General features: G+C 40.7%; 7 protein-coding genes across 18 annotated transcripts; 2 read left to right on the forward strand and 5 right to left on the reverse strand.

Moving 5' to 3' along the window:
• The first annotated feature begins 2,198 nt into the window (after nt 1–2,198).
• On the forward strand, nt 2,199–6,438 carry LOC115752179 (protein disulfide isomerase-like 1-4). The gene is made up of 12 exons (XM_030690232.2): nt 2,199–2,827; nt 2,955–3,084; nt 3,513–3,678; nt 3,771–3,889; nt 3,969–4,049; nt 4,519–4,605; nt 4,698–4,772; nt 4,856–4,924; nt 5,009–5,089; nt 5,172–5,306; nt 5,603–5,659; nt 6,020–6,438. Exons 1-12 carry the CDS (start codon nt 2,262–2,264, stop codon nt 6,185–6,187), a joined length of 1,734 nt encoding a protein of 577 aa, XP_030546092.1. The 5' UTR covers nt 2,199–2,261; the 3' UTR covers nt 6,188–6,438.
• A 4,671-nt stretch (nt 6,439–11,109) lies between these two features.
• On the reverse strand, nt 11,110–17,535 carry LOC115752177 (4-hydroxy-3-methylbut-2-en-1-yl diphosphate synthase (ferredoxin), chloroplastic). Of its 3 annotated transcripts, none has more exons than XM_030690230.2 (20): nt 17,367–17,535; nt 16,723–16,949; nt 16,150–16,307; nt 15,636–15,742; nt 15,459–15,559; nt 15,311–15,387; nt 14,726–14,845; nt 14,384–14,614; nt 14,012–14,128; nt 13,844–13,918; nt 13,681–13,758; nt 13,462–13,521; nt 13,289–13,351; nt 12,992–13,136; nt 12,742–12,880; nt 12,317–12,394; nt 12,076–12,235; nt 11,882–11,980; nt 11,685–11,789; nt 11,110–11,438 (listed from the first exon to the last, which is right to left on the reverse strand). In XM_030690230.2, the coding sequence occupies exons 2-20, from the start codon at nt 16,925–16,927 to the stop codon at nt 11,337–11,339; spliced, it is 2,220 nt and encodes a 739-aa protein (XP_030546090.1). In that variant the 5' UTR covers nt 16,928–16,949; nt 17,367–17,535; the 3' UTR covers nt 11,110–11,336. The 3 variants fall into 3 exon arrangements, with proteins under 3 accessions (XP_030546090.1, XP_030546091.1, XP_030546089.1); XM_030690231.2 differs by having other exon boundaries at nt 17,350–17,535; XM_030690229.2 differs by having other exon boundaries at nt 17,197–17,535.
• Nucleotides 17,536–19,931: 2,396 nt separating this feature from the next.
• On the reverse strand, nt 19,932–22,301 carry LOC115752176 (yrdC domain-containing protein, mitochondrial). The gene is made up of 5 exons (XM_030690228.2): nt 22,185–22,301; nt 21,835–22,045; nt 21,289–21,464; nt 20,758–21,049; nt 19,932–20,287 (listed from the first exon to the last, which is right to left on the reverse strand). The coding sequence occupies exons 1-5, from the start codon at nt 22,252–22,254 to the stop codon at nt 20,227–20,229; spliced, it is 810 nt and encodes a 269-aa protein (XP_030546088.1). The 5' UTR covers nt 22,255–22,301; the 3' UTR covers nt 19,932–20,226.
• Nucleotides 22,302–22,699: 398 nt separating this feature from the next.
• LOC115752173 lies at nt 22,700–27,316 on the reverse strand. 3 transcript variants are annotated; one of them, XM_048281234.1, is made up of 8 exons: nt 26,023–26,369; nt 25,344–25,844; nt 24,964–25,126; nt 24,275–24,569; nt 23,958–24,030; nt 23,768–23,858; nt 23,546–23,625; nt 22,700–23,436 (listed from the first exon to the last, which is right to left on the reverse strand). In XM_048281234.1, exons 1-8 carry the CDS (start codon nt 26,053–26,055, stop codon nt 23,179–23,181), a joined length of 1,494 nt encoding a protein of 497 aa, XP_048137191.1. In that variant the 5' UTR covers nt 26,056–26,369; the 3' UTR covers nt 22,700–23,178. The 3 variants fall into 3 exon arrangements, with proteins under 3 accessions (XP_048137191.1, XP_048137190.1, XP_030546081.1); XM_048281233.1 differs by lacking the exon at nt 26,023–26,369 and adding an exon at nt 26,515–27,316 and having other exon boundaries at nt 22,701–23,436; nt 24,275–24,557; nt 24,967–25,126; XM_030690221.2 differs by lacking the exon at nt 26,023–26,369 and adding an exon at nt 26,515–27,316 and having other exon boundaries at nt 22,701–23,436.
• A 3,672-nt stretch (nt 27,317–30,988) lies between these two features.
• LOC115752175 (F-box/kelch-repeat protein At5g60570) lies at nt 30,989–33,208 on the reverse strand. The gene is made up of 2 exons (XM_030690227.2): nt 33,052–33,208; nt 30,989–32,824 (listed from the first exon to the last, which is right to left on the reverse strand). Exon 2 carries the CDS (start codon nt 32,447–32,449, stop codon nt 31,310–31,312), a length of 1,140 nt encoding a protein of 379 aa, XP_030546087.1. The 5' UTR covers nt 32,450–32,824; nt 33,052–33,208; the 3' UTR covers nt 30,989–31,309.
• A 2,642-nt stretch (nt 33,209–35,850) lies between these two features.
• LOC115752174 (serine/threonine-protein kinase GRIK1) lies at nt 35,851–40,783 on the reverse strand. Of its 4 annotated transcripts, XM_030690225.2 has the most exons (14): nt 40,504–40,652; nt 40,231–40,406; nt 40,091–40,154; nt 39,545–39,933; nt 39,007–39,081; nt 38,887–38,931; nt 38,334–38,408; nt 37,908–37,995; nt 37,658–37,782; nt 37,432–37,527; nt 36,913–36,979; nt 36,697–36,812; nt 36,523–36,601; nt 35,851–36,395 (listed from the first exon to the last, which is right to left on the reverse strand). In XM_030690225.2, exons 4-14 carry the CDS (start codon nt 39,863–39,865, stop codon nt 36,232–36,234), a joined length of 1,251 nt encoding a protein of 416 aa, XP_030546085.1. In that variant the 5' UTR covers nt 39,866–39,933; nt 40,091–40,154; nt 40,231–40,406; nt 40,504–40,652; the 3' UTR covers nt 35,851–36,231. The 4 variants fall into 4 exon arrangements, with proteins under 4 accessions (XP_030546085.1, XP_030546084.1, XP_048135943.1 ...); XM_030690224.2 differs by lacking the exon at nt 40,091–40,154; XM_048279986.1 differs by lacking the exons at nt 40,091–40,154; nt 40,231–40,406; nt 40,504–40,652 and adding an exon at nt 40,673–40,783.
• A 6,623-nt stretch (nt 40,784–47,406) lies between these two features.
• LOC115752213 lies at nt 47,407–52,731 on the forward strand. Of its 5 annotated transcripts, none has more exons than XM_030690308.2 (4): nt 47,407–47,536; nt 48,297–48,827; nt 50,236–51,477; nt 52,192–52,731. In XM_030690308.2, the coding sequence occupies exons 1-4, from the start codon at nt 47,438–47,440 to the stop codon at nt 52,219–52,221; spliced, it is 1,902 nt and encodes a 633-aa protein (XP_030546168.1). In that variant the 5' UTR covers nt 47,407–47,437; the 3' UTR covers nt 52,222–52,731. The 5 variants fall into 5 exon arrangements, with proteins under 5 accessions (XP_030546168.1, XP_030546171.1, XP_048135941.1 ...); XM_030690311.2 differs by having other exon boundaries at nt 50,236–50,677; XM_048279984.1 differs by lacking the exon at nt 52,192–52,731 and having other exon boundaries at nt 48,297–48,402; nt 48,701–48,827; nt 50,236–51,535.
• The last annotated feature ends 4,366 nt before the right edge of the window (nt 52,732–57,097 follow it).

Genomic DNA, 57,097 nt, shown 5'->3' on the forward strand with positions numbered 1-57,097 from the left:
ATTATGGGAAAAATTTTGTAAACAACATGGGAGAAGGACAAAAATGTTTCCAAAAGATATTTCGATTTGTTGGAATTCTACCTACGAGTTGTTTCATCAAACTTTTGATTACAAAGATTTATTATGTATGTTTATTTCGCAAATCATTCCCGAAATTACTTTACTTTCGCAACATTGGGACGTTTGCAAAAAATTTTAGATTTTTTAAAAAATTTTAATGATGATACTAATACTTTATCTGATATTTATTATCCTACTACGCATTTATTTTTAATAGAGTGTGTTAATATTGGTAGTGTTTTTAGTGAACATGAAAAAGATACTGAATTAGATTGGACTATTTTAGTAATGCAAGAAAAATGATTGCATTATTATTTCCAAATTCCTCTTGTCTATTTAGTTGGTATTGTTTTTTATCCACGTATTAAATTAGACGGTTTACTAGATTATTTGAATGTGTATTATCATGATTGTTTACATTTGAAAGATTCAATAGATATTTCAAATATACAACGAGATGTTAAAGAATCTATAGTAGTATTATATGGAGAATTTTGTACTAGATATAGCTTAAGTGATTTTGGATCTTTACAATCTATTGCCTCACGTAACGAAGGCGATAGTTCACTTAGTAGAGGGTATAATATGCTCAAGAGTAGGCAAAAAAATAAAATAAAATAAAAAGGGGCAACAAGTAATATTTTTGAATCAGAAAAATATTTAACCACTCAATTTGAGTTTCGTGATGCAGAACATAGTACAGATTTTCAAATCCTAAAGTGGTGGAAGAGTCATTCAATCGATTACCCAGTTATCGCCCTCATCGCTCGTTAGATATTAGCAACTCATTCTTCAACGATTGCGATTGAACAAATATTTAGCGTTGGAGGATTAGTTTTGGACTCTCGCCGTTCAAGATTAAGCCCGGAGTCCGTGGAAGCTCAAGCTTGTGTCGATGATTGGATGAAGGCCAAATTTCGACACCAAGAGCTGGATTGAGAACACGAATTTTTTGGTGAGGATTGTGGATATAACACCGCCACGGGTATCACAACGGGTAGTGACGATTGACGATGAAGTAAGTTGGGGTTATCAAAGGTAAAAGAATTACATGAGTTTTGATTTTTATATCCCAAAGAAGATATGTAGGCGCTTAATGATAATTCATTAAGTTCAAACCCATTCCTCCTATTCCCTTTTTTTCCATACATTTTATTACAATGTACAATTTGATTGTAATTTATAATTTATTATGTTTATTTTATTATTTATCATTTTAAAAATTAAATTTTAAAAACATAACCAGAATCGGCCCGGGAACCGGAACCGGCTCATTCAAGGGCGGGTTTTGGTTCCACCTTTTCATGTAACCGTAACCGCCGGTTCTTGAACCGGAATCAGCGGTTCCAAAGAACCAGCCATGTCTAGCGACTCCAATTAAAAAATCTTTATATATTAAGTTGCGATTTGGTATGAACTTAGGAAAGTTCGAGTTAGGCTAGTTAATTCATTTAATTAATTAACTTAATAATCTATTAGCCCGAAATTTCGAAATTTGAGGTCGCGACAGAAATGAGAGTGGGAGTCGAATCCCATACCTATGATACTAACGTCGTCACAACCCAATTCCATTACCAGCATAACCACGACCTATTGTCGTTTTACAAAGTTTATAGAATTATTAGAGGTTGATTGGAAAACAAACCACAATCTTCAATTTTACCTTTTTTTTTAATTAACAAACTCCAATCTTCGATTTTACTTTTTTTTTTTTTAATTTCCTTCAAAGCACGAAATTATTTTCAGACAGTCAACTGTTCACTCCTTTAACGTGACGGACGTTAGCAAAAAAAAATTCGCCTTCCTTCATCACCACGATTTGCCTCATTAACGTGATGGAGCGGATCCAAGTTTTGCGGGACCCGTCACCGGAAAAAAAAGCACGCCTTTCTTCGATTTAATTCATCATTAATAAGTATCGGAGCAAATCCACAAAAAAACGGAAATAAAATAAAATGTTAATAGCGTTTGCCTAAACAAGCTCAAACGCTCAGATCTATGTCACGTCATCAATTTATTGCCAGTCAGTCCACTACGACGTCGCATTATTCTCAGTCAACTGTACTCGCTGACGTCGTTTTTCCGCCTCTCCTCCCTCTTCGTCATCGTCGCACCATAAAGACGCGCACACAGTGGCAGTGCACAGCCAGATCTCACTACCCCCCTCGCCCTTCTCTCTCTCTCTCTCTCTTCCGATCACAATGTCTACTCGCGTTTTCCTCCTCCTCTCCCTCACGGCGCTCTTGCTCTTCGCCTCGTTCCCTCGCTCTCTCTCCAAGGACGTCGCCGGCGACGACGACGACGAAGATCTCAGCTTCCTCGAGGAGCCCGACGAGGCCCACGACGCCTCCGCTGCCGCCGCGGCGCCTCACTCGGAATTCCCCGACTCCGACCACTTTGACGACGACGAGGACTTCGAGAATTACTCCGATTTCGACGAGTCGGAGGCCGATGCGGACGCGTACAAGGAGCCCGAGGTGGACGAAAAGGACGTCGTCGTTCTGAAGGAGGGGAATTTCACCGATTTCGTCGAGAAGAACAGGTTCGTGATGGTAGAGTTCTACGCTCCGTGGTGCGGGCACTGCCAGGCCCTGGCGCCGGAGTACGCCGCCGCCGCGACGGAGCTGAAAGGAGAGGGGGTGGTTCTGGCGAAGGTGGACGCGACGGAGGAGGAGGAGTTGGCTCAGAAGTATGAGGTGCAAGGGTTCCCTACTGTTTATTTCTTCGTCGATAGCGTTCACAAGCCTTATCCCGGCCAAAGGACCAAGTAACGTTCTGATTGTTTTTCCTCTCTGTTCGTCTATTCCCAAGATCCGTTTTGGTTTTTCTGAAAACGAATGTCAATGCTATGTGCATGTGATTTGGGCTAAGGGGTATTTTTTATTTCACTCCAGGGATGCTATTGTGACTTGGATCAAGAAGAAAACGGGGCCTGGCGTGGATAACTTAACCACATTGGACGATGCCGAACGGGTGTTGACTTCCGAAGACAAAGTTGTCTTGGGCTATCTTAACCATTTGAAGGTACATGGTAGTGCAGAATTAACATTCGTATGAAATTTTAGGGCATTTTTTTCCGGTATCTAATTGTAGTGGGATGAAGCGGCTACTTTTGGAGCAAAATGCATTCAAAATTGATGGGCTTCTGCCAATAACTGTAGAACTTAGAATTACATGCGTTGTTTCATAACGCATGCCACTTATGCGGTGCTTGAGTCCAGGATACTTGTTCTCTGTAGGGTTGATGAGAATTGCTTTGACTCGGTCTCCTTTTGAGTGTTGAGTGATTATTCTCTGTTCTTATTCCACCAGTATAAAGAAAGTGAAATTTGAAAATGCTCGTTTCCTAGCCATCCACCTAGTTTGGGCACGCTTTCCAAAACCAAAAATAAATGGAGAAGGACGAAAGATGTCCCGGGCAACTAAATTTTGCCCTTTGTAATTGATGGTAGGGCCCTGAAAGTGAGGAGCTTGCTGCTGCTTCAAGAATCGAAGATGATGTCAACTTCTACCAAACTGTTAATCCTGATGTTGCAAAACTTTTCCACATGGACCCTGAAGTCAAGCGTCCTGCTTTGGTCATCCTTAAGAAGGAGGCAGAAAAATTAAGCCTTTATGGTAAGTTTAATTTAATCTCTCTGGTGAAGGGAAACCAAAGCTGCATATATGCCAAGGCATCCATGTCTCGTAATGTCTTCCTTTTTATGCAGATGGTAAATTTGAGAAGTCTGCAATAGCTGAATTTGTTTTCGCGAACAAGCTTCCTCTGGTTACCACTTTTACCAGGGAAAGTGCACCATTAATTTTTGAAAGCCCAATTAAGAAGCAGGTAAGTGTGATTCCTTGGTACATGAACAAGTGTCAGAATCCCTTGTTGATGTTGATTAAGTTTTGCAAATTCTTTTCAGATGTTGCTGTTTGCCACATCAAAAGATTCAGAAAAATTTGTCCCAGTATTTGAGGAGGCTGCAAAGCTTTTTAAAGGAAAAGTAAGTTGAGACCATAACTACGAAAGCTCTGAATTGGTGCTACATCTTTCTAAATAGTGGTTTTTCTATTGAGGAACTTCCTCAGTAGTCTTAGTCAGTATTTCATGAATTACCGGCTAGATGAAACTTGATGAGCAACAGAGGACGCTGCTGCTTACAGAGCCAGGAATAATTTGTGTATGAACTAGTCCGAGGTGTATTGGCGGAGTTCATTTCAATGACTTAATAACTTTAATAGTATGTCGTCCTTAGGTGACAGATTGTTACCTCCTTCTACGCATGCAAGGGTTGGGTTTGTCTTCCCCAAATGATAAGTTCTGCTGGCCAGCGGCTGCTGGTGATATCTTATGGTCTATTTTGCTTGAAACTAAACTTAGTTGTTGTAGCATTCATATGCATTTTTATCACAAAAGTAATAGGATGGCTGATGCACTTACGAATTTTTTTATTTTTTATTTTTAAACTCCAGCTGATCTTCGTGTATGTGCAAATGGATAATGAAGATGTCGGAAAGCCCGTGTCTGATTATTTTGGTGTCGCCGGGAGTGGTCCCAAGGTAATTTTTGTTTATCATTCTTTATAAGAACGAATGTGGAATGATTGGTTTTCATTTCTCTTGAATAACTTCTGGGTACTTGTCTTCAACAGGTACTTGGATACACCGGAAATGATGACAGTAGGAAGTTTTTCCTTGAAGGAGAAGTGACTTTGGACAATATTAAGGTCATAGAGCATTGTGTGAAGTTAGAACACTTTGTACTGCATTTAGTTAGCTGGAAATAACATTTTGCATTCATAATCCACAGGTTTTCGCTGAGGACTTCTTGGAGGAGAAGCTGAAACCTTTCTATAAATCAGACCCAATTCCCGAAACTGTGAGTGATTGGTTTCAATTCTGTGGAACTTTGGTTTGTCATTTGGTCATGCTTTTGATAATTTGGTATCTGCGACTGTTGTAGAATGACGGCGATGTGAAAGTTGTTGTCGGAAACAACTTTGATGAAATTGTGTTGGATGAGTCAAAGGACATCCTGCTTGAGGTACCATTTCTTTGTAGAGAAGAGTACGATTCATCTCTTTTAAGTCTGTACAGGACAAATCTAATGCAAGGTCTGTCACCAGATATATGCGCCTTGGTGTGGGCATTGTCAATCATTGGAGCCTACATACAACAAACTTGCCAAACATTTGCGTGGCATTGACACACTTATTATTGCCAAGATGGATGGAACGACCAATGAACATCCCAGGGCAAAGGTAAGTTGGTTTGTGATACACCAATAAAAGAGAAAAGAGAAAGTTGGCTTATGTAAGAGCGGTTGTTGTCACTTCAGCTTAGTTCTTCAAAAACATTTTTTTTCTTGTTTTGTGTCATCAGTTGCTACCTTAGGGATCTTTTCTTCATTAACTTGTCCACATTTTGTTTTATTTTGTCAACAACCTCAGGGATTCACCTTTTCTGATCTATTTGTGTATGAGAGGTTTTGCTATGAAATGTCTGCAATGGAATTTTAATTGGAATGGTGTGGCTAATATTTATCTACTTCATGCAGGCTGATGGATTTCCCACACTTCTATTCTTCCCTGCTGGAAACAAGAGCTTTGATCCAGTAAGTATTTGAAGTTTATTATCGTTGTGGTTGTATGCTCTTATACTTCTGCTTTTGCCCGTTTTAGTCTTGTATGAGATCGTACTAGGTATGCGTGGCCTTCGTGAATTTTTGAAAGCCTCAAATAAGTTTACTATCCTCAGGGCTTTAGTGATTTCCAATTTCGGTATAACCGTTAACAGAATGTTGCTTAGAAGTGAAAGAGCATTGATTCATTTATGTGTCGATTAATTCCCTTCTCTGGTATTATTCAATGTAAGGCTCAAACTTTCTGGGACATATTTTTTGCCGGGATAGAATTCTCTCCTCTCTCTTTCTCTAGTCAACAAGTGCCTAATGAAATCATCTTACTCTGGACAGATCACTGTAGACTCTGACCGGACTGTGGTGGCTCTGTATAAGTTCCTGAAGAAGCACGCATCAATCCCTTTCAAGCTTCAAAAACCAGCATCCACTCCTAAATCTGCTACTACCGACACCAAAGAGAGCGAAGAAACCATCACTACCGATCTGAAGGATGAATTATGAGGATGTTTAGGGAAACAGGTGTCTCTCTCTTTCACTGGGCAATAGGAAGAAAGAGAAGAAAGAACAGCAATTAGACGAGTGTAGAGTGATCAGAGAGAAGGAAAACATCCAGAGTAATTTAAAGCTGTTTTTTTTTAACCTGGGCGAGGGCGGCGGGGCTTGTTTCTCCTGAAAGTTGTATTGGCCTTCTTCTAGTTTGTTTTTTTTTTTGACTCTGTATCTCATCAGTAATAAATAATTTTCCCTTTAAAGATAGGGTTAATATCGTGAAAAATCTTAAACTAATATACCTATGACAAATTTATCCCAAATTATTTTTTTGATCACGAAAAATTTTAAACTGGTACACGTGTGATAAATTTATCTTAAAGTATTTTTTTTACTACCAAAAATCTTAAATTGGTATAGGGAAAATGCCAAAAAAGGGCCCCAAATGTACTTGTTTTCTCAATTAAGGGCCCGAAATACAACTTGTGTCAAAGAAGGGCCCAAAGTGCCTTTTTTTATTCAAACAAGGGCCCGAATGGGGACACTTTTGTCTTTTTACATTTTGTAATTGTTTTCCTTTTTTCTTATGTTTTTTTCCTTTGGTTCTCCTCCTCCTCACCTGGGGCCGTGGGCTGAGCGGCCGCAAGGCTTACCTCACTCAGCTCAGGCGAGGGTCGGGTGAGCCGCCGAAATGGCGGACGGCGAGGACGCGGCAACGGCGGCGGCGCGGCCGAGGTGGAGGCAGCGGCGGGAGTCAAGATCTGGTTGAGGGCGAGCTTCGCGTTCGAGATCGTCGCTCATCGCGGCTGAAGCGACCTTGCACCCGTTTGCGGCCGGCGACGAGAGAGCCGCGGGCCGAGCGGCCGAGATCGCGAGCGGCGAGGACGCGGGGCGTAGAGACCGAGGCGGGGGTCCTCGCGTCGCTCATCGCCGCCGAAGCGACCTTGCACCCGTCTGCGGCCGGCGACGAGAGATCCGCGGGCTAAGCGGCCGAGATCGCGGGGCGGAGAGACCAAGGCGGGGGTCCTCGCGTCGCTCATCGCGGCCGAAGCGACCTTGCACCCGTCTGCGGCCGGCGACGAGAGATCCGCGGGTTGAGCGGCCGAGATCGCGGGTGGCGAGGACGCGGGGCGGAGAGACCGAGGCGGGGGTCCTCGCGTCGCTCATCGCGGCCGAAGCGATCTTGCACCCGTCTGCAGCCGGCGACGAGAGATCCGCGGGCCGAGCAGCCGAGATCGCGGGGCGGAGAGACCAAGGCGGGGGTCCTCGTGTCGCTCATCGCGGCCGAAGCGACCTTGCACCCGTCCGCGGCCGGCGACGAGAGATCCGCGGGTTGAGCGGCCGAGATCGCGGGTGGCGAGGACGCGGGGCGGAGAGACCGAGGCGGGGGTCCTCGCGTCGCTCATCGCGGCCGAAGCGATCTTGCACCCGTCTGCGGCCGACGACGAGAGAGCCGCGGGTTGAGCGGCCGAGATCGCGGGTGGCGAGGACGCGGGGCGGAGAGACCGAGGCGGGGGTCCTCGCGTCGCTCATCGCGGCCGAAGCGATCTTGCACCCGTCTGCGGCCGACGACGAGAGAGCCACGGGTTGAGCGGCCGAGATCGCGGGCGGCGAGGACGCGGGGCGGAGAGGTCGAGGCGGGGGTCCTCGCGCCTGTTTGCGGCTCACGGCCGACGGGTGCAAGGGGAAGAAGAAAGAAGAAAAGGCGCCCGTTTGCGGCTCACGGACGGCTGGTGCAAGGGGAAGAAGAAAGAAGAAAAGGCGCCTGTTTGCAGCTCACGGCCGGCTGGTGCAAGAGGAAGAAGAAAGAAGAAAAGGAAAAAAACAGAAGAAAAAAAAGGAAAACAATCACAAAATGTAAAAAGACAAAAATGTCCCCGTTCGGGCCTTCATTTGAATAAAAAATGGCACTTGAGGCCCTTTTTTGACACAAGTTGCACTTCAGGCCCTTAATTGAGAAAACAAATACACTTGGGGCCCTTTTTTGGCATTTTCCCATTGGTATATTTGTGACAAACTTACTCTAAATTAATTTTTTAAATAATGAAAAATTTCAAATTGATACGTATATGACAAATTTACCTTCTTTAAAATTGGTTTAATATCATGAAAAATCTTAAATTGATATACTTGTGAACAAACATAGGGTAAAAACCTTAAATTGATATATCCATCAAATTATCACGTGTTGTCTAACTCAGTAATTTGACGATTAGATTTAATTAAAATTAATGAAGAGTAAATTTGTCATACGTGTATCGGTTTGTGGGTAAATATGTCATAAATGTACCAGTTTGAAGTTTTTTGTGGTCAAAAAATAATTTGGGATCAATTTGTCATAAATATATTTGTTTGGGATTTTTCGTGATATTAACCCTTAAAGATATATGGTAGATTTTTTGGTCATCGTCCCTGGCCAACGCCTGCTCTTAAGCAAAGAATGCGAAGGAATGCATGCATTGGTAGGTTGCTGCTTTGGCAAACGGACTCCCATATGAATGCGAAACATATCAGTACAAAGCAAGGCAAGAAATCTCTAGGTCAGTTGCTAATATGATCTAGGGGGGGTTTGATCTATGGCTATCTAACATTGTCCAAGGTTCCATCTAACATTGTTTAAGGCATTCAAATTGTCGATTTTCTTCTGACGTGGCACTTAAGTAAACGAAAAAAAAGGTCATGGTATTTAAATGAGCATTGTATAAAAGTTATGATATTTTTTATGTTCTTATTTCGATATTTACTGTATAAAAATTATGATATTTTTGATGTTCTTATTTCGATATTTACTATATCTACAATAACAAAGATGGAACGGGCAGGCCCGATCCTTACAATAACATTACTAGAGATCTTGGGATGCACCCAGAAATGTTAATGTGCGAGGCAGATCCAGAAAAGAATCAGCCGGAATCATCATGGTTTGACTAGCTTTTTGGCAACTGGTCCAGTGTTCTTAAAGTAACTCACGCGACACGGAACAAACAGCAGAGCCGTGGGAGAAGAAGAAGGCCCGGAAGGACGGGTCTCCGGATCGCAAGTGCCATGCATGCACCCACGTTCTCCCGTTCTCGTCATACTTCAAACTCAAGTCTCCACAGCAAATGAAGAGCTGTAAGGTTGACCTGCGGGGGAGACAAGAAGAAGAAGAAGAAGAACCAAAGGCATCATCCCCCACTTCACGCGTCCATCGCTTTGCTTGTTTTACAGGCCTGATTCGCCATCGATCCCCACGCCCATATAAAGCAAATTCTTCATCCATGCGAAACGACGCGTCGTTCCCCTGTTCTTGGTTTCCTCCAGCGGTCGGAACGGTTGCTTCCCCATTCAATCTCCGTCTCCCTCCTCTTTTCCCCCCAAGAAAACCGATAACTAACTCTATATACTTCCACAGATCTGCATCTCTCTCTCTGACTAGAAGCTTACCACCTTCGTCTTCATGGCCAGTCTCCGCATTCTCGCCCTCGCGCTCTCTCTCCTCCTCCCACTCCCACTCGCACTCTCCTCCGACCCCCCTCTCCTCTCCCCGGCTCCCGCTCCTCATCCCTCCTCCGACCTCCCCTCCCCGCCTTCTTCCCCTCCCCAACCCGCCTCCCCCGCGGACCCGCCTCTCGCTTCGGCCGCCTCCCCGCCGGCTCCGCCCCCGGTGGTTCTCGCTCCCGCCCCCTCTCCGCGGACGTCGCGTCCTCCGTCGCCGGGAAAGACCCCGGTCCCCGCTCCCGCGCCGAGCAACGCCACGAGCGGGTCGATCCCTTCCGACGAGGAGACCAACGACGGGGGATCTTCCGGCGGGATGAGCGGCGGCGAGAAGGCGGGGATCGCTATCGCCGTGGTCGCCGTGGTCGCTCTCGCCGCGCTCGGAGGAAAGGTATATAAGAAGAGGGAAGAGAACATACGGCGCTCGCAGCACAGTCACGTAGCGAGGAGAGAGATACTGTAGAGAAAGCTCGCCACTTTATGCTTTATACTGAGCTCGCTGTCAATCTTTATGGAGATCAGTTTTGTCGTGACACTCTCGCTGATTATTATTAGCTCATGGGAAGCGAAGGGGGAGATTCAAATTTTCTTGAGAAGCTTCCGCCATTTGTCGGCGATGCGATCCATTTTCTTACCAAAATTCTTCGCCATCGTTGGTTGTCGTCTCCAGCTTCAAATGACATGTATGAAATCATTAGGAGGTACGGTCATCTTGCTTTTTATTACCATCATCTTACTTTTTGTATGTAATACGTAATTTTCCATGACCAGGACTTCGAAACAGTATTTGTTTTCTTAAATTTGACGAATAATAACTAGGGAAGTTGAATGATTTAGTAGATGTGCTCAATTTCTTTAGGCATATCATTTACTAAATTGAATGTCGTCTATTAAAGTTTGCCACTATATTTCGATTTTTTCCAGAGTAATGTTTTGTACTGCAGAAAACCGATCAAAATCTGCCGAAGAACATAACAGAAGTGCTATTTCTAAGCGCCGTGATAATTTGTTTTCTCAACGGGGCTTTCGCCTTTGTTTCGCGTGTAAAGAGTGTTCCCAAGGATTCATGAATAATGGACCCCAACATCTCGATGACTGTTGGTCCGATAAAATAGTAAATTTCGTTCCTTAGACTCGTAAAGCCTTATAAGTTTGCGTGCATCGTAACATTTTGTATATAAGGTGTTGCGCTAGTTATATCCTGAGGATCCATCTCTTGGTAGACCTTATAGCTGCAAGAACGACGCGGTGTGCTTATTTATTAACCCCGAGTCGAGCATACCTGATCAATTAGACATTTCAGTTCTTACACCACGCTCAATTGAAAGGCCTCAGAAACTGCAGATTTAAGTTCACAGGAGCAAGCTCTGTTACATATCATCCTTTCTTCTTTCTCGGCAGAAGGAGAAAAGCTCACACCGCAAGAAAAAAACGAACCGAAAAGCATGATATAGCTCGGACATCAATCATCAGCACTAATAACATCGCAATGCTGTGTCCCCCTGGAACAATCGAACAAGCGGTGCATACATTAACAGCCCAATAATTAGATGAATTATTCTCTTCCAGTGTCGTACATTTTTGTAAATGGTGTGACAACTTATGGGGGTCGTAGAATAGAGGCGAGCGGTTTACCGCCAAAATGCTGTCGTATATCGTCTTGAAATGGTGATTATGCTTCATCTTATTCCTCAGCAGGAGGGTCTACCCAGCGACCGTGATCCTTTATTAGCTGAATCAAGGCATCGGTCGCATTCTCCATCGCAATTCCTCTCTTGACCACAGTCTGCAACAGATAATATTATGGTGAAGTCTGGATACTATCCGAATTACGAATTTAGGAAACTTTAAGACCAAATCAGTCTACTAATCATTTGTCAAGGTAATTTGCCACACTGGCGAACCGAGCTATCTTATGGGGTCATCATACATTCTTCTCTCGATGCCATAGAGAGTAGGCACTTGATCTTAACAACAAAAGCAAATTAGATGGGCTGCTCAATGCATGAAAAGACATGAAGATATGTATCACCTTCCCAACGTAAAGATCTATCTTTCCAGGAGCACCGCCAACATAACCGAAATCTGCATCAGCCATCTCTCCCGGTCCATTTACGATGCAACCCATAATTGCAATCTGAGATGATGGAAAAGAAAGACACCATGAAATTCTGGCCTAGTAGAGTGTAGTAGGAACCTTATCATACACAACTGGGAGTGTCTGATTACCGAAACACCGGGCAAGTGAGATGTCTTCTCTCGTATTTCCGCGCTTATTTCTTGAAGGTCAAACAACGTCCTGCCACAGGAAGGGCATGACACGTATTCCTGAAAGGAGATTTTAGGTGCTCAGAGGATCACTCAAATGAAAATTTTCATAACTATTCGTCAATCTCATTATTTTCCGATCAAGACTGTCCTACCGTCTTCGTGTTTCGCATTCTGCAACCTTGCAGTAGATTGAAAGAAGTATTTCTGAGAAACTCAAAATCTTGGTTGGGGGCTTCTATGAGGACTCCATCACCAAGTCCATCTACCAGAAGGGCTCCTGCATTTGTTCCCGCGCCAATTACCAAGTCGTCCCTATCATCAGAACAACCATTGTCAGCTTATTTGTTGATGTATAAAAGTTCATTCACATAAATGCAAGGTCATTGTAATTACCGGTGAGTCGCATCTGGAAATTGAAGATGGTGAATAACGGGGAAATTAAGAGCATTTTCTTGTAGATACTCAAATAGCCTGCAAAAAGACATACAGTATTATTTTCTGAGGTGGAAAAGATAACTGAAGAAGTTGAGCAGTATTGAGGCATACTCCATATGCTCCCCCGACATCCCCATGATCAAAGGCGTACAATGGTGTTGTGCTTCGCTTTGAGATTATATAATAATGCATGCCAAGCATTGAATTGGAATTATAGAGTAAATAGGGCGGTTCCTCAAGGAGCTTAACAAATTCATGAGGTTTCATCATGAAAAATGTGTCTACTGCCTTATTTTTGTCCTTGCTCAGTGCTTTAATCACTATTAAAGAATTTGGCCTTCATAGCCCTTCAACCAGACAACAAGGACCTGCCGAAAGTTTACCTCCTTGCTGCATGCACTCTGCTGGTTTTTTCTTCGTTAAGTGGGAGATTATGAAGAAGCATTGTGGCATCCACGCTTTTAAGTATTTCCAGCTCGTTATATGGCTCATCTCCACGCAAGGACACAACCAAGCGTGTGCCTGACAGCCAGTAAATAAATAGGCCATAAGAAAAATTGCCCCAAAAGCAATTGACTTTAAGCTCGATTTAGCGACTCCCATCGAACTAAGCATTAACATCAGCAGTTCTACCTTCTGGCAAGAGCTTGTGAGCACCAGATGACAATTCCTTCAGATTGACCAAAACCATGGCATGGGGCAACGGTTTTGTCAGCTGTTCTGATAAAGGAGTTATAACGCCCATGCTTACATCTATCAATCTTTTGAGAGCTAGTCGCTGGTCATCAAAAGAATGAAAATAATCTTAATCACATTACTCAAACTGATTATTGGTTGTCAGAATATTGCAGGTGTGCGAGTGCATCCTGGGAATGTGCGGTGGGATAAATTTCGTGATAGAAAACTAAGCAAGAAAAAACTTGTTCTTACAGCATCAGCATCATCAACTGGTGGAAGCTCTCTCAGTAAAATAGAGTCTACTGTTGCCAGATCCTAAATTAAGAGAGAAAGGCACACAATAAATGATTAATAATACGTATACCATTATACACTTCTTCCAGTAGAAGAGTAAATGACCGAAGAAATCTGATAAAGGGATACACCTTAAATGGCATTCCAAGAACAAGCTTTGTAGCAAGAGAACGGTAGAAATTTTCCGGGGCCTGCACTAACAAACTCTTGATGAAGACCACTTCACCAAAACTTACATTCACAAGCATACTCCACCCCTCCCCCACCAAAATGAAAAAAAGAAAAAGAAAGGTACACCCAAGTGAAAAGGTTCTCAAAGATTTTCTGTTTTGTGAAAGTTGAAACAATACCTTCAATTGATTCAAGGAGACAGACATGAGAACAGAACCATCACGGTGGAGGACGCCTCTGTAATCCACCTCCTCGCCCTACTCCCGTGAAAGTATGGTTGTCAGAAAAAAGAACTATCAAAAACAAATTTGGCCAATATCGTTTTCAAGTTTGACGACCAACCTCCTTTTGCACTGGCAATTGACCCGATCGTCGCTGGAAGTCAAAATAATGTCTGTGCTTTTCCTCAAATGGTGCCTGGTGGTAATTAGCAATAAAGACGGGGCGATTAAGAGTCCCAAAATGGTTGACTAATGCAGAATGATACAATAACCTAAATTAAAAACCTACCACCCCCTTCTCAAGCTTTGCTGCTCTCATACCGAGATTTGCCAGCCTTCTACAGGGATCTATCTCTTCCTCAGGTGGTTCAGTAAGAGAGACTCTGATTGTATCACCTAAACCATCCTGCATTAAAATGTTTCATGAACTTTAAGGTCTAATGTTGGTATAAGGAGCATTACAAGTATCACCATCAATGGCACATTTTGCGCAATCCACTAGATACAAAATTGACTCTAATCATTCAAAATAAATATAAAAACAGAAAAATTTGCAAAGCATATTAAACCACCCAATCGCTGAATTGCAGTGTGATATATCTAGATCTACATCTAATCGTGCTCAGGACAGTTGCACAAAGCCAGTAGGTGTAAAGGAAACCTGAAGAAGGGTTCCAATGCCAATTGCAGACTTCATGCGTCCATCTTCACCTTCTCCAGCTTCAGTCACTCCCAAGTGTAATGGGTAATCCCATCCCTGAACATTCATTTCAGCTACGAGAAGACGGTATGCCTGAACCATGACAACTGGATTGCTTGCTTTCATTGAGAAGACAAAATTGTGGTAATCTAACTTCCGGCATAATCTTGCAAACTCAAATGCAGATTCGACCTGTTTGAATGGATACCTTTCAGTTTCAGAATTCAGATAATAAAAACACTGAAAAGAAATAAAAAAAAGGTAAAAGAACTTTTAATAGCTTTAGAGAACATAATTGTTCACCATTCCCCTAGGAGAATCTCCGTAGTAGCTCATGATGCGATCTGAAAGGCTACCATGATTTGTGCCAATGCGCATTGCCCTTCCATGCTTCTTGCACTTCTCAACTAACGGAGTGAATACCTGCCAGACCAAAACAATCGTATCTAAAACAAGAAACTAGGTACTCACGAATTCAGATTGCTTCTACTGAGACAATTCCACATTTCAGTTCAAAGGCCTCTTTTCACCAAAATTAAGCCCACACACATTAAAAGAGCTAGTCATGGTTGAATTATTCTCCTTTCATTTTACTGACAGGTAAAAGAAAGAATGCCGCCACATTAACACTTCTTTCTTGTGGTTCAGGCTGGGACTCTAAGCGCATACAATTTATGCCTAAAGATAAATCGCTAAAGCTATTACCCTCTATCTTATAAGTTGATTTTTCCGTAAAACCTCTTTCCCCTAAATAGAATGTAATATAACCTGCTCAATATGCTCAAGTTCTTCTATGCAAGTCATGTACCCACTTCTAAAGGTACAAGCAAGTGGTTCAAGTCAAATTTGTCACAAGAGGTTGAGTGATTGATGGATCAGTAATATAACCTGCTCAATATGCTCAAGTTCTTTCTGATACTCGTCCTCTGTGTACTCTAGCTGCTCGAACTGAGCCCTTCTATCAGCTACAATATACAACCTTGTTGAGGAAGTGTACATCATACGTGACTAACAACCGAGATGGACTTCTACATACCAAAGTTTCCTGGATTAACACGAATCTTGTCAAAGCATTCAGCCACCCGCAGTGCAACAGAAGGTGCGAAATGAATATCTGCCACCAGTGGGATATTGTAACTGCCAAAATTTAACAGATATATATCATTCTACACGAATCGTTCCACAACTTTCAATAGCAGTAAATAAGACCTACTTTTTCTGCACAAGAGAGTTCTTTATCTCAAAGCATGCATCTGCTTCTCTCTTTCCTTGAACTGTTATCCGAACAATATCAGCTCCCTTGTCAGCAATTCTCATCACCTACAATCAGAACAGATAATTAATAACAGAAGATTCCCCACAAATGTGCGATAGTGCCAATGCTGGCCTCATGATTTAACTAAACCACCACTTCACATTTCCATAAAAGCAACATTTTTATGCCATGAAAATGTTCCAGCTCCTCAGTTTCGGCCTTTTAACAATCACCAGAAGTATCTGCATTCACCTCAGCCGCTCTTGATCCTCTTCAACATGCAGATGTTTGATGATAATTTCATTGAAGGATAGGTATCATAATCGTAGCTCACTAGATCAAACGAATGAATGATTGGGAGGCAGAGTCACCGAATTAAAGGATGTGCCATAAATGCATATGATAGAATGGACAGAATGAAATAGCACTTTGTAATGGAACTAGCTTAAACATGCAGGTTTAAGTAAAGAACCTGTTCAACTGTTCCAGCAACGTCCTTAGTATCAGTAGTAGTCATTGTCTGTATTCTTATGGGATGCTCACTTCCAAGAGCCACATTTCCCACCATCACTGTCCGCGTCTTCCTCCTGACTGTTTTGTGCAAAGACTCACAGTACTTCTGCCTGGGAACTGGTTAAATTCGCTGTTGTCAGATAAAAACTGTATAATATTGTCCTATATTTCCTACTTCAAAGGATAGAGTACATATCAGTCTTTCCACCAAGCATGTTTATTTGCATAAAACGAGGCATAAAGAAGCAATATGAAGATGATGACGATCAACTTCTCCTTGCTCCAGCAGAAAAACCATGTGGTAGTACCACTTATGTGTCAAGCAAATATAATTAGAACGCTCATATCCAAAATTAGGATTCTCTCTCTACCTTTTCCATTTTTACTTGGGCCAACCAAAGGGAAGTATGTCAAAAGTCATGTCTTTTTCTCCCTTTATATTGATTTGGAACGTTGTAAAAGAAATAGAATTTCGCAAAATCGTGTCATTGTGCCTCCAAGAACTAGCAACCCAATTCAAAAGGTATCTTACCTAATAAAGGGCTGCCCTCCGATGCAGGCTCGAGTTGTATCTCAGAAGCAGGTTTGCAATTCCTGATCACGGTGATCTTCTTTCGGTGAGACCTGACTCTCTGCTGATCAGAAATCCTGACAAAATTCATACTCTTTACGAATCCCAACCCGCTGTCCCGGCTCTTCAGCCCCGAGAAGGAAGCTGGCACTGCTCCGCTCGCCATTCCCACGAAGTATTTCCTTCACCTTCAGCCCAAAACACAACAAGAGACCGCACTGATCAGTCGGATTAACACCTCAATCCTAAGCACTACAAGCCTCGAATATCCATCTTATCATCAATTGATTGCTATAGTAAGTGCAGCACAAAGTCAAGTGACTCTTGAAGACAACAGGTGACCCCAATCAATTTCCTCAGCAAACGAACGCCTGACATGTTCATTCACACAACAGAAAGAAGGAACAATCCCTCAAGAAATCAGAGAGTGCGCACCTCACAACTCAAGTGAAAGCTCAATACTTGACAGTCAAAAAGGATAACCCGACAATTTTCTCAGACTCGGAGATCGAAACAGAGGATTTAGCAAAGAAGAAGAACTGGCAACACAAGCTGAACAAGAAATGAGCTCACGCCTCGCAGTTCTACCTGGAAAACACAAATACCTGTGTACCCGCTCAACTCAGAGACGAGACTTGCAAATGCATAAGCGAGAGCGATTGAAAGTGAAAACGAAGGATCCAGAGAGAGGATTGTGTGAGGCTAGTGTTGAAGGTAATCTTTTTTCCCTGTTTTCTCATCATTTTCACGGAAATTAGGAGGTGGGTATTTAATTAGGAGTCGGAGTAGGGGTGGGTACATGCCAAAAACGAGCGAAAACGAAAACACGTTGAGCATCCCGACAAGGACATTTTTCTGGTTTGCGTCTCCTTACTTGGTTGGTGCCTGGTGGTGGCCATGCGAACAATTGCAGTGATCGGAGTGGGGAAATCATTCATTTTCAGGGATGGTCCGTTCCTTTTCGTTTATTTCTTCTAAGGTCCTCAATTTTGGACGGGGCTTCATGTCTGCTCCCACTAACGTTGTTAATTTTGCCTGCGCAAGACTCTCTTTTATAAAACTGCTAATTTTGAAGAAATAGCAAACACGAGAACTCGGACGATAATTAAGCTCCCCCAAACCGGTAGAAATTTCCCTTTTGTAGCTAAATTCGGCATAGGTTCCGTGTGCCTCCAAAGGAACTATCTGAGCCGGACTTAATGTGTCTTGAAAGTGCAGCTTTATTTGAATCGAACACTCGAGACAGAGCTATTTCGAACGGCATACGTATGTTCGTTATATGTGGATTGAGTGTTCGGGAGTGAATAAAAATCTCGGTGCCGTATCTATTTTTATGGTTTTTGGACCAATTGAGGCTGGCCCGATTTGTCACGGACGTGGGAAGAAGTGTGATTATGGGATTTTGCAGGGGCTTCCCGAACCAAACACGCTAGCGGCCGCAAGAACAGGGGAGAGGAATCAACTAATACCTAGGAGAATCTTTTGCCGAACCCCATTTGGCGCCTAACTACACGTTATAACCGTCATCTTAACATGCCGATTAGCTCCTAGATTGATTCTTTAGCTTTCTAACATAGATGAGGACAAGACGACCAAGGTTTGGTGGGTGATTTCTGTTTTTGTCCGATCAATTCACCGTCCTCCAACATTTAAAAAGTTTTCAACAAATGATCAAGATTTAATTTTTTGTGATCCGACGGTCACTGATCATCAAAGATGGGATTTGTGAAAGTGTCTTGACTGCGTTCGCACTAGCAACTGCTACCGGTGGTCCGGTGCACATTTGACACCGCATGATAACTTGTAGAAAAATTGGACGAAGACGGATTTTTCCAATGTATAAAGTACAAATTCCAATGGCTTTTGCTAATCATAACCTTCCCGACCACAAAAATGAAAGCTTTTCGTATTCAAACTAAACAATTGATCGAGACAAATCTCCGATGGAGAATTTGATCGAATGGATAATACCGTGTTCGCGGTGTATTTGATGCGAAGAATGCTTTTTCGTTTCGTTACGCCCAACTCATCCATTTTTCCTTCCTTTTGTTTCTGGTAAAAGGACCAACTTCGCCTCGTTGGAATAACCAATGGCCACTAAGGAGTGTTGTTCCGGTCCCTACTAAATAAGAGACGAGAAGAGCGTCTGAAAACTCTGTCTTATTCAAAATACGAGACTCTGCGTAGAGAATATGAGGCAACATGCTTTTGAGGCTGTATTTGCTTCATCTGTATCCATCGCGCAGCATCGCCAAAACGAAGCTGGACAACATACTTCCACCCTAAGGAAAAATTTCAAATAAGAGCTCGAAGTGTATTAATTTTCTTAAATAAGAACATGAGGTAGATCTTGTTTCAAATAAAAATCTCAAATGTCTTAATTATTTCAAAGAAACATCTGACCAATGGCATTTTCGTCATTTATTTTTTATTTTCTTTTATTTTTCATTTCGTTTTTTTTCTTTTTTCCTTTCTTCTCGCTAGTGGCCGGTCTTGGGTGATGGCCGGCCACCGATGAGGGTAGGATGAGGCCGCCCTCGAGGTTGACGAGGCCAGCGAGGGCAACCCTCGCCCCACCCTTGCCCAACCCTCGCTGGTGGCTAATCATCGCCTAAGACAAGCATTGGTGAGAAGGAAGGAAAAAAAAAGAAAATAAATAAAAATAGAAAAAGAACAAAACATGAGAATAGAGAAAAGAAAACAGGAAAAAAGAAAAAAAAATAACTAAAATATCCCTAGTCGGGCATTTTTTTAAAACAATAAAGACGCTTCATGCCTTATTTAAAACAAAACTAATTTCAGATTTTTATTTGTGAAAAGAAAAGCTTTTCGAATTATTATTTGTGGTTTTGCCCCAACCTCGTGAATGAGTTCTGACTTGGGCCAATTCTGGGATGGACGTCACTTCGTAGACTCGTAGACCAAGTTCTCAAGCAATCGTGCATACACGAGATTCACATGGATCCATGATTTCCATGCGTCGCCCCGTCTAAAAGGGTCTCAGATTCTGCAGAGATAATGAGGTGACCGGCGGCAAGTCAATTCAACACCATCACCAAACACGTTTTGCACTTCGAGTGGAGAGGCGTCACTATAACTGGTCCGGAGCAATAGAGACATCTGATTTAAGAACAAGTGGAATATGCCGTGTCGACCCATTCTAAGCAACCAAGCAGAGCAAGAGAGATTGTGTATATTCACCAGAAGAATGCCCAGATGTTTCTTCATGTCTTGATGACCATGAGTTCGTCGAAAGAATTAAGAGCGACCCTCCTGATAACAATTTCGACTCTATAGAAAAATAAGCATCAAGCTCAAGTGATCCAATTACAATCACAGGGACACTATCAGTCCATCTTCTGGACAAAAATCTGCACTTGTCAATATTTAGATCCACATCTCAGTATGCCTCTGCACTGGGGAATGAATAGCTTGCGAGAGCTCCTCTACGCTTCGGTCTTCTTATCAGGACTTTTCTTCACTTAGAGAGTGCCTTTCAAGGATCGCAACAGTCTCTGCCTCAGCACTGGCATTTGGTTCAGACGTTTTAGAAGAGTTAATACTGATAACCATCTGACAAATTTCAGCTATGTATGATGCATGCCTTTGCCTTACCACTCTAGCTTAAACACCACTATTGCCTCCGTTTTGAGGCATTGCCTAGCTTTAACCAGGAAAGAAATGATATAACTAGTAAACGCATTCTCGTCATTCATGTATATATCAATGCTTCTTCGAATAAAACTATCCCAAATGGTAATTGTGACAATAACCACCAAGGAATTGCTAGCTCTATGCTTATGGCCATAACCAAAACTTTATCGCCTTTCTTAATTGCTAACTCAAACTAGAAAAATATGGGCTCCCTTATATCTGTCTTGGTCACACGAATTGCCGTGCGCAAGTAATTTGAAGGTTATGATGATATGTAAAAATTATAAAAGAGGCTATCGCACAGAAACAGGATAGTTTAGAGTCAATAGCAAAGTGGCTTACCTTCCAGGTCTGAGAATCTTATAACAGCCAAGCTTTGTAAGGTCCACAATTGTTGACCCAGCACGCCCTGAAGGAAGCACACCACCATCATAAACATACGCACAGTGTTCCCAGAGGTTCTCGAAATCCTTAATGCAGATGCTACTTGGCAGGCTGCTTAAGTTGGCACTTGTTAAGGCAAGAGCACTCCCAGATCCACTGGCAATAACCCTGATGAAGTTGCAGTCTGGCACTCGGACTCCTATACTATCTAATCCAGGATTTAGAGACTTCTCAAGAATGCTAGATTCCCCTGAAAGTATTTAAATTACTTTTCTTAGACACCACTTCCAGATGATGATTAAATGAAACAGAATGCGAACCGTTAAAGGGTGTCGTTCCATTAAAGCGAGAAACATATTGGCAAAATGCTCTTCCTAGGAGTTGAATGGAAATCTTTGCATAGATGGTCGGGAGTTACTTTACTTGCACCTCGGTTCATTGATTCTTATTTCTCACTCATGTTTCAAGATGGCAAAGATAATTAATCACCTCGCCTCAATATGACAGTTACAGGTCCCGGCAGGAGAGAATCAAGCAAACCACACGGCAAATGATTGGTCACTGCAAAACGTTCTATGTCAGAAACATCTCCAACACAAATGGCAAGAGGACTCGTATGCTTCCGTCCTTTGATCTCATATATCCGGTTAACAGCTTCTGCAGAACTGCAGATCAGCAAACCATGGTTATCATCTATAATATACAATCAGAGGCACAATGCTCACGTAGTACGTACCAAGTGACCTACACATCATGATCAAGAGCCTAAATGATCAATTTCCAGACGTTCTGTCTCACACGATATTACAAAAACTTTGAATTGGAAAATCATAATTCGAATTTATGGACAGACCTCCATAACTATCAAGATCAGCTGAACGAACTGAGCAAACTGCATCGACTCGAATTCCATCTACTAACTAATATAACATTGCACCTCACAAGATTCACATTTGACAACTTTATAAGTGGGCAATCTTGCAAACAACACGCCTACAAAGCCACGATAAGGTTTGGTACTGGAGAGACGTTTACCAAGCATCACAAGCGAAGCCGTAGAGCGTATCCGTCGGCACAGCAATCACCTTCCCTGACTTGAGAGCTTCAATTGCCTCCGGGGCGTGAGCCTCCGTCGCCTCGCGAACCACATCCAACTTGCTGTCGCACTTGTCCAAACTCCATGCCATTTTACTTCCTAGTCTCCTACTCTGCCCCGGAATTCGCACGAACCCGAATCTGGGAACACCTGAAGAGCCAACCAAAACGGCACGTTAGGCCCCGAACGCGCCCAAGACTGAAACTTTCGGCGGAAAACCCCAACCCCATGAACTGAACGAACACGCTCAGGCTCAGAGAGAGAGAGAGAGAGAGAGAGAGAGATGGACCTGAGAGTGGGAAGCGAGCTTGGAGGAGGAGAGGCGAGAGGGTATGAGCTATTTTAATGGGAACATTCATTTAGCTGGGGGAGATGAGATTGCGGAAGATTGTGTGCGCTCCGTTATGACCGTTTGTCAACGGATTGCCCTAAACTCTTGGAGCTCGAGGCCTTCTGTCCTCCATCCTCTACGAAAATTAGTCTCTTTCCTTGTTCTTATTCTTTCCGAACTGGGTCCATTACCGAGTGTTGATTGGACTGAAGAGCTAACTCAAGTCTCCCTTTGCAAAGCGGCCCCAAAGCCGCTGCGAAATGACTGGGGTTTGGGATGGTAGCTGTTCTACCATTTTGGATGAAGTTAGATGCCAATTAGGGATGGCAAAAAAGAATCCTCCTCGACTGGCCGTTTCGGTCCGGTTCCCAGTATTGCCAGCTGGACCGTCGGTCTGATTCCCAGTTCTAGGAATAGACCCATCTATATTTCTTGATTTCAATTTTATTTTTTAAAAATCTTCAAAGAAATTACTTAAAATCTTAATTATTAGGGCTAATTCTACACATTTAAAATGTGAATATATGTTTCAAGCACATGTAACCGGTTTCATTGGATTCCTCGATTAACGGATCAAAACCGATCACCCCTAACAACAATCGCTCCATATTTAATGCCCATCCTTACTGAAGAAAGTAATTTTGCAAAACGGCAAGTCTTATTTCGTTCATCCCATGTGAAGTCGGAATGGAGTGACCGGGGCCGAATCCTAGCATAATCCATAAACCGAATGCCTAAGACATTAAGACCTGGACAAAATCGACTATCTACAGCTCGTAAGCCAGCCACAAGTCGCAACCGCGATGATTGTAATAGTTCCGAAAGGAAACCGCCTGTTTAGCACATATATTGCAGCATCTTTCCACACAAACTACAGAAAAATTCGGCCCGGAACTGCTTGTAATCAGCCAAATCGAATGTTGCGTGATTTGGCTACAGAGTACCGACCGGTTCATCTCCCGCTAAACGTTTCCGGGTTGTTCACTTGGGTCGGATGGCTCAGAGAGGATCCTTCCCAGGGTGAATCCGGATATCCCCGTGGAACCTGGCCTGGGTGCGTTGCCACCTGAGCACGGCGAGATTGTACAGAATGGGCATGCCATCTTCTCTTCCATCTCAAGAACTCGACAAGGACCGAACTCGCGCTCATTGCAACACCGAAACCAGCAAAAGATGCAAAGAGAACTGATAGGACAGCTAGCAGATGAACCTATGGCATGCATCACAAAGTTTTGAGCGAACTCACCAAAATCGAAAATGGAAAAAAGAAGCCGTTCGACAACCCTGATTGTGATTTCGAAACAGGCCTGCATTCTTACCAAAGAGTAAAATACATGAGCGAAGAGAAACACCAAGGCAAACTGGAAAGACGCATAAACCCAGACATATCTGCTCTTCACTGCACAGACATATTCAAGAGGTAAAGTTAGAAAACATTGTCTCAAAAACGAAAATTGTTTACTTCTAAAGTACAAATCCATGTTTTCCTTTTGCCATATATGCATCCTGGCTACGTTTGTCGAGCATCTTTCGCGACCTACCCATCGTTGATGAAGTGATGGACGCTAGGAGACCTAAAACACATGAGAATGGAAGAGATATGGCAATTGCGCCGGTACCCATCTTTGAAACCTGCGAGTAGGAGACATGTCGCTCAGAAACAGAAAGGATGACAAAACAACATATCTGAATCACTTCTCTTTATCAAAGTTCAAATCGCTTATATCTCACCAAGAGCTGCTCAAGAAAACAAAAGTAGGCGAGCATGCTCACGATGACGAGGACCGGCAGTTCCTGCCACAGCCTGTAAAGATTAGAGGTAGTAAGTTCAGGAATCTGCCCCTGTTTTTGGGTAAACTTATGATAAAAAGTACTTAGATGTTGCAGTGTACATGACATGTGCATTACATGTCAACTTCCAGTGCTGGTAAATGTTTATCGGAACCCATGAAAATGTCGAACATTTGGCGATGTAAGGAACCGAGATTAAACACAAATTTGAAAGATACATGATGGACGTGTGTAAGTAAAAGTGGCCTTTCACTTACCTGTATCGACTAAGATCTTCCTGGTGAACTCGAGCACCCTCCCCGGTTCGATTGCGGATGCTTTGTATTCTCAAAAGAGTCACAGGCAGATTCTGAACTTCCTGTTTGCACACATCGCAAGTCTTGTTACCTTTGATGCTAAACCATTTCACAGCGCATTCTTTATGGGCTAGAGCCAGTTCGCCTTTGCAGCTGCATTCCATCTTGAGAGTCTCCCCGCCCTCGCACAATTCGACCAAGCAAATCCTACAAACCGCCTCTTCTTCGGGTATGTCTTCACCGTCAGCGTCATTTGCTTTTCAATTAAAAGGCTACGTTAAGGATAAGATGCCTCCAGAAAACCAGGCATGTATGTTCAGATAAACTTGAGCTACAAGAGCAGGCAAAGAAGTGCGCCTGTGATATCGCAAAGCTATTGTCCCTCTGATGGAGAAACAGAAAGAGAAAGAGCTCTGTGATGCTGAACAAGTCGAAGATATTTAGAAAAGGTGAATAATCATGGATTAAAATAGTTAGTGAGCTCCTCAAGTGCTAAACTACTAACATGATTGCAACTGCACATTAGCAGCAATTGGACAATATCTCAAAGCAGAAATTTCTGTGAAAAACGGCGTGCTCAAGAAATTTTAGTCAGAGAGTTCCAAGGAGGAATCTATAGAATTCAACTGTTGGCTAATCAGTGAAAATACCGTGATCAACTGTCTGAGACATGTTAGGCATTGCGTCTCCTTCCTTTCGACCCGGTGTAGAAGGTATTACTCGGAAGAAAGAGTCCATTCTCCTAATGTTTTTCTCTTTGTCGTTGACAGGAACGGAAAGTGACCGCAGAATTGTTCTTCGAGGTCCTGTTGACTGCAAAATCTGCAGAAAAATTATCAACCAGAATAACTGCAAAACTAGGAGAACCCGGAAAAGCGATTTCATATTCCAGTCCCACAACACTGATTGTCTAGTTAGGTGTCATAAACTCGATAGAACAAGAAATTCAAGTTTAGTCCAGTAAAATTGGTGGTACTAGATGTTCACGAGACGGTATCGTATATGTCTCACGGTATTGTATATGTCTTACACTGGGCTGGGGAGTACTACACACTCTTTCGCTGTGCGAGGATTCTTTGCCAGAGTTCCCAATTGGAGTCGCCGGTAGCGAAGATGCTCTCTTCATTCTAGGAGTAAATAACTTCGTGAGTGACAGCGACCTAGCTATGGAAGGTTTTTCCCTTAGTCCTGTGAAGGAAGCATCTGGTTCTGGATTGGCAGCTTTCTCGGCGTCTGCTGCTGAATTTCGGTGAATGAAGCTCAACATAGGCAATAAGTTCTTTATGGATGATTTGCCCCTAGAAGAAGAGGGACCTGGAGACGCATCATTATTTCTCGTTTCGTTCGAGCTCGGTGTTAACAGAAAATTTACTCTCTTAGGGGTGGCACCCGGTGTCGGTGGCATTCTGATCACGACATTGTCGTGAGTACACATTCCCATCTTCCTTGAAGGTATATCTAGGAAAAGGTTTTGTTTTCGCCAATGATGAACCCGTGGAGCTTCTTGGGCTACTCCCATCAAATCTTCGACCTGGAAATAAGGAGCAAGGATCCGCGGATGATCAGAAACCACACTTCATATGCTTTTGAATTTTATCTGCCAAGTCTAACTCGTGCAGTGGAGCTACTCAATTCCTCTTTATGATACAAGATGAAAAACAAAATTCCAAGTTGTGGTGGCAGGATTTACTACAAATAATTGGCCTAACCAGAAAGCAACAGATCATGACGATGAATCTCATTCAGATGCTGAGCGCGCTAACCACGTGCCAGAAATGCATGCAAGCCGAACCCCAGTACTCAAGAAACGTATTGGATCAACGATCTCGGAGGAAAAAATAAAGAAATAATTGACTAGACAAAGAACTACTAGAGTTGGTACTAATTACAAAGCAAGCAAAACAGAGAGCAGGACAAGTTAAACTGCTGCGACATATCACGGAACTTTTATGAATCATAGAGTAAGCACAGAATTCATAAAGTAGCAGGAAAAACGTTTTTCATGCTTTCATTTGTATGGATTCCGAATGCAGATTAATAGTTCATGTCACTGCCATTAGACTTCTTGTTTCGCTCAGTACAAAGTCCTTGAGCTCCAGAAAACATCTCTCACCAATTATAAATCACAGTGCGTTAAAAGAACCCAAATCAAAGAAAGGAAAAAAAGAAGGAAGAAAGAAACAGAGATGCCACAGAACTGCCTTATGAATGGGAATGACTACTGTTGCGTCACCAGTGATCACATCTTCTTGCTCCTTCTCTGAGACCTTCTCTTCGGTTTCCATTTTACTTGAAAACCCGAAAGGGTATACAGAAGATTCAACAAGCAGAGCAACCCTCAGAACAGAGCATAGGAATCAGCACGAGACCACCCAAAAAATCACCCCATAAGGCTTACAACTTGGAAAAAGAAGAAAAGGGACAGAGACGGTGAGAGAGAGAGAGAGAGAGAGGAAGTTCAAACTAGAGAGAAGACCGAGTCTTGGACAGAAATGGGATCGTGGGGAAGATGAAGCGTTAGTGTTAACGCCATTTAATGGTGTGCGCGAAGATTTTGAATTACTGTGGACGGGCCTCCCAGAACGCAACGTACGCACGCAAACTCAATCGCTCCCCACTTAAATTCCCCTCCGGTGCGCGCGGACTCTTTACCAACTTTTGTCTGTGATAATTGACGCATGATGTCGTCGCTTAATGAACAGAAATGTCGCTCGTTTTAATGCTCTGCAGATTGACGGAAACTCTTCTCTCTCCTGAACAGAGAATGGCAGACGATGATGGATCTTGGATCTCTCAACTATGCAGCAAGTCTTGTTCGCCCATCTTATCATTCGGTCGAGAAAGGCCGAGGAGCACAACAGTTACTGTGCGCCAGCATGCTGCGGGCCATGAATGGAGGATGATTCACCGATGGACCGGTATCACATCATGCACCGAGAAAACCGGTTTCGTTGTGTACCATCATGATCAGATTGACAAACTTCAACGTGCGAGAGCGGGGACACAGGCGGAACAAATCGGATCTCGAAGTTCTGTTTATTCTCGTTGGTGTTTTATATTTTTTTTGGTCGGATTTCTCATCAGTTTAGTTAGACGATTTACATTGGGTAACCTTATATTTCGTCTGCTTTGAAAAAAAAGTAAATGATTTAAAAAATATTTTTTCAAAAAATAATTACTTATATTGCTCGTAATAAGTAACCAATAAAATTTATTTTTATTATGGACAATAATTTAAGTTTTGAATATTTCCTAGAGGATAAATTTTTTTTTTTTGTTCATACATCTTTGTGAACGATATGAGCGATTATTCTTAGGAAAACAAATGAGCCAGAACTCCGTTTGAACTTTTTCTTTTTTTTTACAATGATTCTAAATTTTTATATCTAAGATTTAAAATTTGTAAAGCACCGAACACCTAAAATTTTTTTGCAAAAAGCACCTAGATAGAGATATGAATTAACTATGCTGATTTGAACATTTTGAATTTCCTCAAACTCTAAAACCATTTTGTGCAATTTAGCCAAAAATCAGTAAGTATCATGAAAAGCGTTTATGAATAGGCCAATAAGACGCAAAATATGTTATACGCAACTGTCTAACAATTTAAACGATTGCATACTCAATTTCAAAAAAATTCCGGCCCATAAGAAACATTTTCTTGGAACAAATTCAATAATAATAATAATAATCGTAGTCGGAATATAAGTTTTCTTTTTGGATTGTCTAATAGCTGGAAAACAAGAAAAGAGAATTAAATTCAGATTATTTTAATCCCTGGATGATTCTAGTTGTCTAGTATAAAAAAAATAAACAAATTAGCACACCAACTTTATTATTAAAGGATCTTAGACTAAACCAAGTTCATGAAATTTTGAAAGTCTTTCTGGAGCCTCGACTTCCGATGATAAATGTGAGTAAGTACGGCCTACTTTTGGGCAAAAAGCTAGGATTTAGGTTCATTTGAAACCGGAAATTCATCCGTCTTTCACGATAATTTTCAAACAAGATGACAAAAGTTAGGTCCCTTTTGCTTGCCAGTGCCTACCTAAAAAAGAAAAGAGGCCGCTTCTGGTCGATGGTGCAAATGATTTCGTTAATTATACGCGCCAAAAAAAAAAAATGTTTAGAGATACGCAAACTAAAAGGGTATTCGAATGATTTTGTCAATTACATCGCCCTTGAAAAGAACTTGGGACGAAATTCGTTTGCTTAATAACAACGGTCCCGTTCCCGATGGCCCCGACGACGATCGGACGACGACATTTTTTTCGAGCGGAACGAAAATGTGCAAAGCTATAGAAGCCCGAGAAAGTGCTCATAGAAAGCTCTGGTTCCATGCAAAGTATCTTTTCTTTTCCCTTCTTTTGGAATTCCCAGGGGAAAAGGAAAGAGAAATCTAGATTTAAATCCTACGACATGGCAAAATGGACCATAAATTTTGGCCTGGGTCCATCGCCTGCTAGGGCCGGGTCGGGCTGCGAATTAAAAAGAAGAGAAAGTCGGTTGATGAAAAGGATTTATGTGTGAATAACAAAAAAAAGAGGCTGAAAAATCCCAGAAATAAAGAGAAGATCATCACCCTATTCTGACTCCTCAAAGTGGTCCACCCGCGGCCAAGCTCATAATAACTTGATCAATCATGCAGTGTACTCGATGAGTTCGATTCAATTCCATGGCTCGAGGAGTAGTCGAAAATTTGAGTATTATAAACCAACACCTAGTCCGAGAGATTAAGACCCGCCTCGACGTCGACTGTCGTAGTTTGCATAATCCGTATATTCCAGCGTCAGCTCCACCGAAGATCGATGTTTCAGTTGGGCTAGGTTAGAGCTTAGCCGGAGCATATAAATGCCTTATCGAGTCGGAGCTCGAGGTCAATCTTAGAAAGTCTAGCCGCACCTTGGATAATTCCTTACCTCTCTTCTGGGTCGGGTTCGGGTTTATTGCTGTGTTTGCTCAGACCAGACTTACTCCTCTACTCTTCATGATCCCTTCTTACCAAGGATTTTGTTAACAAATACGGAACATTAGAAGTGGAAATTGGGACACGAGATTAAGGCCCAATTTGCCCCACACCGCATTGCGTCTCCCATCACCTTAAATTGGAGAAAAGGAAGTACTAGGACTGAGCATAATAGACCGACCGAACCAGAAAACGCCGGACTAGATCAAAACGGCCCATTGTGTCCGGCTCCTAGGGGCTCCAGTCCGATTCCCGATTCCAGGAGGGAGGAACCAGACCTACCGGACCAAAACGAATAATATTGTTCAATTTTTTTTCCTAAACGTAAACCTATAACCAAACTTGAGATGCTTAGCATGACTTCCCACCAGTTACAGGATGGGATCGGACCTAAACCGATCAACAAATATTATGAACTAAGTTCGTTTAATCTGGGCCTGCCTGCAATGACGCAGAGATTCTAAGCACAATAATGGAAGGACCTAAGGGTCTTAGCCAGCTGACTAGCTCCGTTGTTGCTTGCACGAACGGTAAATGTACTTTATCCTCCTTTTAGACCAGTGTCCTTTAGTCACCAATCATACCAGAAAACAAACAAGCCGGTCTTGTCGCTGAGTGGTAAAGGAGGACATAGTTCCAAACATGAAAGCGCAGACTGGAAACCATACCTATTAGAACGCCGGACCATGTCTGTTTTCTTCCGTTTGGCAATTCATGTATGAGAACAGTGGGCGTATGTACAGAACGGGTAACAAGTCACATAATAATTCATCACAACAATGCCAAATATTTCCCTCCCCGGACCCTGCAGGGCGGAGGGCGTTGTGCCCCAGGACGACTCCGCCTTCTTTTCACTTATAATAAGTATGCAAAATATTCTTCTGATGTGCATAGTACAGAGTTCGACCAAGGCTACTGAACATCTCAGTAAAGGAAACCCTCCGCAAGTTATACTCGCTCTCACTCATCAAATTTTTCAAGGCCCTGAACGAGCCGGAAGAGACTCATCCGATATTACAAAAAAGAAGAAAAATAGTCAAATGAAACTGAACTGCTGCGATAATCCAGACAGACAGTGTGATGAATATGAAATTTAACGTGATAAGACAAATCTTATGTAGTGGAAATGCTTGACCAAGGAGGAACAGAAAATATGGCTAAAAAACCTACAGAATCAGAGAAAACTTCATGAGATGAGTAGTGGAGGAAGACAATTAACCATGCATTTGAAATATCCTGAAGAGACTCAAAACTATGAAGTGCAAAGCAAAGGTGTTAATTTTCTCCCACCTTTCAAAAATTTTATGGTAACATTGCAGAACAGGTTACACTATGATCAAGCAAGAAAACCTATTCACTGCCGAAGCAAATTGACATTCCCAATGCTTGCAATAGTGCATCTGGCATCTTGTTTCTACAGGACGCCATTACGTCAGGGTCTATAACCCGTATCGATTTCTGTGGTAATCAGAGTGCTTTTGCTTGATACTGGCTTTAATGACGACATATCTTATTCAACCATGCTATCTTTTCGGCATTGTGCTTTGAGCCAGACATTCTGAAGGAAATTGGTAAGCATCTCCATTCCACGAGACTGCAACTAGAATGATGTCTAAATTGGAGCATGGAATATCCAATCCAAGGAACAAAGTCCAAAATCTCCTTGGAAAGACGGATGCAACGAAACAGATAACAGAAAAAAAGCCACATTAAGAATCAAAAGATGAATGTCGTTATTGAACACACTAAGACTTTTTACTTCATTTGCTGAGATGACCTCCTTGTGCATCAGACGGAGATGAGACAAGGCTGAAATGATTTTTCTATTCCTCTTATGCAATAAACATCAAATAAGGGGAGGGATAAACATAACCAAATACAAGCATTAAGAAAGAAAACCAAGTTCAAGGTTCAAGTCCTGTTGTAAAGACTTAGTCTGGTTGCTGAAACAAATGTGCAAGAAAGCATCCTAAACGGCCAGGTCAGATAGCAGGTACTGTACCTTCTTCAAGTCAATTCTGAAATAACAGTCAGCAACCCATCACCGCGCAATTGTACACAAATACCCCAACATTCTCTTTGACACCAAGCACCTTCCAATCCAAAGTGCCATTCTTGAACCCCGATTTCGGATTCCAAGAGTTCAGCACAATAGCTTCACCTTCTGGACCTCTCTGCCCACCGACAACCAAAAGTTCCTCGCCACAAGCCTTAAAAGCAAGGCCCCAACCATTTGAAGAATCAGCCTTGACCGGAAGTCTCCCCAGCACATCCCAGGTGTTCTTTGCCTTGTTGTACTTCTTCACCATGTTGGTCAAATGCTCTACGGAGTAGAGCTCATTACCCACAACAGCCACAAGTGGAGGTGCCTGAGCAGCCTTATTGACGTTGGGGTACATTCCCTCTATTTTCCTCCACTTCTTTGTCTCTAGGTCATACTCTTCTCCACATGTTAACGAATCAGTAGGGCTCGACATCCCACCAATCACGTAGAATTTGCCGTCCATAAAAAAACCAGAACACAATCTACGTGGTGTGTGCATACTAGGTAACAATTCCCATTTACCCGTGGAAGAATCATACAACTCAGCAGATTTCAGTATATTCCCCTTCTTATCAATTCCACCTGCCACGATAGCGATAGAGCCACGGCAACCAGAGGCAAACAAGCAGCGTTTGTATTCCATCCCCTCGCACTTAACCCAACTTCGATGAACCAAGTTATACTTCCAAATGGCAAAATCTAACAGCTCACGGCCAAAAACCAACAATTCAGTGCCAACAGCCAACGATTCCTTATCTGCATGGTTGAAGCATTCATCACAAGGTATCTTAGGCAAGGTCATCCACTTCTTTCTAATAGGGTCAAACGCCTCCCACCCCCTTGGATCACAAACAAAATACACCCAATGTTCAATGACACCCATCTGCCTCCTCAGCCCATACAAAAGCCCACTCTTGATTAATTTATTAAACCTTTTGTTGGTACGTGATAATGAAGCATAATCAGATCGACAAACCCAAGCAAGACAGTTCAAAGCAACATCATCTATAAGACCTGGAAGGAGTGAATCACCTGGTCTCAGCCTGGATGGTGAATGACCATCATCTACTTCTCCCTTCAAATTTAAGCTAAAAACAGTATTCACTTCTTCTTGTACCTCCTCCATGGAATAGTTTGAACAATCTTTTTTCACCGTATTTGTCTATGGTATACCAACCCTCCGCACGAAACGCACGAAATTTCCCACGCAAGAAAGATTTCTAGAAAAAGCTAAAGTGAAATTCTATCATGCCATATCCAGGAAATAAATCTTGGCCTTTGCACGCAATCAACCTCCATCTCCTTTTCATTCTTCAGATCAATTCATCAAATTGAGAATAAGGACCGGAACCGTATTGTCTTCAGATCAAGCCAGAAATAAATGCCTCTACTGAACCAGGAAAAAGTTCGTAATTCGCACGAATCATCGAGCAGAGTTTCCCCGTCACCGATAGTACCGCGAACGTTTCCTCCATAAAAACAATCGAGGCGGATGGGTAATCTGAAATCAGCAAAAACTCGACATAAGCACCCACACCACAATATCATCTGGGTTTCGCTATGAACAGGAATAACGAATTTATATAAAATGGAATGTTGCATGAATCAATCCAAATTTAGATGAATCAATCCACAACAATCAGACTCGGATCCGCATGCGATTACCCCTCGCGTATGGCGCGTCAAGATCAGAGAGAGCTCCGAATAGTGAGAAGAACGCGTACATACCGGTAATTCGAAATCGCAGTCTTCGATCTCAACGCACGGCATTCGCCGCGAAGTGGTCGCCACCGAACATGTCGCCGGATTCCGGCGCGATAGAGAGAGAATAAGATGTGAGCTACTTTAGCACTCAGAAACTGAGCTGGCACGACTTGATGGGGAGAGAGAATCGCGTTTAATAACGAAAGATGTTTGCGGTGTTTCTATTTTCACCCCTCACTTCCTTCTTATTTCTGTTTTAGTCCCTCGCTTTTCATTTTCGGTCAGATCGTGACATAATTTTTTTTTGTTCTCTTGCCCTTGTTACATGGTTTACGTGACACATTTCAAGGGAATATCCAGGAGGCGAAAAACGTTGTTAAGATTCATTTTCGGATATACCAAGTCAATCTCATGAAAAACTATATTGTCTACACCAAAACTCCAACAGAAAGAACAAGGGTATGCGATCAATCGCCTGTAATAACAATACCGGTGTACGTACCGAAATCGGTAGTCCATCGTAACACAAAGGATGTTTTGGTCAGACCCATCACGCAATAACAGGACTCGGACACTTTTGCTGAGTCAAAGTATGTGCAAAAGCCTATCTCGAACTCATATCAAATTGAAAAAATGTACACTATGCATCCAAACGATACACACAAATAAGACAACCATTTAAGATTGTGGGGTCTAATATCCTGAAAATTTTCAAATTTTAGCTCTTTCCCAATTCTTACTTTTATCTAACGAAAACCTCAAATTTTAGGCACGGTCATAATTTTACCCTAATTTTTTTTTTGTCCGGTAAAAAAAATCCCAAATTTAGATCCAGTCTCAATTTTACCGTGAAGTTTTTTGCCCGAAGGTCGGCTAGTCGGGGGTGCCTTCTGATTTTCCGGCGGATGTCCCGGCCGAAGTGTATGAAAGATGACCCGACTATTCCTTGACCGTAAAATGGTAAAAAAAGAAAAACGGGTGACTGGTCGGAGTCAACAAACAGTGCAAAAGCCGCTGCACGTGGGGGCGAAGGAAGTTGGAGGTCGTTAATTCGTTATGATTTCTTGGTTATGCCATGCGGATTCGAAAATCCTGTGTGAAAGTCTTCAACATTGCTAAGAATGGTGGGACAATAGAGAAGGGAATCCCAAATGAATGCGCAGCTTGTCGCCAAAAAAAAAAAAAGAAGACGAAAAGGGACCTGCATCCTAGCTCCGGGAGCACTTGTCAAAATGAGTAACTTGTTGCGCAAACAACTGCAAGGAAATTTGAAAGAAAAAAAATTAATTGAGCCAAGCGCATTATAAACTTTTATACCTTGGTTTGATTTACATGATCTTATGGTTAAAATCGAGCGAACTCGCATGCACCGGATGCGTGCAATTAGGATGGAGCTAGAGCAATTCTTTATTGATTAGCCACCATAAAAAAATGGAAAGAATAGACTGATAAAAAGGTAAATAAAGTTTGCAAGAACACATGGATGTTGGAGATCTAATCATGGGTGGGTTTGAGCCGCATCTTCTGTCGTCCAAGACTTCCCAACTTTGTCGAAGTTTTTAATTGTCCAAGGCACGTCTCCTCTTCTCTAGCTCTTTTACCTTGAATTTTAGCATTTCTACCACTCTGGATAGTCCAATTTGGCCTTTTAACTTCTTTCCATGGAGAGAAAAATGAGAACGCAAAAGCAAACAAAGGGAAAAAGAAAAACAAGGGGATTCGATAACCTTCGCAAGGAGCAGCAACAATCGAATCGTAGTTCCAACATCGAATTGTTCTCGACGGCAATAACAATCGAATCGTAGTTCCAACATCGAATTGTTCTCGACGGCAATTGGTAACGTAAACATAACGTAATGAAAGTAAAATAGCTTAAAATAGCATTCGAAACGAAAGGTACAAATTATATTTCTATACCAGGAGGTAAAAGGGTGTCATTGAGATGATCTTCTGAGGTTTGCCCTTGGTTAGATTTACCCTTGATACGCGGTGCGCGGCAAGTTTGATGTGGAGATTTGAATCCAATGAGCAAAAGGTGGCATGTGAACCGAAACTTACTTTTCGAGTTCACTGACTCCCATCCTTCAGGAGGGGAAATTCTTCCTATGTCGAGCTAATAATGATCGGTATGAGATCCACGCGATCTGGAGGCGACGAATACATACGGCATAAAGAGGGATTCGTTAGCACTGTAGACTTACTCCGAATCCAACCCACCTACAGTAATATGCAGTATTTTTCGACAGTAGGCACTATTCATGATAGCTAAACTATAGGGAAAAAAAGCCAAAGTGGACCAAACATGGCTCGTTTCGCTTTTGTCCCTACTGAAGATGACACATGAAGATAAATCTCTCACAGACCCACCTAACCCATTACTTCCTCCTTTCCGATTAAACAATTTATAGAGCAAGTGATGATAAGAACATCCATGTTTGCAATGCATAAACTCTTACGAATAAGACGCGGTAATGTTAGAAACTCCTCTACTGTGCATACTGAGAACTTTTGATTTATGCGCACGCGAGTTCTGCTTTTCACCTAAAGGAGGATATATCACTCAAAACCATAGCCAAACCCAGCATGACTCAGATAACCATTAGAAGGTCCACTTACTGCATCTTTCCTTCTGTAGCTATCAACAAGACCTCTTGCCCCATCATATTGAGACGACGTAGCCGACCGCATTCTAATGAAAGATTTCACATCAGAAAATCTGTTCAGATCAATCAAGTTTCGTGAGCACCATGTCCATCGACTAGTGAGCAGTATCACTAAGTGCAGCAAAACTATTACTCAATCATACTATGACCAAAGAGGGTTGAAAATCAAGCATCAAGCAAATTGCTAAGGAATCAATAAATGTCAGCATAAATCTCTTAACCCAGTTTCAAAACCTATGAGCCCATTGTAAATGGCGAGACGCGCTAATCTTCTGTCAAGAAATCACGAACAAAATCCGAAAAGTCTTAACCTACTAAAACTCATATCTGCATTTCTAGAGCCATCCAGACATCTATCCATCTCTATTTCCACTCTGAGGTGCACAGGTCTTTCATCCCTGTTTTAACGGATAATTCCTCTCAGCACCTTCTCTGATTCCCATCTCCAGATTTTCGTCAGCTCATGTGCCAAAAAGGAAAAAGAAAGGAGAAGATATTGGGTTTTACTATACAGATAGGTAATTCCGAAAGTTAACGAAACTCAGTTAGTCAAACTCATGTCAATATCATATTTGCTCCCATCATGTACTTGCACCTCCAAGCTTTTGCGCTTGCACCAGCATAAATATTGAGGGATTGGCCCATCTTCTCCAACAACCCAGGCATGAGCTGCGACAGCATCCAATGTCAACCTGTGTTCTGGATCTGCATATGATAGAATGGCATTTTACCATTCCAACCAAAAGAAGAAGAAGGGAAAAACAGTCACGGTGCACAGCTTGCAGTTGGGATAAGGTATGTGATGGAGCCCACTAACACTACTGATACTAACCTTTGCAAAGAAGCCCCTCCAGCAAGTTCTTGAGCAGTGGATTGAGACCATCCGGCAGTATCAAAGGGTTATTAACTATCTGCCAAATCAAATTTCAAAAAGCATTAACTCAACTCAAATAATGGGATGAAACGGTGAGAAAGAAGGGGTTGGGGCTAACTGAGGCATATATACCTTGTCATACGTGTCTTGCAGTGTTTCTCCAAGGAAAGGATAATGTCCCAAGACCATACAGTAAAGAGTGACTCCCACAGCCCAAGTATCAGCAGCCCTCCCTCGATAAGTGAGACCTATTTTATATATCAGGAAGAAAATCACATTACAAAGTACAAAAATCCTTTCATGTCAATATTTTGTCCTATCATTGCCCTAATGGATAAGGGACTGCACCTAGGCAGCACTCGGGTGCTGTGAAAACAGGAGTCCCAGGGGATCGCCGAAGTTGATCATTATCATCCTGCACATATCAACGATGAGAATTCACAACCCCATGATTTAACAAAAGAGTGACCTCAGGATTTATCGTCTTTAAATCCAAACCAGATTACCCATATGCTTGGTACATTTATGCTTTGATTGGGAAGGAGGGGAATAGAAAAAAAAATGAGGGGTGGGTGTAGAAAACGTAATAAACTTTAAAATCCTTGTGAAGAAGAAAGGAGGGAAATTTTAATTTTTCCATCTCTTCTCCTAACCTCAAAGTATTCCAAAAGTAGTATTAGAATATCCCGTTTAGATCCACAAACATAACATAAACTAGCGTAAACTGTTTTCTCGCATATTCATACAAATAGCATGAAATAGGAGAATATCAACACCAAACACTTCTCCCCGCTGAGGGCCAAAGCTGGTAGTTTTTCTTCCATTCAAGTGACAGTTTACAGAGGCCTTGGGAGCAGCAATCATTACCTCAAAGACCTGGCTAACACTGAAATCTCCTATCTTCACAATGCCGGAACTGGTCACCAACAAATTATCAGGCTTGATATCTCCATGCACTATATTCTGGTTCCCTCGCATTAAAGAAAAGAACAGGCACTCACTACAGTGTTGACAGCTTAACATCATCACAGAATGAAGGACAAAACAGAAAGCAACGCACTCGTATATTTCAACACAGATAGCAGTAGCATACATGAGCATGGAGATACATCAGCCCAGAAACGATATCGCGCAGATACTTTCTGGCAGTATTTTCTCCAATCCCGCCAGGTGGACCAGATCCTTCATAAGCCCATTTGCCATCCACATATTCAAGAACTAACCCAAAAAATAAACCACTTGTCAAGGTTACGATGCTTGAGACAATTTCCACAGAAATTCAATGGCAAGCACATAGAAAGTTCATTGTAAAAAACCAATGGGAAGTAAACTGACGAACGTACCCATGTAGAAGTGATCTGTTTCTGGGTCATCAATCACCTCCACAAGGTTGACTATATTAGGGTGCTCCAATATTTTCATGATCAAAACCTGCGGAGAAAGGAGGAACATAAATAAAGCTTTTATCTGGAAGCGCAACTCCATGCAAAATGATGTTGCTCTAACCCTCTAATAGATTATGTCAAGGAACAAATGTAGCTCAAATAGGTCTTTATTATTTCATAATTGAACAAGGAATAGCATAAGAATGACATTAAACAGCTGCACCACATAAATAGAATCAATGCATCAAGAGCAACACAAGAACTTGAGAGTTAAGTTATATGATGCATGTTTTTCCCGGTTATCATCAACACAATTTGCTCAGAGAACTCATTCCTAGCAAATCCAGATAAAGCATACAAAGATGAATCAGACAAAAAACATACTTCTCTAAGAACATCGGTCATGGCAGTTTCTGAAGGTGCCACGCGCAGCCTTAGCAAATGGGACTTATGAAAGGCCTGCAATGAAATGATTATAATTCATACAGATCATAATTTTCTAGTCATTGAAAACAAGCCCCCTCATTATACAAGTACAGAAAAAATACATGCTTCTAAAGGACAATGAGAAAGAATGAATCCACAGAAACAGTATGACATAGGACATCTTCTAAACAACTGTCTAACGCTCCCACATATGTATAGCCACCTAGCGCACTATCTTTGGAGTATCTAGCCTTTTTTTGAGAAACGAGGACAGACAAAAGATAAAGGATTCATTAAGTTAACCACTCCAAAATTCTAAGCTGCTAATCGCATCATTATGCCATGCTTGCAAAAATTATATCTCATGCATGAAAGATGTTGACAACAAAAGTGAGGATGAGAGACACTTTGTGTGTGTGTGAGTGACAGAGAGAGAGAGAGAGAGATTTTTTATCTCTTAGTTACAGTTTTTAGCAAACTCATAAGCAGCCAGGAAGTATATTAAACTTACCTTAATTGCATAATGCTTTCCATCGACTTGGCTTCGGTAGAGAACCTGTTGCACATCAAATAATAACCGCATCATCTCCCGTAAGAAAGTAACAAGATAAAATATGATACAGCCACATACCACTTTGCCATAGCTACCAGAGCCAATCTTACACTCACGAACATATTCATTGACCATCTTATTTCCATTTTCATCCTGATAAGACGCATGAACATAAATGCATGATCAGAGAGACATATGTGCCTCATCAGAAAATGACCACTCGTAAGCTTATAGTAGAAAAAAGATGCTAAAAATCACAGAGCAACTGATTCATAGAGACTGACATAGCTTTGCTCAATATCACAGATACCCCTCTGCTGAGATAAGACTAAAAGCTTGCACAGTTCACTCAAGGAAGTTGTGCAGGCTAGCACTTTGTATATGTGTAATAGGCAGCTTATACAAAGGGATCATAACAGGCGAGCTGGATAGATGCTCAGCTCTTAAGATACTGTTTGGATAGAAAAACTACTTTAGGTAAAAGATCACACAAACTAAAAGCTCATGCAATGTCAAATTCCCTATTGCAGGATATCCATTTATGATCTCTCATGAAGCAACTGCAGCATACTCCGCATGTGACCAAGAAAGAGTTTCACAATTCCTTGATATTTACCTCTGAACGAATAACTTTGTGGGTTTCTTTTACAGGATATTGCCTGCAAATCATGCCATTTTCTCCTCTAAACCTCAGTATATCTTCAGAACGTTGGGCACGGCTCCGTAATTCACCCTCATCATCGTGACCACCATCCGTGACCTCCCCATTGAATGAACGATCATCCTCATCTTCAATGTCTTCATCCAACAGAAACTCCTGAGAAAGATGATTATTCAATCCAGAAATGGGCCTCGAGGTTCTTCTGGGCTTCCTAGAGAATCCAAAGCAACTACAGCAGCCCATGAATCTTGCAATTGGATACCCTTTGTTGAACATGAGAAATTTGGAACCTTTAATTATATACTGCAACTTTCAGCTCCAAGATAAACAAAAACTCCAAGGACCTGCAAAAAATGCACACCCTTGATTTCTCAAAAACGGTTGCCAATCACAGCACTCTACTAAGCAGAAAGAAAGGGACACCTAACGATATCAACGCGAACAAAAGCAAAACTCGAGCTGATTGCCGCTACCAAGTGCACTTGGTAGCGAAATACTCACTCCAGAACACAAATAACCATGTAGTTCTGAAGCTTCCTTGCGAAAGATTCATGAAATCAATCGCCTCAAGCGAATCCACGCATCAGCGATTTCAGTTGAGATTCCGCAAGCGAACAAAATATCGACTTTCATACACACACCTGGGATACACAGGAGAGGACGGGGCTTTCAAGCCCAGAACACAGCTTTGCTATTCCAACGGATGCCATTCAGACAAATGAACGAAACAGCAGCTGATTACGTTGCTGCAGCAGCTGTTTCTAATGAAAACCAACATATCGACAGCCCCAGCTTATAAGACCTTGATGAAAGAGAGCTGAATCCACCACCTCGCAAAAGCAAGGGAAATTCTTGACCCTTTCCGACAAAAAAATAATAATGCAATTAAAATAACAATAAAATAAGGCACAAACCTGCCTAGTTGACAAAATTCATGAATAGGAAATTAGAAGATGACCCGCTCGCATAGAACTCTCAGACACCATCCGGGCAATCAAACCGAAACATGTCCGACACACGGTCCCGTAACCACGCTTCACTTTTCCAAAAAACAAAAGAGCAAAAAAAAAAAAAAGAACTTGCCTGATTGTATAATTTGCTGAAGGAGACGAGAGGTTGGCGACGAAATTTATCCCGGAACGAACACCACGACGCGCTCGGCAATATGAACAGCCCAACGACTGTCGGGCGATTCGGTGCTCGAAGATGCGAGACTCCAGAAATTTTTTTTTTTTTTTTTTGACAGAACCTCCAAAAGGCGAATCGGTTGGAGATCCAAAACCCTAATCGAGCACAAAACCGCGAAGAATAAATACGGCCAGAACCGAGGCTGGATTCGGAGGAGATTCGTCGCGAAAACGGCCCGAAGGATTGGTTTTCCCCAAAATCCGAGCGTGGTTAAAGTGCGAAAGTTTCGAGGGCCGAGGTGAGAAATTAGGGGAAATTCGGGGGGCAAAAACTAGCAGACAACCGAAAGCGCGTCCGCAGAAGGAGGGATGAAGTGTATAATTAGGGGGAAGGTCTACTTTGTCATTCGTCGTTTCGTTTCGCGAAGGGGTTACAATCGCCGTTGATTTCTTCCGTTGGCCGGCTCGGCGTGATTAGAAATTTAAAAAGTGCCCGAATTGCCAATTTGTAGGGAATTAAAAGTTCCACGAGTGGGCCCCAATTTGTACCATATAAACCTCGTACTAATCAAATTACTTTAATTACCGAAAAATGTCCTCTTTGCCTTCAACGATTTATGTTCAAACATCTTCACGAGCAATGGAAATAATTGTTGTTCATTCGTTTTTTTTTTTTTAAGCGATATAAACGGTCATGAAAATATTTCTCAAGCCCTAAATTTTTTTTTCGCGAAATAACCAAAGCCTTAATGCTAATAATTCGACAAAAGGAGAAGTATACATGCATTATTCTTTGTCCTTTTTTCCAATAGCTACCCAAATAGCAGTTGCAAAACTTGGATTTAGGTACATCTTCGTCTCACCGAGCCTATCTTAATAACTATGACAATCGAGTATATTATCAGCGTATGCTTTATCGAGAGCAATATGCTCTATCGTTCTCAATGTATTGCTGACATTAGACTAGTGTAATCGTTTGGTGGTATGCCGATGTCAAAGTTCTCAAATTGTCCTCAATTAAAATTCTCGCTTATGGTTATTCTATCTTATCTCTTAAATCTTGGATGTTACGGCGGTAAAACAACTGGAATCTCATACCCTAAAAGACACAGAACCTTAAGGTCCGTTCCGTCCAATAAACCCTTCGAAGCGAAAATAAATATACGTGTATCTATTAGCGTCGGCACGAATGACGTGATTATAGCTAAAATCTAAAATGTAAATTGACCCGGTACGACGAAAGTGTAGTACTCCCCCGGCATCATCCGGTGAAGAAGCTTCCTCCGATTACATTCCACATGATCCAAATTTGCTTCTCGTGCCTCATTGTTGTTGTTTTTTTCCCTTGACCATGAGAAAACGAATGTCGTGAGGATTTTGACAATGAAAAAAGAATATCATCACGATATTCGAATCCTTGGCAGGTTTCTACGAAGGTAAATATTAAAAAAAAAATGATCTAAATTTATTGTCATTGTTTTAATTTAGTTCTACATTTTTTTTTATTAATTGAGTCATAAATCTTGGGTGGTGCTATTTCTACTCCTATTTTGGCTAACGCACTCTTCTTTTTAATTAATAGACCAAAATACCCTTCTCCCTCTTCAAGTTATTGTTTGTTTTTTTATCAACCTAACCAACATAATTGCCTTTATTTTTATTTACCTTTTTAAATATCAAATTCACCATATAAATATCAAATTGCACCCAATAAATATCATTCTATAATGCATCATGTTATCACTTTTCCTAAAGAAGTTCGTTATTCTTAATTTATGATCACATCCTTTTAATTAGAAAAGCTATATAAAATGTTAGAAATTTCTTGTTATAACGGCTTATGAACACACAATTAACTATCTATTTTTTATGAAATAGTTAGAGGGAAACTTTATTTCAAATTTGAAATTTAAAATTCAATATCATTATCAAGCAGATTTTGATCTTGTGGGCGATTTTCAAATAGAATTGTAGGTTTTTAAAGTTACAAATCGCTTATTTGCTCTTTTTTTGTTTAGCTTTTCATATTTTAATATGAATTGGAAGATGGGGTTGAAATTTTTTTTTACACATTCTGCACTTTCAAACTCACGTAAGATTTTTTTGGGAGAAATTTTAAGCATATTTTAAATTTTTTATCCACTTGCTATGAGATTGAATTTACAATCGACGTTAATTCCTTTCTTTATATCAAGTTTTGAACAGCACAAAATTTCATTTTTTTTTTTTTTCATTTATGTGTTTATCCTTTGTTAATACATATCTAAATACAAATATGTTTGACATTTTATTATGCTTTTAACAAATTAATCTTTTCCATTTTGTGATCAATTTTCCTTTTTTGTTTTTATCAAGATCGACTAAAAAAAAGGTAGATTTATGGATTAGCCTGATAAAAAAAGAAATATTTAATTAAAGAAACAAGAGGGTATTTTAGTAAGTTAACTAGTAAAAATGAGTGTCTTAACCAAAATGAGAGTGTAAATAGCGCCGCCCTAAATCTTTTGTGCAATTCAGTTCATCGGGTTAATTTTGGTCGAAAATCGCCGACATGGACATTTATAATATATTCAAATTATTTATTTATTATTTTCTTTTCTTTCTCTTTCTTTTTTTTGCTTCCTTCTTCCTTGCCGGTGGGCAGCGGGGGTGAGTTTATTTGGAGGTTGACGAGGTCGACTTCACCGACCCTCGCCTCTAGTAGGCGCCGAACTTGGCCACTAGCTGGAGGAAGAAGGAAGAAAAAAAGAAAGAGAAAGAAAATTAAAAATTAAAAAATAAAAATTTGAAATATATTAAAATATTATGAAAAATTATCTACGTCAAAACTAATCGGATGAATTGAATTGGCAAAAATGCAAAAGATTTTGGGCTCAATTGGCAAAAAAAAAAAATTAAGGTTTGGGATTGAAATTAACATAATTACAATAGGTTTATGCCTTTTTTGGTAATTCCTCTTACTTCAAAGGGGACTCGCGCATGCGCGCTAGTGGTCCATTGCTATGATTGGCTTAGTTTGGCTACTGCACTCGCGTTAGGTGGTTGGTCTCACCGAAAAAACATCAGGATGTTGGATTGCGACGAAGAAATGTTTGTGAAAGACTATTCAATTCGAATTATATCCAATCATTATTGAATGCTAAGATTTGCGGGATTCAAGTAGCTAATTATTGATGTAGGTGCAGCTTGTCCGTTCGACACATGAAGAAGTCATCGGATTTAATTATGGGGTTTGGATGTACCAAGTCCATTTGATTGTCATTCGCTTTACAAAAGGACTCTAAGATTCCACCTAACTATGCTTTATATTATTTTTGTCTCATTATTTACGGTTCGAGTTCGAGGTGGATTCATTTTGGGACTAATGAGGGCTAAACGTCAGCCCTTTCAAACATGTAATAATCATTTTTAACACACTCTCGAAAAGAGACGAGAACTAACTTAGGTTTCCCCGAAAAAATAGAAAAGAAAAATTACAAGTAATCTCGATTCATAAAGATCTCATAAAATCACTGTCAACTGTTCTAAAAACTTTAAGCTATCACATTACGCATTTGCTTCATTTTGACCTAAGACTAGAGCGCATAAATGCGAGGCATGAAAAAATTTGAAATGGAAAATTGACACAGATAATCTATGAGTTTTTAATTTATTCAATGTGGCCCATTAACTATTGGTAAATATTCAATCTAGTCCCCTAAATTACGAAAAAATATTTGGTAGTTTGCTAGCACCACGCCAATAGCTAACGTGGCGTGCGCTTATTTACTCTTAACCAAAACAAACCGACACTTATTGGTGAAAATAGATAAGTAAATAAAAAAATCTTTAAGGGCCGGTATGGTAACATTTTAGTTCCTCTAATTCTGTTATCCAAAACAAAAAAGAATCAGAAACATGTTTGGTAATGAAAATGGTTTTGATTTTGATTTTGCTTTCGAAAACACTTTTGGACAAAAAATAAGAATAAAAAAAAGCTGGCTCTAAAAAAAAGAACACTTTTGAGAATAAAAAATGCAACGATAGTCTTCCCTCACTTTTGACGAGCGCTTGCTAGGCGTGCACCAGATCAATCCGACTTGGTTGGGATAAATTTTTTAAAATAAAAATTTCAGAAATTAATAAAAAAATAAAAAATAATTAAATAATTAAAAAAATCCAAAAAATTGGAAAATTCATAAAAATCCTTAAAAATTTGGAAAATCAGAAAAATTCCAAAAAAATCTAAAAAATCAGGAAATGGGTTATTTCAACTGGCCAAGCCTATTTTTGACCATTTTGCTTTTCAATTTCTTCCAAATGACGACTTTGTCTCTCATGGACAAATTATCCCGAAAATTCTCGAAAATCCTCAAAAAGTAAGAAATGGATCTATTCGATTGGACAACCCTATTTTTTGTGATTTTGCAAACTAAGCCACCTATATGGCAGAGATGAAATTTATTCATTATGAGTAGTAAAAGATAATCAAAGTCACCTCTTTCATATTTGATATATGCATAGTCTCAAGAGAAACATGGGAAGACAACAATTTTAGCGTATTATCCTTCTAAGGAACAAATCCGAAACATCCCTATTCCGGTAAAAAATATGTCATGGTGCAAGAGGATCATAACTGTGAGGTCTGAGGAAAGTCATCAAATGTGATTATATAATTATTTGATTTAAATGACAGATTTAAAGTCATCAAAGAGAAATTATTTTCCATAATACAAATTTGTACAGTTAGCAAACGTATTTTTGTTCCGAAAATAGAAATTTTATGCAATTATCAAATGCGTTCTGATTCTTTAAAATTCATTTAGGAAACAGAAGCAAAAAATTGATTCTAATCAGAATTATTATTTTTGAAACATAAACATTACCGAATAGAATCCAACAGTGTCCAATGGAATTTCTCACTCCATCCGCTTTCATCTACAGCCACAATCTGATTTCTCCGCCGTCCTTGCTCGTTAATGGTCGGTGCCTCCAGATCTGACTCGTATGCCGTTATGCTCCAGGTCTCTCGCGAGCCATGGCTCCGCTCCAAGGTCTGCTGCGGCCATAGCTCCGCGGCCATGGCTCCAAGGTATGTCGCCACCATGGCTCTGAGGTCTACCGCGGCCATGACTCCGCTCCGAGGTCTGCCGCCGCCTTGGCTCCGAAGTTCCAGATCTAGACGCGAGCATGGCTGTAGGTCTGTCGTGGCCGTGGCTCCACGGACGGCAGTTCCAAATCTGAAAGTAAATCTGTCGGAACTCATTGCGGCAACCATGGTGGGGAAGTGGGTTTCAAAGGAGGGAGGTGACCGCGCTATGAGTGGTGGATGGAGACGGTGGACATGGCCGGGAAGTAAATACCGACACGAAAAAGCTATGGCCAAGTTATAAATATCGACCAAGGTCATTTTTGTTACTCATTTATCGATTGCCAAGTTCACAGTAGGTAAAATGAGTTTCTGCTGCATTGAAGTTAACATGTTTGTGAGTGGATTCGTGGATTGAACGCCTTTGCTGGAAACACATTCTTGGAACAACCTATGCAAATACAAGGAAGGCGTAATGTTTTCCATTTCTTCACCTGGGGGACCTTTCAAGTCTTTCAGCTGTTTCGAAGGGAGTTTCAGGCCCTTCGGAGAAGGTGATGCTAAGGCTGTTGCACCTTTAGCCGAAACCAGAATTAGTAATTTCCTTGTTTCGCCGAAAGTCGATGAGCGAGTCCTCGAACCAGACCGAAGTTGATGAGCGAGTCCTCGAACTCCATTAAGGGAGAGTCCGAAGTTTAAAAGTTGGATGATATGAAGAACAGAGGAAGGAAACAGAATGAATTGACAAGATGTTGATCATTCTCCTTGCAAAGAGGACTGTTCTTGCACCGTCCCCTTCTTTATAAGTAGGACTCCTCTCCTAATTGCTTGCCTTGTTCAATATCATCAGTTCTAATGAGTTTTGGGCTGTATTTGTTAAGCGAAAAATTGAATGATTTAGAAAATATTTTTTTAAAAGCTATCGCTTATATCGTTTGAAATAATTAATCAATAAAAATATTTTCATCGTCAATAACAATTTGCGTGTAAACATTTGTAAGTGATAAAAGCAAATCGTTTTAAAGAAAAATATTCATAAAAATTGATCATTTTTTGTCGGACAAACCAGAAAAACAATCGCCTGTAAAAATGAATGGACGAAATTCTTCTGTGGTCTAAGAAAATGTTTATGTCTAAATATTGTTGCCTACTCCGTTTGTTTCACAAAAAATAGCTGATTTGAAAAATATTTTTCGATAAATAATCGCTTGTATCGCTTGTAAAAATGGATGAGAGGATTTTTTTTATTGTCTAGAAAAATATGTATGCCTAAATATTATCGACAATACTTTATGTCTAAGTCTTTCCTAGACGATAAAAAAAATCGCTCATTCATTTATGTAAGGGACATAAACGACGGTTTTGGGAAATTACTTTTCAAATTGTTCATTTTTCTAGAAACAAACGGAGCCTAAAAAAATATCCAGACATAAATTACAGTCGATAAAGATGATTTTTTCATTGATTAATTATTTTAAATGATACAAACGATTATTTTTAAGAATTCTTTTTTTAACGGATACTATATACGTTATATATATTTATATAAACTTATGTAAAATACGTAATTTGGATGAAAATTCGCGCAAAATCAAGGGAAAATATAAAGGCGGCGGGCTCCTTCCATCGTTCATTTCATTTTGGTGATGGCAGATGAGTCGGCGAAGGAAGAAGTTTTCCCGCGCGAGCCCTGTATCTCCTCCTCCCCGTCTCCTCTTCCAAGCCCTAATCTCTGCTCTTCAGTCGCCTCCAGTACATCTCCTTCTTCTTCCTCCTCCATCTTCCTCGCTCGTTGGATTCCGTCTTGTGTGCGTCAATTTGATATCTTGAGATGGTGGTGTGGCGTCTTCGCTGCTGCCGTTGCAACACTAAGGCGTTTCTGGCCTCTCTTGTTGTTTCCGTGTTCTGATTTTGTTCGTTTGCTTTCTCTGGTTTTTCTCCGTAATTTGTCGGTAGAATCTGCTCTCTCGTTCGGTGGATTGTGTTTTTCCAATTCGGGATACGAGAGAATTTCAAGTGCCACGGACTCTTTCCTATGCCTGGGCCGATTCGTCATTAAAGAATGGTGTTTTGGGTTTCCCATCGTTTGAATGCATCTCAGCTGCTTGTCAAGAACTCGAAACGCCTGCATTTTTGAACTCTTTTCTCGAGCTTATTCTATTGAGGTGATTCATTTTCGAGAAGATTGGTCGGGTTTAAATAATGAGACCCTTGTTGTTCACTGAGTTCATGCATCATCAAAGTCGTGTGAGCTTCCATTTTGTAGTTACGAGTTTGCTAATATAAGGAGTGACATGTAACATACGTTTCCTAGAAGTTCTTACCGAGGTGAATGCCATCGCTAACAATTACCATGTGGAGAAACAAGAACTCTTTCGAAATGGCAGTTTGATTTTACCCAAGTAGGTGCATATGGGTGTATACTGACATCTCTATAGGATGTGATGACTGATGAATGAGAATGTTTGTGTTGATAGTTCTTTTTGTTAATTGCAGTCGTTTGTGGTGGCAGTGTCCCAAGGCACCACTCTTGAAACGATTGCGTGCACTGATGATGTGCTCTTTGAGGACGCCGGACAGCTCTTGCCTTGTCAATGTTTTACTTCAAGAGGATATACGTAAGCTGTCCGAAATCCTATACAAGGAACTTTGTGAAAGGTGTCAACAGCTATTCTCTGCTTTGCCAGAAATTTCCATCAGCCAGAAGCATGCAAGGACACTATCTACCTCCAAATTGTGGAATATCGCGGAAGAGCTAACCTTGTTGTTAAGGTGCTGTTTGTCAGTATTAACTCTGCTCAGCTTTGACCAAAATCTGATCCTTGAGAAAGCACAAGTTCTCCTTTCCATACTCAGCAAGTTAATTTCTTTTACTTCAAGTGGAAATGATGAGGGCACTTCTATTTCCTTCAAGAGGTTCCGTCGGGAACGCAGTTACTGTGAAAATGGTTACACTACTTCGGTTGCAGAGGACCTTGTTGCATCCTTACATTTTCTTCGACCTTCAGATCCACACACGTCACTCTTAAGTGCGCTTCTAGAGGTAGTTTCGAGAATTTTACATGCCATGTTATGTTATTCCGAAAGTATCAGGCGTGTTCTCCAATTTAGATTCGTTCTTTTCTTTTGCTTTTAGTGCAACTGCTCGGAGATAAATAGACTCTATGTAAAGTTCCACCTTTTGGGTTTGAGAAATTCTTATTATTAGTGCAATATGCATTTTTACCTGTTGATGGGTGAAGTTCTGATGCTGTCATGTACTATATTTGAAAACCATAATTCATCAAAATCAAGAAATTCAAATGCTTATTGACAGGTCTCTGTCAGAGTTGAGATTGGAGCAATCATGTCTGGTACAACCTTGTTGAATGGGATGACTTCTCACTAGATCTAGAAACTAAGTAAGCCTAAGGCCTTCTGCCATATTGCTCTCAATGTCTTTATGTCGTACGGCCTCTTAACCTTGCACCCATTCGGTTTTCTTATTGTGGAAGGGCTTGAGGCATATTCTCAATTGGATATTTATTATTGTACTGATCTTGTTGGGGAAATGCCATTATACAAGCTGAAACACGAGATACTCTCTATATGCATATAGATCAACATGTATGAATTGTACTTAAATTTCTAGAGGCTAGGGTTAAAATTTGGAGGAGTAGCACAAGATCTCGTTCCATTAGCTTTTAAAAGTCCTTCAGATGGTTTTGAGTAACAGTTTGTACGAAGTGTGGATATTCTAAAACTTTGTTTTACTTGAGATGATTCGCAAAAACAAGAGCCTAAAGAAAGCAATTACTGGTGGATGATTAAAAGTAAGAATAGCTCCTTTTTAGGATGGTGGGAATTGGAGTTAATCGGGGATGATGAGGATCCAGAATGGGATACTAAATCCTTTTTCTTCGCTCTTCTAGCTCCTTTACATGTATTGGATAAATTCTTCATAGGATAATCAACTGAGGTAGATGTTAGAGTCGATCTGCTTATTTTCAGTAAGATCATTCTTTAGCAGGGCTAATTTAAAAATCAATATGCATTGCAAGTTATTTATGACAGGGCTAATTTTGTTAGCATCCCCTCTCACGTGCAAACTGGACTAAGAATGGTCTGTGAAATTGACTAACAGGGGGCCTCACAAGAGACATAAACTGGGCGGACTTTGGCTCTCCTATCATGTTAAAAAGTCCAGTCCAATCGAAAAGTTCAAGTACTCAATAGACAAGTGATGTAGGATAATAAGGGACTAACATTAGCAAGAACTATATGCCAAACGAAATATCAAATAGGGCGTGAAGAATTGAGCAATGATACCGTGTTAACGATCTCACTTGGTGCTCATAAATTGACTTCCAGGGTAAGGAGGAATAAAGAAAAATAGAAAAGGTGTTTCCTGTACCTGTTGATTCCTGTTTTCCTATAATTGTTAATCCTGTTGAGCATTGTCTTATCTTCAGGTTTTTGCAGATGAACTCCTGTCAGAAGAATCACTGAGGGATCTCTTTGTATCTGTTGATTCTGCTTGCTTCCCTGGTGAAAATCGATTTATGCGCAACTGTAACCATCATAATGTTGGAGTTGTGCTAGAACTGGTGGCGGCTCATCTTATGCTGCTGGATTCTAACGAAGCAGCAATTGAAAATATTTTGTTCAGAGTAGATGGGCACCATTGGAAGGAAAACAAAATTCCTGAACTTAGTTTGACTGCAGCCTTGGCATTACTTGGGAACCCTATTGTGCCTTTTGTGCCAAAGATGCTTCAGGCACATTTGGTTCTGCTAGTTTCTGAAGTTATGGATACCCGCATGTTCTCTTTAAGTACAGGACCAGATCTTGCAGAGATGGACCTCTATCTGAAAACATTTGAAAGGTCTGTCAACATGTACAAGATGCATATGGGTAACTTTCATGTAGGCCATTATGCTCCGAGTGCTGAAGATCCATTTTCTTCATTTATGCTTGGGAGAAGTCAGCCATCCTTTGAATCTTGTATTAAGCAAGCGACCAAGGAGAAACTTGATCTTTTGGTTGCCAAATTAGAAAATTCATGGAACTCTTACAGGCGGAACATGATTTTGGAAAGCGAAACAGACAAGTTATCTGCATCTATGGCATATACCAAATACGTAGGCAATGTTGTGACTTGGTCAGACATAGATGAGATCTTATCAGTCTTAGAGTGCGCGATTTTAAAAGCATATAATCATGACACTAGTCATAGCGTCGCTCACAAAAACGGGGGAGTGAGTTTCCAGGATGTTTATCTCCTTTCATCCATTCTGAATTTGATGAGCAATTCCATGTTCCAAGTAATATGGCTCTTCAGGAATAATGGGTACACAAGTTGTCTACACATCTCACAGGACTTATCTTTCCAGAGACAGCACAATTTCTTGCTTGAGATGGTTCGCTGCTTTCAACAATTTGGCATTCATTTACCAGTTCAATGCTTCTTATTTGAGAGGATGAAAATGCACAAATTGAGGCATGAAGAGTGTACAGGGACACTCTTTCATTTTTTGGGACTGCTATCATTATGCTTTGACACAAGGTTTGACTTTTTAGTTAAGGCTTGCTTGTCTATGATCATGGTGCTCTTGAATCTGATTATTTTGGAAGAAGGGGATTTAGTTGCGGTAAGGTCGCTACTGGCTCTAGAAGGAGAATCTTCATCTCATGGATGTTTCTCTAAAGAAGAGGTAAGTTTTGGTTTGATCCTTGTGGTCTTATGTATGCCTTTGTTGATTTTGTGAACGTCATGGTAGTTATGTCCATGTTAACTCTGCTCAATTTTATTCTAGTGGGATTTTGCTTGCTTACACATTATTAGTCCCGGGTACCCAGAAGAATATACTATCAGTCTGATACTATTATTGTGATCTGCTCTTTGGTTCTCGGGCTAGCCATGTTTTTTCTAACCTGTAAGTATGAAATTCCATTCTTTGGTTGGTCACCAGTGTGTAACGTGAACAGACTGAAGTAGGATCTCCAAATTATTGAAGACAAATAAGAAGATGAAATATTTACCTTCTCATAGCATTCTTGTTTTCTTATTTACATGTAGCCTTCTATGATAAAAGCACCTTCATCTATTAGTTAGGGTAGCTTCTACATCTTTTCTTGATCCTGCCAAAGTTGCCAAGCATCGTGTAATTGCTTTTGCGCAACACCCATTTTGGTCCAATTACCGAACAAAACTCATTATTCTTGTTTGACATATTTTACAATGCTCCAATTCAAAGAGTAAGGTTTTGCCATCATATTCTCATTTCGGGGACAGTGTTTTATGCTGCTGTATAATTTATAAATAAATACATCTGAAATGTGCAAGCAAGGTTTTAGAAACTGCATGCTGTATTGTTCTTTTGATCTAGCTATCTTCAGTTTTTTATTCCCCCTTATTGTATATACAGGATGGTTCCTACCAGTTGCTTAAGCAGTAACATCCAAGAAGTGCAAGGCGATACTTCTAATAATGCCTCGGAACTGGATCATACAGAGTCTTTTTGCGTGGAAGAGGGTACAGAAGAAACCTGCAACGGAGAAATCTTTCTCAAGTGTCTCCTAGAAGGCTCAAAGAAGTCATGTGATTATGGTGATCTAGTAGATTTCATTGAGCTCGAGAAAGGGAAGGATTACTTTGGCTGGTTGAGGAATAGGTCGAAATACCGGAGAAGGAAAAGTAAGAGGATGGCCGTCTTGAGATGGAAGAAAAAGAAAATGACTTGGAGAATGATGAAAGGAAGGAAAAGCTAAGCAGGTGTTCCATGTCATGTCCGTCACCATTTTTCTTTTTTTCGTGGAGAGAAACAGCTAACACTTCTTTGTATTTTTACATGACGTGTTATTTATTGCCCGAGAAGTCTCCCAGAATGTACATTATAGTCTCTGTATTAGGATCCTGGATCAAGGGGTGTAAGTATTTAATCCGTGCTTGTTTCTAGTAGATTACAGTGTTTGTATCTGTTCTAGTGTTAGTCTTCAATTGTCTAAATATAATATCCAAATTTGTCAAGCATGTGATCAAGCTTGGTAGATGGCTAAATCAGACTTAAGATTGTTTCTATTTCATTGTGATGGTTGCAGCTTCATTCTTCCGCTCTGTCCTCTATTCTTGTTACGCTTACCCTTTCTTTGCACTCTTACCTGAATTCCATTCTAAAGGCTACTGCTCTTCCTAGCAAAGCTGTGTTGTGAGATCCAGCTTTCCCTTTCGCAGCTGCTGCCCCTCTCTTCGGGTCTATTATATACCGGGATATTTATGAGGTCCGTCGTCCGCTTGAGAAAATTCTCACATATCCACAGGTAGGTTAGAAGGTATAGGTGCATTTAAGTTGGTTTATCATCCAATTTCATTGTTGTTCGTCCCACCATCATGGCGAAAATTACAAAACAAGTTCTACATTTATTATAATTGTACCAACTCAGCTCTAAATTTTTTTTTTTTGGCCGATTCAGTCATAAACCTTTTACAATTGTGGTAATTCAGTCCACACGGTTAATTTTGGCCGGCTTGTGACATAATATTTGAATTTTTTTTATTTTCTTTTTCCTTGTTTTGGCGATCAGCTGGAGGAAGAAGAGCGAAGGAAAGAAAAAAGAAAGAAAAAGAAAAGACAATAAAAAAAAATATTAAAATGTTATGTCACCGGCGGGTGTTAAATTGACACAATAACAAAAGATTTAGGACTGAATAAAAAAAAAAGAGTTTAGGATTAGATTGACACAATTACAATAGGTGTAAGACTTTTTTGGTAATGTTCTCCACCATCATGTGATTGGGAAGTACACAATAGTGAAAAAAAAATGGATGTTGTTGATGCAGTCCCCCGACCCTTGTTCGGAAGTCACAAAATCTGGTGCGGGGGCATAATTGAGCCAAGCTACTTGCCATTAGCTTGAGCTCAACTCGATAATTACTCGAGATCGATCCCAAATTGCAAAGTCTGGAGTAGGGGGGTAACAGAGTCAAGCTGCTCGCTATTAGCTCGGGCTCTGTTCGATGATTACTCGAGATTGCACCGTCTAATTTGGAGTTGAGTCCGAACTCGAGGTACTTGAGTCTCTTATAAAGTCGAGAGCGATTTTGCCAATACTAAACTCAGACAGTCTCGCCAGCATAATCGAGCCTAATCAAACATTTTCTTTTTGAAAAATCTTTTATGATGATAGAAAGACAAAGAAGTTCTTAAAAATATGCGATGTACCCATGTAGATATGAACGCGGGGCTAGTAGTCAAGCTTATGAGCTTGAGCTCGAGTTTACGTATAACTCTTATAATTGTATCGAGCATCAAGCATGGGTAGCGTCAAAATTTCCTTCAAGAGGTTATTAATTGGGCAATCAGCGCACACCCAAACATATGGTTCGAAACTTAGAATGGGATGGAGCAAATTTAATTGGTGATGGAAAGATTAAGAAGGAGCCTTTTAATTTTCTCTCCAATTTGCAAACTTTAAACTGTCCGACCCAAAGCTTTCTTAAAAAGGAGAGAATTAATATGCTATTCATTCCATTACTTGTCACCTATATAGGTCTAGGTCCCTAAAAAAGCACCAGCTTTACGTCCAATGCCAATTCTGGTCCGAACTTTTTTTTTTTGTCTCACAAAAAATCGCCAACTTTAGCTCGAATCCCAAATCTGACCATTGTTAATTTGGAACCGTTAGTCGTTCAACATGGCAATGTCATGTCATCAATAAACTCACGTGACTTGCTCACCTGGATTTAAGGTACTATTCTTCGTCTTGGCTGCACGGAATTTGAAATTGTTCATCCGCTTTACCTCGATCACAGCTTGATGGGTGGAGGCTAAGCTGTTCATCGTCTCCTTCACTTCACCCGCAAGTCTCTGCTGTCTCATTGGATTCTAAAGCTGTGTATTACCACCCATGGAGAGATGCCATGGACGAGATCCACAAAGCTTACAACTAGCACTTTTTTTGTTGTTGTAACAAGCCCAACACCTCCCCTAAAGCTTCGAAACATTAAGCCAAGTTTTCTCCTTTTCTTTTATTTTTTCACTCCTATCGCTTTCATCATCGCTGTGGCCACAACACCATCGGCGCATAAGAAAATATCTTTGAGAAAAAAACCTTGGCTCACCGTTTCGGAGCTTCGGGGGTTGAGGCTTGTTCCCCCCTCCCCTAAAAAAAAAAAAAAAAAGGCTCTAGTCGTGAGTTTGGCGAATCTGTTATCTCACTAGAATCCGAAGCTATGTATTACCGTCCATCCTTAACTGCTGTCTTTCAAGCCGTGATCGAGGTAAAGTAGATGAACAACTTGGGATTCCGTGATAAGAAGACATGAATAGTATCTTGAATCCACGTCGGCAAGCTATGTGGATTTATTAACGACGTGGAAGCCATGTTGGACAACTAACAGTTCTAAATTAAGAGAGGCCAGATTTGGGACACGAGTTAAAGTTGATGATTTTTATGAGACAAAGAAAACATCGGATCAAAATCGTCATTAGATCTAAAGTTTGTGCTCTTTTAGGGAATTAGCCCTACATATATGTAAAAACTTGACCTATTAATGCGGTTAATTAAGTATAAAATCTAAAATCTCTTAATTATTACTTAGTTTTCGTATACAAAATTGACTCCTCGTTAATGAGGTCAACAAATTTTAAAATCTAAAATCTATTAATTTATCAATATTTAGAGCTCGTATGTGTCATAAACTTTACTCTTCATTAGCGACACAATTAAGCATGGATAAAAAAAAATTACTTTAATTGCTTATTGCAAAACAAAAGAGAAGAAAACAGAATTATTCTGATACAATAAACTTGACTCCTCTCCATTTATGAGGCTAATTTATTGTATAATCTAAAGTCTCTCAAGTTATTATTATTTAGTGTTAACAAATAAAATTGACTCTAATTGTTAATAAGGTCAATTAATTACAAAGTCTAAAATATATTAAATTATGACCATTCGGATTTTTTTTTCACATAAATTTGACTCCTCATTAATGAGACCAAGTGATTTAGTTAATTATGAAAATATATAAAGAAAAGCAAGTAGAATTATTGACATATGGTGATGTTTACGAATATGTAGTGCTGATAAAGAGGAGATAGAAGATTTGCAAACAGATATATAGTGGTTCAACTTTATTCCCAAGCTTACGTCCACTCTCAAGACTAACATGCACAACAAGGCTGGAATCCACTAGTAATCTTCAAGACAAGTTACAAACAACAAATACCGTCTTTCAAGTAGATCACACTATTAAGACTCATGTCTTGCTTTTACTATTGTACACTTGATCTTCTTCACGATTATAGTACAGAAATATCACGAACATATAAGATTTTTAGGAAAAACAAAGAAACAACGAAAGAAAAGTAGCTCACAGCAAGTGTATGCATCCTGCATTGTGCTCTTTCTAACATTTTGGTATAGAAGATCTTTTATTATATAGCCAAATTCAATCTTCTCGTTCAAAAGGCTTGAGAAGTCCAACTAGTCATTAGAGATCAGTTGAAACTGCAGTAATCGTTGTTTCTGACATTATTATAAAATTATTGCTGTTCTGAAAAGGCTTATAGATGCCAATGGTTATATAATCTTCCCGATAAACTTTTCGATCTTTCTTTCTCGATCCCACCAACGGCTATAATCTTCGCAACGAAACATCCACATATGTTCGTTTTTCAAACAACACCAAAATTCGATGTCGACATAAACATCGACACGCTTGATCTTTGGGTCCATTGGCATTTTTTATAGAAAAACCGTCTAGATGGCTTGTGATTAATTATCCAATGATTCTCTTGGCTTCATCAACATATAAAGACTTCCAAGGACATCAACATCCCCGTTGATTCATCATCTTTGCTGGTTTGACCCAGTCAACTTCTAAAGATCTCCAAGGACATCAGCATACCAACTGATTCCCCACATGCACTGAGCTCACAAAGATCATCGGTGTTGTCATAGTCTTCCACTTAATCTTTATAAGGTAGCTGCTTTACGCCAAAGATCTGTTGCTCTGATAACAATCTAGTTTTTCCAAGCATATTGGCAATTTGGACTTCACCAAGATATTCACCTTGACAAGTGCGGTCCTTCCAAGCTTCAATAAACATCATAGTTCTAGACTTGTTCAACATCACTAGGTCCATCCATTGTTCACCCAATCTTTGTACCTTCAAGTCATCATGAATATCCACCTTATTTTCAACTTGTTCACATCGATCAATGTCCTTTCGGATGTTCACCTTATTTAAAAATCCTTCCAGCTTGTAGACATCTTCAATGCCAAATGTCTTGTTCACCTCGGAGATCGGCCACCAACTCTAAAGATCA

Source organism: Rhodamnia argentea, chromosome 6 (assembly GCF_020921035.1).
Source record: "Rhodamnia argentea isolate NSW1041297 chromosome 6, ASM2092103v1, whole genome shotgun sequence".
Lineage (NCBI taxonomy): Eukaryota > Viridiplantae > Streptophyta > Magnoliopsida > Myrtales > Myrtaceae > Rhodamnia > Rhodamnia argentea.

Coding starts and splice junctions, on each gene's coding strand:
- LOC115752177 (XM_030690230.2), bottom strand. CDS start 16,927: ATGGCGAGCGGAGCAGTGCCAGCTTCCTTCTCGGGGCTGAAGAGCCGG. Junction 13,759..13,843: donor AATTGCCAGTGCAAAAGGAG/GTTGGTCGTCAA, acceptor TCACGGGAGTAG/GGCGAGGAGGTGGATTACAG. Junction 11,439..11,684: donor TAGATCTTTACGTTGGGAAG/GTGATACATATC, acceptor TATCTGTTGCAG/ACTGTGGTCAAGAGAGGAAT.
- LOC115752213 (XM_048279983.1), top strand. CDS start 47,438: ATGAGTCGGCGAAGGAAGAAGTTTTCCCGCGCGAGCCCTGTATCTCCT. Junction 47,537..48,296: donor CTGCTCTTCAGTCGCCTCCA/GTACATCTCCTT, acceptor TTGTGGTGGCAG/TGTCCCAAGGCACCACTCTT. Junction 48,828..50,235: donor TCTTAAGTGCGCTTCTAGAG/GTAGTTTCGAGA, acceptor TCTTATCTTCAG/GTTTTTGCAGATGAACTCCT.
- LOC115752179 (XM_030690232.2), top strand. CDS start 2,262: ATGTCTACTCGCGTTTTCCTCCTCCTCTCCCTCACGGCGCTCTTGCTC. Junction 3,085..3,512: donor GCTATCTTAACCATTTGAAG/GTACATGGTAGT, acceptor AATTGATGGTAG/GGCCCTGAAAGTGAGGAGCT. Junction 5,660..6,019: donor GAAACAAGAGCTTTGATCCA/GTAAGTATTTGA, acceptor TACTCTGGACAG/ATCACTGTAGACTCTGACCG.
- LOC115752175 (XM_030690227.2), bottom strand. CDS start 32,449: ATGGAGGAGGTACAAGAAGAAGTGAATACTGTTTTTAGCTTAAATTTG.
- LOC115752176 (XM_030690228.2), bottom strand. CDS start 22,254: ATGAATGTTCCCATTAAAATAGCTCATACCCTCTCGCCTCTCCTCCTC. Junction 21,050..21,288: donor AACTGTCATATTGAGGCGAG/GTGATTAATTAT, acceptor AAATACTTTCAG/GGGAATCTAGCATTCTTGAG. Junction 20,288..20,757: donor AAGATTCTCAGACCTGGAAG/GTAAGCCACTTT, acceptor ACCAAATGCCAG/TGCTGAGGCAGAGACTGTTG.
- LOC115752173 (XM_030690221.2), bottom strand. CDS start 26,598: ATGGAAACCGAAGAGAAGGTCTCAGAGAAGGAGCAAGAAGATGTGATC. Junction 25,845..26,514: donor TAGTCATTCCCATTCATAAG/GCAGTTCTGTGG, acceptor CCTTATTTCCAG/GTCGAAGATTTGATGGGAGT. Junction 23,437..23,545: donor CTCATGTATTTTACTCTTTG/GTAAGAATGCAG, acceptor TGCATGCCATAG/GTTCATCTGCTAGCTGTCCT.
- LOC115752174 (XM_048279986.1), bottom strand. CDS start 39,865: ATGTTCAACAAAGGGTATCCAATTGCAAGATTCATGGGCTGCTGTAGT. Junction 36,813..36,912: donor AGCACCCGAGTGCTGCCTAG/GTGCAGTCCCTT, acceptor TATATAAAATAG/GTCTCACTTATCGAGGGAGG. Junction 36,602..36,696: donor TGCAAGACACGTATGACAAG/GTATATATGCCT, acceptor TTGATTTGGCAG/ATAGTTAATAACCCTTTGAT.